We start from the raw sequence: 71,920 nt of genomic DNA, 5'->3' as shown, positions 1-71,920 counted from the left end.
AGCTCCGCCCACACGGCACGCCTCCAGCCGCTCGGTCTTTTCCGGAAAGACTCGGTACACAGCCTATCTTTCTTTTATTAATATAATAAAACTAAAGACTTTTTGGAGATATGAAGGATGCAATACTACTCTATAGGTACTCAAGATTAACACGAGATTGACTGAAACTGAGTGTTTCACCCCCCCTTTAAGGAATATTTTTAAATCATCCACCAAATTATCATCTCTTCCTTAGCTAACAACAATGCTACAAATTATTAAAAATATTTTAAAATAAATAATATAGCCTACATATAATTTACCTTATTAATATAATTTCGTTTAATTTTAAAATTCATCTATATAATAGTCTCTATATTCTAATGTTTTATAGTAGGCTAAGCAAGTAATGATTGATAAAAAAAGAGGTAGAAAATAGAACTAGCTGAAACGCCTGGACGAGAAAAAAAAAACAGAGAACCCAAGAGCAGAGCAGTTCAAACTGTATTTATTGGACAAAAAAAAAATCAACGTAAAAGTAAACAATATTGTAATATCTGTTTTTCTTAATAGGCTGCTGCCACCACCTTTAATTATTTTAGCAGGTATGGTCTGGCACCAGGAGACAACACACCACCACAACTTCAATCAAAATAGGCAGTTTATTAACAGAGGGGTTTTGTGGTTTTATTCCACACCGTTCCGTGAAGGGGTATGTGAGCGGTGTCGTCCCTTCAGCACTCACGTTGACGTCTGACAGTCTCAGTCACAAAAGGGTAGATCCCACTGTAAGTCCATTTCAAAAGGGTGTAAGGGGATACCGTTGTCAGACCCAGGACCAGATATGATGAAAGAAGACCAGGAGTCGTGAAGTTCAATCAAATAAGTAAAAGTTTACTGAAGAATAGTTTGCAGTTCAATTGGTAGAGTCAGCGTCAAAGTCTCACGAGGAGGTCGAAAGCCAACTCTACTTTACACAAAATCTTACAACAATTATACCATTTCCAAGGGCATTCATTACATCTTTGCTACTTCTGATTGGCTAAGAGAACAAAGTCTAAACAATTATACACTTATAGATAAACAGTAGCGTGCGTTGACATTAATCAAGACAATTGTCATCCGAGTCCCTGGAGGTCCAACGATGACCTCGGAGGTCGTCGAAAAGGGTCCCGAGATCTGTTGCTACATATCACGAGACCTGCACAGAACATGCAACGCATACAAAAAGCTCAAAGAGAGTAACAGTTCTACCAAGGTTGTAGAGAGCTTGAGCTCATTATTACCCAAAACATACTGATAACACCTTCCCTCCTCAGAAAGAAGTACAGATACTGTCCACTTTATTCTCTAGAGAAATAACCATAATGCACTTAAAAATATACTGGTAGAAATGCTGACAACAAAATATGATTAAAACTAAATATAAATCACTTGTTGAATATAGTAATGATTATATAACTTGATTAGTACTTGTTATAGGAATAATGTAAAACTCAAAAGGATATATATCGATATAGTGAAGAGACAAGGGATTCTGACCCCACCCCTTCAAGGGCAAAGTCCAGCCGGGCTCTTGCAGTTCAATAGCATCAGCATTCAGCATAGCGACGGCACTCCTAACTTCCCATCCCTATATACTCTCTCCCCGCACCCGCTATCTATCTATCTTCATCGCCGGCGGCCCTAACCGGCTGCGAACGACACCCCCCTCCCAAAAAAAAAGGTGAGTACCGCCGTCTTGTTGTCCACAATGTAACCGGAACTGAGCCCTCCTCCATCGTCTTTTGCGCTCCATTTAAACCTTTTTCCACCCTCAGTCTCTCAACACACAGCTCCCACCCAGGTGTTTTTCATTTCTCAATCAGTCTCATTAATTGGTTGCCAAGACAATATCCCAAAACACAACACACATTACAATATTTAATCAGGCAGCCGAGCCACCGAGCAAGGGGGAAGAGATGATGACGTAGTCCAAGGACAGACAAGGGTCAGCAACGTGTAGACAGTCCAACAAGGCAACAATGCAAGAGGCGAAGACAGGAGAGTGGTCAAGAGGCAGGAGGGGTCAGAACCAGAATCAGGTGAGAGAGGTGAGCAAGAGCACTAATTACACTCCCTTTACCTATCTACAGATAAAGCGTTGTCGGGATAATTCCGGTTCGCGTGGCTACGTGGAAGCGATAAAAATTCTGTATTATTAATTTTAAGGCCAGACAAGTAGTATGTTGAGGGTTGGTTTGTAGGGAAGGACTACACGCCTCTGCACATATATTCAAACGCAAATACCTATAGATAGACTGAACTCGTAATACGCATGCGCACGCCATCAGCGTTTTCACTGGTTCACGTTTTTGAAGTTTGCGTAGAAAGAACTTAAAAGTTTTCTGTTAAAACGGTGTCTGTTATGATCATTGCGACGGAAGTGAATTAATCAAACTAACTTAAGCTGGACAATAGCTTTATTCTAGAGCTGCTATAAAGCCAAAACACTTTAATTTCTTATTATCAATGTAAAGCTGCTTTGGAACAATCTACATTGTTAAAAGCGCTATATAAAGGAAGATGACTTGACTTGACTTACAGTGCGGCTCAGCTGTGGTTGCCGCAGAAACAAAGTGTGGGAAAATTAACAAACGGAGAAACATCTGAGAGATAGGTGTGCAGTAGCGCTGATTACAAATGCTGCACAGCTGTGGCACTTTGGAAATATACAGGAAAACATAACCAAGTAGACGTAGCCCAAGAGACAAAGCAAGAAGAGCAGTGATCAAACCAGTCCTGACACTAGCACGAGATAAATGTTAAAGCAGAAATAAGAAAGCTGTAAAGTGGTTTAAACTTGCTAACTCCCGCACTTTCACGCGCACTCAGTCCTCTCCGTATTGGATTTTGGGAAATAGTGCTAAAGCAAGTGTACTTCGAATGTACACTCGAATTCAGAGAGGATTGTGGGTGTAAAGTAGTGAACGAATGTTGGGAATGATGTTGTTCACTCAGAAATGTACATTTCAGTAATCACACTGGTAACTTCTATAACTAAGTAAAATCTCATAAGCTTAGAGAAGTCATTCAACTCATTTGATATTCAGAAGGAAAAATATTGATTAATACCGTGATTATAATCACTCATTAGATATAGGCTACATTGAATATATACACTTGCACTCACAACACGGTGCAGATGTTCTCCTTGCTCACCTTAAGACCAGGTACAGTCCCAGCTCATGTCTATAGCCAATCTGTGTAAGCTGATGAAGAAATCTGGAAAATGGCCGAGCCTCTCTTTATCAAATTTCAAACTGGAAACAAAATACATTGAAATATTAATGTGAGAACAGTTAAGAATAAAATGTAACACTGGGACAATTTGGGAACTAAACATTAACTGTAAACCAATAACTTACTGACTAGAATAAGTTAGAAATAGTCTCTGACCACTAGAACAATATGGAGCTTGAGATGGGAGTGTTTTGCATTATATAAGTAATCTTTTATACCACATTTAAATGTAAAAACTCTAAAAAAAAAAGCTTTAACAAATTAAGTCAAATTTTAGGTATTTTGCATTGTGCTGTGCTGTGCTTTAAACCTCCCCGAAACATAAATACTCAATACAATTATTTTGCGCCAGATTGATTTAAATTATTTGTCGCTTCAAATAAACTATTGCTTGGTTAAAATAGACCAACTTGAAATGAGGAAAAATGTCATTTTCAAAAGACAGATTTAAAAATAAATTGTTGTTTTTTGTCTTACTCGTGTGTCTTGTTGTTGCGAAAACAACGGAGCAGGCCAATTACGTCCTCTGGAGTATCTTTGTCAATGTTAATGGCTGGCCACTTATCTTTAAGCTGCAAATACAAAGCGAGGGTGTTAAACCAAGAAATGTTCAGGTAGTAAACAATTACAAAATTGCTGTGATCATCAGGAGCATCATCAATCTCAGATGTTAACTTTGTCTTGGCATACTACTTAAAGGCAGGGTAGGTAGAAATGGTCTAAAAATTTTATTTTTCAAATTTGTTTAAACTTTATGTACATATCAATACATAATTAAAATGTAAGTACTCTGAAAAAGAAAGTATCAAAATCGAGTGTCTGTAGACCTCTCACGACTGTTTTAAAGACATCTCATTATTTCCATTCACTCCACCCCCTCATTTCTGTGCTTCTTTCAAAGCCACGCCCCCAAAACACATGAACGCGCGACTCCGACCGCTGAGCTAGAGGACGCATTATTTACCTGAGACAAGCGGAGGGGAAGGGGCATTTTTTTGCCTGGTTTGCCTTCACTAACTGCATATGCCGGTACTGTAAATTTAGATTGCTCTTTCTCTGCCATTGTTTTGGTATTCCTAGGTTCAGTGCCATCTTCTTCTTCTTCGATAGATTTTATTGGCAGCTTGCAAACATAGTGCATTACCGCCATCTACTGGACGGAGGTGTGATCAGGTTCCGTGCCTCTCGCACTCCTCAAATCAAACGGTCGCGCGCAAGTGGGCAGGTGCTGTGTGGCAAAAGGGTGGTTGCCATGGTTGCGAGAGAGTGACAGTCGCCTAAGCCAATCCTTTGATTCGTCCCGAATCGAAATAATGAGCTGTGTTTAATACAGATTAAACGGTCTAGAGTCACTTGATTTTTATACTCTTTTTTTCAGAGTTCTTACATTTTAATTATGTATTGATATATATAGAAATAGAAAGTTTTAACAAATTTGGATCTTTAATTTTTAATAAATCCTACCTACCCTGCCTTTAACTAAAGATATGTTATAAACAACAGTTCAGCAAGGAAAGCTAATATGTTTTTGTGAGTCATGTTGTTGGATATTTCTACCAACCTCTGATTTCCATATATTAAATGTTTTTCCTTTTGTGTAGTTCTCTGCATAATCGTACATCTTGGAAAGATTTGCAAAGGTTTTGTCCTGGACTTCCTCTGTTTCACCAAGCATCTCAATGATTTGAGCTTTCCTAAAGAAAAGAGCAGGCAAAGAGCACATTAAGCCAAACACACAATATATTTGTACAGCATTGGCAACAAATAAACAATGATGCCATTAACAGTGTCTGAACAACGAGAGAGAAATATAACTAAATTCAAATAAAGGTAAAATAATAAAGGCATCATTGGCCAAACAGCAGGAGTCAAGACCACCAATAAAAATGTTTCCCTACACTTTTTTATTACTGCATGTCCTTTCAACGGCTTCTGTTGCTGTTAGACCTTTTTCGGTTTTCTTCATCTTGCAAGCTTGTGAAATACTAATGTAGTACTGGACTTCAGGTTGATCACCCAGCTTCCTAATAACTTCCTCATTTCTGAATGATAAAAAGAGAAGGCAAAGAGCAATTAGGTTTAGCAGCAGAACAAGCATATCTTTAACATAAATGCACATCAAAACCAACAAACATGTTTTTTATTATTATTATTTTTAGATTTATTAGATAGATTAGGACACAAGCACAAAATGTATAAATGCAAGAGTTAGTTAAGGAACATCTGATTGAAGAACCTTGGTTAAAAGACCAGCATGAATGTCCATTCTTTTACAGGTTGGTTTACAGTTGCAATGTGAATACATCTGGATAAATATAATTAAAATAATCTTTCAAGACTAAAGTACAAGCATAGCAATTAACTTTAATTTAACTGCCACAGGAAAACAACATAGGGTTATTAGGCATCGAAACATATAATTTACCTCTTTTTATCCCAAAAATAAGGGTGTCGTAGGACCTCATTAATGGTCAGCCTTTTTTCTGGTTCTTTGTTGGTCATCCGTTCTACAAGATCCATGGCCACTATATCTTGTAGAGGTTCAGGAAAGTACTTTGTATTCTGCCAATGCTTCTTTATGGACAAAAAAGGATGTGTCCCACCCAAGAGGATCCAATACACCAATATCCCAGCATCCTGCAATAAATGGAGCAGACCGTAAAGCACATACTGATCTACATTTGTATTCTTGCATTTTGGATGCATTTATCCATTTTAGTACTGGTGTTCACACCTCAGATTTGAAATGCAAAAATAACCAGTTTCCCCTTAAAAATAAACACAATGAGCATTATCATTGTTTTCAGTATTGGGCAACCTGCATTTGTTAACATGTCAAAAATGTGGTTTAGGTTCAGTGACCCTTTAAATTGAATTTCATTAATTCCATCCAAAACATGTTTTTCACTGGTATGACTGAAGCCTTAATTAATATTATGTGAGGTGACATAATTTTAAACATTTTCAAGTTCAAATTTTTTATTGAAAACATTTCTACAGTTGAATCATGGTAATCTGCTGTAAATTTCACAAACCTCTATGTCAGAGCTCTTTGTATTATTATGTTCTTTGGTAAGGATCTCTGTTGCCTCCAAATCCTCCAGCTTGAGGCTTCTACCAAAGCCGGTTACTCTAACATTGCCTTCAGAATCTGTTGAGAAGGGAGTTTTGATTTTAAATATTAAATATATTTATGATATTCTGAGTGTAATTAAAATAAAGAAAATATATGAAATACCTATCAAGATGTTTCTAGGATTTATATCACCGTGTATCACTCCAGCCTGGTGAAGAACTTGAAGGCCAAGAAAAATCCCCTTCACTGATTCCTTAATATTAAGTTGGTATTTTTCTGGATCATGCTGAAGATTTATAATGTATTCATATAGAAAATAATCCCACATATTTACTGCTAGATAAATATTCCTGCGACCCTCTTCTAAAAATAAATATTTAATTATGTTTTTGCTCTCAAGCTTAGGATTCCTTAAATTATCAAGTTCGTTTGTGAAATAGGCAATATTATCTGGGTTCTTAGGTGCACAATAAATTGCTACCAAAGTGCCATCGTTCAAGAACCCAATATATTCTGTTACTGGACCTGAAGTGCTAATAATAAAATCATCTTTTTTAATTAAGTATAAATTGCCAACTTTATATTTAAAAGGCATAGCTTTTATTTTATTTAAGAGCTTGATTGCCATTTCTTTTATACGTCTATTTTTAATCACTTTTATATTTTCTTCAGCATATTTCAGAAAAATACCAGCTTTAAAACTTTTATTTTTGTACCAAACAAGTTTAAACAATTTATGTATCTCTGAAAATATGTAAATCTTCATAGTTTACAGCACCTGTAAAGAAAAAGAAGAAGAAGAAAACCTTTGGGAACTTGTCAGCAGTCAGGCTGGTTCTAGGAGACCATTTTAATTATTCAACAAAAAACAAAATCAGCAGGAATGCGACCAAATGAAATGCATCCTCATTAGATAATACTCTAACAAAGCTAATGAAGTACATTCAAATAACATAGTAATAATCAAATGAAATAAATCTATTGTGCTATTAGCATTAAAACTGACCAACATCACTGGGCCAATTGTCTCAAACAATACAGTCTAATTTTATACATCATAAACATCCAAAACAATTTACACAACATAGGGCTGCATATATGGTATCAAAAAATTATGAAAAATTATACAGATTATATAAGGCAATACTTAAACTTATAAAGCATAAGTAATACACATAAATGTTTTACACTGTTGGCAAATGTTTCAAGTGTTTATTTAACAAGATATTTTTCACATCAGAAGTTTTAAAAATTCCAGATGTCTAATGGCGAAAAATATTTAAATATGCAAAATCTTTACCCAACCATAGCACTACGCATTTGCATTCAAGTCTTTAATGCGACACGCCCATCAAAACCGTGGAATCGTCTCAATCAGCTCCCTAGTAGTAAGGCCACTGATCAGGCAGTCGGACATTTTAAGTGGTCTCTCAATCGCAAAATCCTACCAGTGCACTGAATTGTTTGCTCCTTAAAAAGTCCCACAAGCATACTTCCCGTATAATAGGGGAAAACAGTAGGCCTACTTGTAAAAAGAAGTATCCGAATTCACAGTATGAGGGCATAAAGTAGGTTTAACTACTGCATGTCTGCCCAAAGACATAAACATAATTTCTTTCTTTATCTTTGTAAAGAAACCTCATTGCTTAACTGGCTACTCTCTGCTGTCTCAGACGACTTCCTGTTGGCCACCCTCACCACTAGATGTCGCTAAAAATTACACAGTGCACTTAATCATCTGACTGGATCTCCCTATGCATCATAATGATTAATGACCAAGGAGGCTATGGAGTTAATTGAGACGCACCTCGAAGGCTATTTGAAAAAACTCCCAAACTGGTCAGACTGGTTGGTTTGTTTTTCGATATGATAGGGCCCGTATCGACGATACCAAGGCCCGTATCGCCGATACCAAGACGATACCTCTAAACTGAAATTTTAAATTATTAATTATTAATAATCTTAAATTATTTAATTACTAAGAGTAACATGGGTAGTGATACCCAATAAACATTATATTTGAAAGGCAAATTGGAATTTATTAATTATATTTTTGTTTACACATGGTTAAAATGTTTACTTGTAGTGGTAACCATGGAAATATACTAAATATTATAGGCCTCGTTGAACTACGGTCACTATATGACAGGCTGTTGCACCCATAAAATGCAACCTTTCTATACTGATAGTGTATGATTTACATTAAAATTAGTTACAGAACTTAGAATGAACTTTTAAAACTCAGTTTAAAACAATTTAATTAGGCCTACACAAACTATGTAGGCTACAATTTCAATTTGTTTAAATGACTAAATGTAAAAAATGACTAAATGTTTATTGACACAATGACACTAATTCACAATCATAGTAACGTAGGCAACAAGCTTCAACCCAATTTTCCCTCAAAAAGAGCTTTATAATATAAATTGGTCTCTAGGCCTATAGGCCGGCGGCTGAGAGACAAGTCCGAATGAATGCAAATATATTTTCGAGGAAATGCAAAAGTTTTGCGAGAGAACACAAAGGATTTGAAAAAAATGTTTTTCTCCCATCCCAATTTTTTTGTGGGCTCCGTATACATTTTATAGGCTATATAAAAAAGTTAAAGATTAAAGTTATATATTAACTAAAGTTAAACTTTTTTGTTTTTGTTTTTTTTTGAAAGATTTGAAATGTATTACAGGCACTTACCTTAACTTCAGCGAAGTGGCCTTTGAGCTTGACGGGTGGCTTGTGTAGGTGGAGTGGGAGGAACCAAATGTCGAAGTCGTTTATCCAATGACATCTGGTGACAGGCAGTAAAAGTCCTAGTAGCCTATATATAAGACAAAGTATTTACAATTGATACAGTTTACACATGCTTGTATCCGTTTGCTCTTTGTTCTCTTGTATTAATTATTTTGAGATGTTACCTAAGCTGGCAAAGCCCTTAGAGAGAGAGAATACAAAGACAGATGCACAGCAGCAGTGAAATGTGTTTTTAATTAACAAAACCATTTTAAAGTTTAACTTGTTCCACTCAGATCAGAAAATGAGATGTGATTTCGCAACCCGTTCTCATTCCCAGGGCGTCAAAAACTGAAGCATGGTCAAGTACCTCCCGCGTCACAGGAAAGACGTCAAAGGTAGGCTACTCCTAGGCATCGCTATATTGACGAACAAAAAAGCACGTAATATCACGTAAAAGCACGTAATATCGCAGATTCTACAGATCATCATTGTGAGCTGATAATTAGGCTAATTTATTAATGTCCCTGGCATCAAAAATAGCCTAAAGATCTCAAATCTATAAATATAAATCTTTTTTTTTTTTTTTTACAATAAGAAACAGGCCAGAACTATACACAGTAGGCATACACAATCATTTAATTATGCATTATAAAAACGCAAATATATATATGTATACACACATGTGGATTTTAAAGGTCCCGTTGCATGCGATTCCATGTTTCAAACTTTAGTTAGTGTGTAATGTTGCTGTTAGAGCATAAATAATATCTGTAAAATTATAAAGCTCAAAGTTCAATGCCAAGCCAGATATTTTATTTAACAGAAGTTGACTACAAAAAACGGCTCGATTGGACTACACCCCTCTACATCCTGCATTAGTGACATCACCAGAACCGTTTCTTGACTAACCTCCGCCCACAGAAATGCTCCCTCAACTCTACTGGCTACTTGCGCACTTCTTATAACTTAGCCTACTGTGTTTACTCAGCTCTTACGGTGATTTTCTGAAGTAAAACTGACGCTTCATCTTTTGTGTGATGTACAATAAACTTTATTAAACTCATCAGTACATGTTTGATCATCATTCAGACAGCAGACTTGTAGGCTATTAATAAATAATGGATACATAGCCTACAAGCAGATGATAAATACGTTATAATAACCGTAATTAAAATACTAAACCATACCTGTTTTATCTCTATACAGCAATCTGACTCTGTAGGCATTATTGTCCGACTCGAAATGAACGCCGTTACTGAGAGTTTCTGATATTATCATCATTCCGTAAGATGAATTTGTCCTGACAGACTGAGCGCGAGCTCATGAAGCTCCGCCCCCTGTGTCGTCCAGCAGCAGCTTATTTGCATTTAAAGGGGACACACTGAAACGGCTCGTTTTTCTGAGCCCCCAAAAATGTCAATTTAAACATGCTGTAAAAAATGATCTGTTGGGTATTTTGAGCTCAAACTTCACATAAACACTCTGGGGACATCAGAGACTTATTTTACATCTTGTGAAAAGGGGCATAGAACGGGACCTTTAAAGCTTTGGAGTTGCTGGAAGTAGCTAACAACAACAACACGAGACCAGTTGCTTTCCTTTCGGAGAATTCTACACCCCTTTGCGGTATTCTCAAATCGTCGTTAATACAAATGGCAGAGACATAGTTGTGTCTAAATGGGGTAATATTGGTTGCGCCTTTTGGAGTTGATAATGGTGTGCGGCAGGGAGGTCTACTTTCACCATCCCTTTATATTCTGAATTGTCCGAACAATTAAGTGATTGTAAGACTGGATGCATGTTGGATAATATTTTAATCAATCATCTTAAGTATGCTGACGATCTGGTCATTTTTTCTCCAAGTAATGCTGGCTTTCAACAGCTGCTAAATGTATGCTCTGATTATGGTATTGCTGTGCAATATAATGCAAAGAAGACGTGTTGCCATATGTATAACAAAAGGGGATAACGACCTTAATTTTCCTGGTTTTTATTTGTCAGGGCAAATACTTAATGTAGGCTATGCACTAAAACGAATTTGGGACATATCATTAATGATGAAAAAATGTATGATGATGACGATATGTATGGCAGCGCCGAATGTTATGTCCAAGCTAATATGTTGGTGAGAAAAATGTATGCTGTGTGTTCGGATCAGGTTAAGACAAACCTTTTTGTATACTACTTCTTTTTATACTGCTCATTTGTGGGTTATTTTATTTTTTTAAAGTAAGCCTACAATGATTTTATGAGGATTATAGGGCTATATAAAAAAAACCGAGATGGAGCAGTGCAAGTAATCTATTTTGTATGTCAAGAGTAAAAACCTTTATGGGTTTACTGAGAAATTTGATGTATACATTTATTTGTTGGCTGGATAATTCACAGAATGCTATTATGCTGTTGTCAAACCCTAAGCTAAGTCTGGTGCCGATACCAGGCATAATTGTCTATTTCAAATGTTTTGTATTGTATGTAATTTTGAGTAGGTTGATGTTTGTTTTCTCTCTAATGGACCTTGAGTCTGGAAATAAAGTTAAATTGAATTGAATAGTTGAGATATGAAGTGTGAAATTATGACAACATTTATTTTCTCAAGCACAAGCAGACTGTTGCTATGGTTACTTCCTGACGCAAACTTTCCTCATCAAAACACTGATGAGGTCATCCCAACAAAGAACAGGAGGAAGTTAACATTTTAAACTAAAAATACAAAGAAACACAACCACACTATAAATGCCATAATAACATGTTATAAGGCTACAAGAAATTTACAAAAACACAATTTAAAAACTTAAATGAGTTACAGGTGTTTGCAATGATCTTCAGAAGGTCATTAGCTGTGTCCCAATTCAGAGGCAGCATCCTTCGAAGGCCTCAAAGGTCGGACAGAGAGTTGTTAAATGGGACTGTCTTCTCTAGCCTACGGATTGTTCTTGTCGCCTATCAACTGTGACAGCTGCCGTTGATGAGTGACAGTAACATTTGTACAAGACCTTTTTTCTTTTTTAGTTATATTAAACAAAACGGGGTTCACAACCTGTCTAAATATTTTCATCATGGTCCATTTCTGTATATAATAAAGAGTAAAACTATATAATCACATCTTAGTAAGACATGTCAACATTTGAACCGCTTTAATTTTTTTTTTTTTTTCGTTTTTTTTTATATATGCGAGTAAGCTGAAACTCAATACTTACCTAAGTGAAATTCGGCAATTTCTCTCAACAAAAACTGCCGCGCAATGAATTCTGGGGTAGGCAAGGCTGCGAAGGATCCATCTGTTGTATCCTTCATTTCATGGGGAAAGAAAAAATCATTTTAAATGAGCCTTTGAATTGGGACAACCTTCATCGGCCCTCGAATGATACAGTCTTTGAATTGGGACGTGACTATAGACTGCTCCTTGTACAAACCATTTCACAATACATGAATGACATTCATATGGAAAAGGGAGCAAAGCATGTATTAAAATCATTACATTACTGATTCGATACATATAAAAAGCAAATGTCAATATTGACTTTAGTCAAAAACATGATAGCAAAGAGACGCAGGCCTCGAACCCACCATCAACAGCCTTGAGCTGAAACCAATATTGTGGACAATATTGTGGGCGATGGGGATCCATAAAAACATCATTATTCAACATTAAGTGCAAAGCAGTGGAAGTGGCTATAGGTGTCTGCATCAAATTTCTCAGTCTCTTCAATATTCCCAGCCCATGTCAGTAGCCAACCGGTGTAAACTGATGAGGAAATCTGGGAACTCATCAATCATCTTCTCTGCATAGAAGAGTTTTTCCCTATTGGAAACAAACTAAAACAGTCATATCTTACAATATAGCATATACAATAAATAATATCCAACAATAAAAACGTAGGTTGTGTTTGTTAAACCTGTAAAATCCCCCCTCCCTATTTTTGTATTTTTGTACTTACTGATGTCCCAGTGCATTACGCAAATACCGTAATAGACCAAGTAAGTCATTGGGAAGACCTTTGCCAATTTTTGTCCATGTCTTAGGAGCCTGCAAATACAAAGCTGGAGTCTTAGATCAAGAAATCTCAGTGCAGGAAACAATGACAGCAAACATCCAGACGATACACTGTTTTTATAATCATTTAATATGTTATAATGAATATTGCAGTATTTATTAAAAATTATTTATCCATTATCCATATTATTTTTTTACATTCATGTGCCCCCCAATATTTAATCAAAATAACTTCCCCTTCCCCCATCTCTTCTCTTCTCTGATGATGCGTTTACTGTGAGGATGGATCAATCTGTCACTCACATAAGACCCACCAATAGCAAACCACAACCATCTAACCAACCATCCAATCCTTTTGCAGTCTTTTTAAATTGTTAATACAAATGTCAGAGACATAGTTGAGATATGTAAATCTATAGAAGTGGGAAATTATAACAATATTCAATATTTATGTTTGTGTTTATGTCCCCATCAAGTCCCGCCCAACATTTTTCCTTGTTTAAGAATCCGTTTTACACTTGTATATAGACCTACGCTATAAACATAAAGAAAAGACTATCGCAACTTCAGTTTCATGCCGATCTATGAATGCGGTCTGGTTTGTATTTTCCTTTGCCTTGCTCAGTTTGTTGCATGATTTATGAGGGCATAATTAATGAATTTGTAAGATATCTTTTGACAAACAACAAAAGAATTGAGAAGTGTTTCCTCTCCCTTTAAAAGTTGATAAGCCTGGTGTTTTTTTTTTTACTATCCTAAATATACTTGATTTAATGGTTAGTTACATTGTACTATTTATTTAGCATTGTTTTTCAGCTTTGTCCAATCAGAACAGAGCTACAACCCAATTTGAAGTCGCTACCTGCTAGTTGAGAAGCTGCTGTTAATGGTCCAAACACACCCTTTGGCAAGGAGAGGAAAACACATCTCTTACGTTTGCTGAAGAAGTCTTTACTCACCTTTGACTTCCAATCAGAAAAGGATTTTCCTTCTGTGTATTTCTGTACAGTGTCATAAAGCTCTGTATTGCTTTCATAGTTCTTGTAATCCTGGACTTCCTCTTTATTACCCAGATTGTGAAGGACCTCCTTTATCCTGAAGGAAAAACATTGTAGTGAAGGCAAACAGTAAGTGTGAGTCCACATCAATTCTACACATTGATCTAATCCTATTTTCAGAGAAAAAAGCTGGTGCATATATCAGGGCTAGTCAGGGAATTTATCAATGGAGGATTTCCCTGACACAGTTTTACTCTTATTAATATGATGATATAACAATTTACTCTTACTAACAGGCAGCAAAGCAGCACACTGTAGAGACGTCTCAAGAACTGATGCAGATAGATAGATGCCAAGATAATGAAGAGCCCGAAGTCTAGAAACAAGATCCTGCCAGTGTCTCAGTATGAGAGGAGAAGAGCAACTTTTGTCAGAGTATCAGGCAAAAACAACAACTGAAATATTGAAAATAAAGGGGAGAAAGAAGTATAAGTATAAAAGAGTAAAAGGATGCAGTGAAAGACTAGGCAGAAGATAAATCATTACCATAAGTATAATAGTTAAAAAACACCTTACAGTGTCATTTAACTGCCACTTTCAGTAGTGAAAAGCAAGAATAAGCAGCAGAAGTTTTTCTTAACATATTTTCTCCTGAGCATCAAACATTAATTACAATTTACCTTTTATCATCCCAGAAATAAGGGTGATCTAACACCTTGTCGACAGTTGGTCTCTTTTCTGGGTCTTTGTTGATCATCCATTCTACGAGATCCGTTGCTTTTTGGTCTCGGACATCGTCAAGAGAATATTCCCCTTTAAAAATGTTCCCCTCACAGTCTATGCCATTTCCAAAAGGATGTTTCCCATCAGAGAGGATGTAATAGGTCAACATTCCCGCCACCTACAATAAATGGGGATCATTTGTCAGTTAACAGGGAAAACGGCACAGTACTACTAACCACTGGACATGATTAGAGTTGGAAAAGTGCAAGAAATCAAGATTTCTATTAACTGAACTGATAATCAAATCCTCTCTTAGCGTTATGTTCTCATGTTAGCATGACTGCAGTTGATTCATTGTATTTCACAAACCTGGATGTCTGAGCTCCTTTTGTAACGGCCCTTTTCGGTCTGATTCAGGGTCTCGGTCGCCTCCCAGCCTCGTGTACCAGTTTTTCCCTCCTCCAGTTTACGACTGATACCAAAGTCAGCCAGCCTTGCCTTTTTGTCTTCGTCTAATAATAGAAATATGTTAGTTTTGAATACGTTGAATTAAAGTTAAATTCTAACATTATTTACTCTCCCTCATGTCGTTCCAAACCTTTATTGCATTATTTACGGTGAAAGAGATTAAATGAAGACAAAATATTTGGGCGAGTTATCGCTTTTTAAAGTAAAAGTCAACCGTATAGAATCATTTGTATTATTCCGAGATTTTTTTTTAAATATTTGTACCTATCAAAACATTTCTAGGCTTTATGTCACGATGGATGACTCCAGCACGGTGAAGAACTTGAAGGCCGAGAAGCATCTCCTTCACTATTTTCCTCAAAGCGTCGTCTTTGTCCTTTTGCTCCTGTAGACGAAGATCGTCCATGTAGTCCACTAGATCGTATTCACACAGCCGGCTTGCAAGATAGTAAAAATCTTTATCCATTGTAAAGGTCACATACCTGACGATATACTGGCTCTCAAGCTTCAGATCTTGCAAATGTTTCAGTTCATTTTCAATGTCTTTGTTGTTCTTTGGGTACTTTGTTATTAGTTTAATGGCCACCTCGATGCCATCTTAACTCAAGCCAATATATACTTGTGCGCCGCTTCCTCCAGGGCTAATCATGTACTTCTCATCTTTATAAAAGTAGAGATTCCCTACTTTTTCAATGTCAGTCTCTTTTAACAGCTCCTCTAGTTTTGTATCATGTCTTTTGGAGGATTTGTTCCTCCTGGGGATTTGTTTTTCCTCAGTTTTTTGTTTGATAGTTTGCACTTGTTCTTGTACTTTGGCATATTTAGAGGGAGGTTCAAGTTCTACTGATGAAAAAAATATAAATGATATAAGAAAGTATATGATAAACTCTCAATTACAAGAAAGTCAGATTTGTGATATAAACTCAGAATTGCGAGAAATAAAGTCAGAATCGTGAAATATAAACTCATAATTGGGAGATATAAAATTACAATTGTGAGATAAAAACTTGTAATTGTAAGAAAAAACTGAGAAAGAGAAAGAAAGTTCTCTGGATGAGAACTTCACTGTGATGTTTCACAAATAGAGCATCTGAAATAAAAAAATGACATTAAAATATGTGCCATGGCCAGTTGGGTTTTGCCTTGTATGTGTTTGGTATTGTTGCCTTGTTAAATGTTTAGTATTTCCTAATCTCTCTCACCTTCTTGTTCAAGATCTTTAACCAGGAAAGGGTCATTTTTTTTAAGCAAACTGTAAAAAGCAGATTTTGCTTTGTCAGAGTTTAGAGCCATAAGGAGCTCTCTCATTTTATCCATATTTGTAGCAGCTGCCCGAATCTTTGAGTATGTTTCAGGGTGAATTATTTTAACAGCGATCAGTCCATCAGCAATGGGCATCACAGCAGTAACCCTCTGGATGAGAACTGCTCTGCGATCGTCCACAAATTGAGCATCTGAAAAACAAATGACAGTTAATCCAGAATATTTCCCAATATGCACTGTGAGTAAAACTGCAGAGAGGAAACATCCATTCAAGGAGTTTTTCCAGACTGAGTTTAAGAGTCGTGTTGACTGTGCATTTAAGCCAGTAGAGTTTTGATTGGAAGCTCAGTTCAGCATAAAAAATAAAAAAGGAGGTAACTTGCGAGTTTATATCTCACAATCAGAATTGTGAAATATAAACTCATAATAGCGAAGATATAAAGTTACAATCGTGAGATAAACACTAATTGTAATTGTAAAAGTCAGAATTGTGAGTTTATATCTGACTTATTCCCCCTCAGAATTCTGAGATAAAAAGTCACCATTTTCTTTTTTTACTTTTGTATTCTGTGGCATAAATAAGCTTCCATAGTTTTGCATTGTACAGTATGTGTTGAAATGACATAAAAAAATGACATTAGTTGAAGATCAGTTTATGCATCACTGTGAGCTAATGCAGAAAGTTGCTTATGAACTACATTTATAATTGCTAGTCTGTGGTGGACATGAGTTGGAGTGTCACTTTAAACTTACTCAGCTGATCCATTGTTTTCATTCAGTGGCTGAATAACTGCAAGTCTTGAAACCTAATCAAAAATTTGAAAGCAACAAAGACAGAAGAAACATGTTGATTAGAAGAATATACAGCAAGTCTATATACAATTAATGTAAATACAATCTCATGTGAAGGTCAATATTCAAACCTCATGCATGAACACATGAACACGTTATGCAACTCGCTAAACACGTGACAATTACTGACAGGCAAAACTAGCCTAAATTATAAATTATTATATTAAGTATTCATAATAATAATAATAATAATAATTAATATTATTAATATTAAACATAATTATAAGTATAATATAATAATACAATTGGTTACAATTGCTCTTTGTTTTTTCTTAACTCTCGAAACAAAATCTATACTGAGATATACATGCGTAACAACTACTAAAATGAAATGTTCTGCCTAAAATCAGTAAAAATTCGGACAAGTGAGTTTCTTTCCTTCTGGTGTTTTTGCGCAAGCGTATTTAATCAAGTGGGTATTTAATCACCTCTGTGGATCTAAGGGGTGTGGCTCAACCTAAATCATATCTAGCTACACCTTGGGGCCTATACCATGAAGCTGGTTTAGGTGGCTAGCCAGGTTTGTTTCAGTTTAGTTTGCGCCAACCCTGGGTTTTAGGCACCATGAAAGTGGTTTGGTTTTTAGCAGTGTTCATCGCTTATAGTAACTTACGCTCCACGGCTAACCTGGTCCAGGGCAGGTTATGTTCGAGGTTAGAGATCCCAAACTGAAATTGGGAATCAGCTGTGAGCAAAGTCTGTCTCTACTCTAAATTAAAGGTCACTACACAGCAAATGATTTTTAAAGACAAAATCGTCTGGCTTTAGTAATGCTTATTTAGAACAATAATTTTGTATGATTTTGATATTATGTAATTACTATACACTTAATTGATCACATGTACAATTTTAGTTTATGAATTATCATTACGCACAGTTTAAATGAATAAATATATAAAGGTAATATAAATACACTTTAGAATCAATAGATAAAGCTATAAAATGACTACATGTGAGCTTAAATGTTCAATTCTCTCTATACTTTTATCAACTGTATAACTTCACAACTTTTACTTGCAATGATAGCCTATAGCAAGACTTTTTCTTTTAATTGTCCTCTTTCGAAGACAGCTATTTTCTTCTTGCTGTGTAAATTTGTTTAAATTCTTAATATTTTAATATTCTGCTGAAGAGAGAAGTGAATCGCGCTGCTTCTCGCGCGAGAAATGAATCTCAGTTTCACTCTTTCTCAGCCTGTGATTGGCTGTTCGCTGCTGATGTCACACCTAAGCTCACGATCAAAGCCTCAGTTGACAGAGAAAGTTGATGATCAGCATCATGGTGCCAACAAAGCCTGGTTGGACTGGTTTAGGTTTTGTCAACTCAAAACTAATTCTGTAACCCTGAGTTTGTTCAACTACCATCATGGTACAGGCCCCAGAGATGTCCAGAGAGAGTAAGCTGGACGTGGAGCTCCACCTATTGGCTCTGAAGTGAGCAACTTCCCTTTTCTCTTGCATCAAAATAAATAAATAAAAATACTGAACATTTTAATACAAGGAATAAGCCTACACAAACACTAGGACGGATTGTGTCCATCAGCAAATACAAAACAACTAAGTTACACGCCGTTAAATACTAAAAAGACATTTTAAGCAATCGTATTAAACTTTTCTCCTCACCTAAAACTGAAACAGTAACTTACGTGTTTGATGCGAACGAGTTGTTCTTTTGAACCGGACCTTTTCCTGATGATTCGTTAAAAGCGAACAGAACAAAATCACAGTGAGCTTTTACTTCCTTGGTTTGAATAGGTGTGTTCGACATCGGCTGCGGCTGGATGTAACCGATCGGAGAGAGTTGCCGCGTGCAGGAAAGAAGGGGAGAAAATCGCTGATGTTTCCCCAGGCCAGGGCGAAGTATATGTGGGATGTAAAAATCCCGCGAATTTTTCAAGTGGAAGTGACGTGTTTTTCATGTTTGGGAGTGAAGCTCCAGTCGCCCACAGTCTGCAGCCAGATCCTTCTCCTCAGGGGGGCAATGTTTCATAAAACATTGAAGCTTCCCCGGGCGTCGCCATTGATCAGCTGCTGTTAGCATCCCATTGACTCCCATTCATTTTGGCGTCACTTTGACAGCGAATAACTTTACATCTGAGGCGTTTAAAGACCCCATTTGTCCATTATTTATTTCTAAAGAAACACGAAAATGTATAAAAGGCTCCATTACCTTGTATCTTACGATATCATGGCGTGATAAGCTTATTAGGTAGAGTCTTTTTGACTAAGATGGAAAGCATTTCAAGAATATTGTGTATTCATCCTGCATACAACAGCTATTTCAAATAGAGCCATTAAAAAAATACATCAGGTTAACTTTGGTTACATATGGAGGAAGAAAACACATTACATTAGAAGGGTAGAGATGACAAAAGATTATAAAGACGGAGGTTTACAAGCCATTGATTTTGATTATATAAATGGGACCCTGAAAATGAACTGGTTGAAATCCTTTTTAAATCACAATAATTTTTGGTTTCATATTCCCAGAGAATTGTTTAAGAAATTAGGTGGAATAGAATTTTTACTAAGTTGTGATTTCACCGTTCAAAGTCTGCCAATTAAATTATCCAAATTTCATCAACAGGTTTTGTTATACTGGAAGATTTTATATAATCATAATTTTACACCACACAATACACCATTATGGAATAATAGATATATTACGGTTAGGAACAAATCACTGTTTGACAAGAACTGGATGGAGAAAGGTATTTGGTCAGTGTCCCATTGAATTGATAGTGAAATTATATCATATGCAATCGGGCCAAATTTGAATCTATTACTAAAGCCATCCCTAATTCTGTTATATGCCTAATTAAAGAAATTCTCTCTTATTCTGTCTCTATGATCCCACATATCCCAGCACTTTTAGTTAAAGGCCGTGATTTTAAAGGAAGCCCACTTTCAAACAAAACAAATTCAACAACATTTCTTTTCCTATATTAGCTTATAGAAACTCAATTTCACATTATTTCTCAAAATATACCATTCACATGCTTTAATAGAACCAAATATTTAAAATTCCCTTTACCCCAAAAAGTTAAAGAAGTTAATTTTAAAATTTTAAATGGGATATATCCATCGAGTGAATATTTACGACTTCGATTTGGATTTGACTCAAATAAATGTTTATTTTGTGATGATACTGAAACCACGGAGCATCTGTTTTTTCATTGTATGTATGTGGAGGCCTTATGGTCTGATATTTATGACTGGCTTTACCCAAAGATACCTCACCTCGAAGAATTCACTGCAAAGGACATTATCTATGGACTTATAATGAACAATAACAAAGATAACTTCCTGGTTAACAATATCCTCATGCTTGGAAAATTTTATGTTCACAAATCAAAATACCTAAAGATGAAACCAATGTTCTGTGCATTTCATGGTGAATTTGTTTCTTAAACAAAAGCCCTCAAAGTGATAAAAAAGAAAAACATTTTTTTTTTTCACCATAGAAGAATATGATGTAAAAGAAAAACCATAGCCCCTTAATTTTATTTTATTTGTTTTATTTTATTTTATTTTATTTTATTTATTTATTTATTTTTCTGTGTATTTGTGGTTATTTAATGCATCTGTGTTTTGTACGTTTTTTTATGTAAAGATTTAATAATATTGCCTTATCGTTTGTACATGAATAATTGTTCAATAAAGAGAGTAGAAAAAAAATCCCTTATAAGCCTTAAAAAAAGAAGAAAAAAAAGAAAAGATTGGACGTAGGATTCAAAGCAGGATTCTACTGGCCATTCAACTCCACTTGTCGGAGAAGCAGAAAGCCCAGTGATTGGTTAAAATAACTGCCAATCAAATCTCTCTCTCATGACTCGTATGAATTCGCTAGTCTGCTCTGCAGTTTGTTGTGGACTGAAACGCATGACCACCAAGAAGGATAGTTCACCACAGTTCGTACATGCATATTAACCTGAAATGGATATGGAAGAGAAGCCAAAATACGGCAAGTTTATTTCGGTTTTATATTTGCTGGTGTTTGTATTGAAAGTTTATGATTTGGTGTTATTAAGAGTCCTCCTCAAATGTTAACGCTACCAAACAGAAACTGAAATTCATTTTAATAACTTCGCCGCCGAACTGTTAACGTTACCTGTTTTGACTCTATATGCCGTGTTAAGGTGAAAAAACAGTTGTGTTATGAGTGTTAAAGCTGTTGTGTTAGTAAGGCAACGCCTTAACCCCCCGTTATTTACTATGTCGGAGTTTGGGATTTGCTTAGCTACTTTACCTCATGTTTTGTGTAGATATGCTCTTACCCCTAACAGTCATATCTGTAGACATTGTGGCTTTTGTCACTCATTTTAGTAACGTTAGCTGACTTATTTTTAGTTACTGTAAATTTGGTGGTTGACCAAAAAAATCACATGTGACAGCATGGCTGAATTGTTCATGTGCTGAGTTGTACTATAATAGTATGCATGTTTGTTTATATGTTCATATTAGCCTAGTTGGAAATATGAAAACAGTAGTTTTTTTTTTTTTTTTTTTTTGTCGTTATAATTATTATAACAAATAAAGCTGTGTGACTGGAAATAGAAGGTGGGCGTGTTTATTGTTAGATAAGATAACTGTGTTTCCAGATCATGTCAAAGCAAATACAACTAAAGTTGTGCCACAGGGTTAAACAACATACAGACATGAAACCACACAGCTGTTGTGAGTATGAACATCTCATTGGACACCACATGGAAACCATTGAAAGGGTCAATTGTGGTTGTTTTAATAGTTTGCATATGGTTTCTGTCCTGGGTTACTGATGGAAACTCCTTAATACAACGTTGCTTTTACAAGAACATTGTTGCTTGTCTATTAGGTTAAAAGTCAGTATTTGGAACAATTGTGTTGAAGAAAAACTTGCTTTAATATGCAGCCCTGGTTTTACTCGTATGTCCTTGTAAAGTATCTGGTAACCAAAGTCATAGAGCGCAAAGTCTGCTCTCATGAGTTGGGAGTGCATGTAGCCTACTGGTAATTAAAGGGTGGAATATAGGATGGCGCTTTTTAAAGATATAAAATAAGGCCTTTACCTCTTCATTTTAAACTTTAAGCTGTACTTATGTGCTATTTCTGCTGCTGAGGGACTGAGTGCGACTGCAGCTGTTTCAAATTAGGGAAGGGATGACTTTTACATTCAGTTGTACTTCTCAAACTTCTCAAATAGTTTGCCAGCGCCGCAATATATTTTTATATTGCCTAATTTGTATTGTGTTTGTTTATTTATAAAACACCTCCAAAACTCCAAAGTGCTGTACAGTAAAAGTAATATGAACAATTGCAATGAGAATTTACAATCCTGAATTTATCAGAGAGCAAAGTGTTTTGTTTCCTTGTTAGCCAGACGACAGGAAAAGACTCATATAAACCAACATGGCATTTCGGATCCTTTCCACTTGATATGATCTTAATTGTGAGGTGACTTTTGAAATGTCTTAGCTTCATTTACAGTAATAGTTAGACGTCTTGTGATCACATCCTGAACTGCTGATATCAGCTTTCCTTCCATTAATCATTTAGACTAATGGAAGTGCTATTGATTTGATTTGATTTCTTACTTTAGTCATTTAAGAACAGTGCGTATTTTCATGAGCAATGACTATTTTGGACATTTCTGTCCACTTTTCTCTGACTTGAATTCTTTAAAATCAAGCTATATTTAATGAATAAAGATTATTTGCAGCTTCAAAAATCTTGCTTAATAACACACAATTAACTTAGTTTTAACCATACATTTTGCGAGTAAATGCAAAGTTTCTCGGGGGAAACTCATGTTCTGTCCCTTTAGGGACTCCATAGAGATGTGATTACAATAATTACAGAAAAATTATTACAGCGTAAGAAAAAGGATGGCAAAGGACTTGTAAAATGTATATATTTTTTCTGATAGTAAAAATCCTTTGAAAGGGTTATTATAGTCAACAACAAAAAAACATTTTTGTAACTTGAAATAAAATAAAATATTAAACATCCCAAACGTATTCAATTTCAAACTAATACAAACTTTAATGGTATCTCAGTGATAACAAAAACTTTGTGCATTTTCCTCAGATTTGGCAACATGCAGTTACGGACAACAGTCAGATTTTGATTGATATCAGTTTTAATTTTCTTTAATTTTAATTTTGTCTGAATCTAAGCAAAATTGAGCCAAAACGTTTGTCGCTTTAAAGAATGAATGAAATGACATTACTAGCTTTAATTAATTACATTATATCGGCATGAGTGGAGATGCACACGAGCAGATCCCAATATATATATAGTGTGAAACCAATGGGTAGCTTTTCTTTTTTCACCTTTGGATGTACCACCTGTTTGCATATGCATTGATTTCACACACTGATAAACCTCCACCGAAAGCAGGCTGTTTGTGACCTAAACCAGAAGATCTCATGTTTGTTCAAAAGATTCCACTCATGTTGGTAATGGTTTGCGAGATATTTCCACGATAAACTTGCTTTGCACCAGCATCTGCAAGACAAAATTAATCTAAACCGAGTCGGGTGTCATTGTCGTGACGCCCAGCTCTGATCCCTCCTGATGTTAGAGACCCAAAACTGCTCCGTTTAGTCCTTCAGAGACAAAAGAAAACTTAAAAACAGTTCAGAAAGGACGCAAGGCCACGTTTAGAAAGATCAAATTAGAGAAATCCAATATTTTCTTGCTTGAAAAGGTGGTGTTTAGTTCAGCTTAAACCTGTTCAACCAGTTTTCAACAGCGGAAGGTTGTTTCCCGCTTGAAATCAGGAAGTTAAAGTCAGATAGACAGCTGAAGGACTTTTCCCTAAACAGTGAGGAAGGAATATCAGATCATCAGAGCCACTGAACATCAAGATGCCCGCAGAGGAAGGTGCTTACAAAAAAAGCGGTAACGTCACTTGATGGTATCTCCTCTATGCAAGTGTTTTCTTGGTTTTGACATGTGGACAAACCCTTTTAAGCTCTCTTTGAGTAACTGACCACAAGTAAAGTTGTGTCTTACATGAGTAATGGTAAAAATGGGAGTGTTTGGTCGAATCCAAATCTTTTCTGTGCAATCTGGTTTTTATGTCCAGACGTTGGTTCAAATGGTTTCCTATAACGTGGGATATTTCAGTGACTCTCACTGTCACTTGGGAGGTACCCTTTCAAAAGGTGCACCTTTTTGCAATATTTACTCCTATAGGATGCACATTAATACCTTAAAGGTACATATTGTTTCCTGATGTAGTACCTAAATTGTACACCTTTTGGAAGGGTACCGTGTGCTACTGTGTCCCAGTTACAGCTTTGTTTTCAGAGAGTGCTTTGGGAGTTTTTAGAGGCTGCTCTAATGGCGCTACTGTTGGCTTGTATGCCATTAGCCATTTGTGTTCATTTAGTGCATTGGAAGAAGTGTGTTAACACTGCATTAGTGTCATACTAGGCCTTTGTCCATCTTCACAATACCCTGGTCTGCCTGGGAACTGAAGCACTCAGTCTTTGCGTGTCTACTAGGGCGTGGGTGTTTACAGTCAGATGCCACAGCAGAAATTCCCATGGCAGTGTCTTCCCTTTAAGTGGTGAGGGTTTGCCTACAGTTTAGCAATCCTCAGCAGTTGTTTTCATTCCAAGATAGAAGAAAATATTGTAATAAAGCTTACTTATTTAGCATAAAGCTGAATGATATTATAGTAGCAACTAAGGCTATAAGCATTTAACTAACCCACAAAACCAAGGCACTTACTACTACTATTTAATGCATTTCACATTTGCTTTTCTAATCTAGTGTATACTAAACTTAACATTGTGTACTGTGAATGATATTGTTGGCTCTTATGACCAACTGCTGGTGGTTCTCATTTTGCATAAAAGCATCTGCTAAATTAATACATGTAAATGTAGTGCATTAAGTCATTATGTTGATCACTTTTTGCAAAAAGTGTTGTGTAATCAAATGTGTTTGGGCGAGTTATTATGCATGTTTTTCGTGGATGTCTGAGGCATAAACAGAGCAGATCTTTTTTTGTTCCAGTACACACAAGACATTTTTTTACAAAGTAAATGGAAAGATTGTACCAGTTTTTTCCACACCAGAGCTCTGTGGTTGGCGAATGAGAGCATTTGCACATCTGTTCTTAGTTTATTGCAGTTCACAAGATGGAAGTTCAGTGGCCTCAAAAAGTACAGTATTTGGACTATCTTAACGTTTATAGTAGATCCAAAATTATCAACGCAAGTGGCAACTGTGCTCAGTTTCTACTGTTCTTCTCTGAAATTAGTTACTTCACCTTTTTTTGAGCCATTTTTGTGAGGAACTGGAACTGGTTTCATTTTTTTGTCTTTGTGCTTGTGCTTGTGCAATCTATTTTTTTTAAACCAATGCAGCTGGATTGACATTCTTTTCTTATACAATGCCATTCAGATATTTTTAAGTGTGGCATGAGGATCCAAATACTTCCAGCTGACTCATAGTTTAAATTAACTTAACAGGGCAGCTTGGTTACTAGCTGTTTAGCACAACATTTCATACTACATGTCTTATTTATTTTAGGCACAACCCCTTGGCTCTAGTTAACTGACAAGCAGCAGCAAATGTACATTAATTATAAGTCATGTTGCATTTAAAAGCATGCTTGGCTTACCCTTTCTGTGGCATTTTGTAATAGGAGGCTCCATTCCAGGGCTGTAAATTGGGAAATATTTCCAAAACAACTGCGCGTGGGACGTTGTTGTTTCTGGCACAACTAGACTTGTAATTTTCTGAAGGAAATGTGAGTGGTGTTTGCCCTTGCAGAAGTCACTACATCAATGCTAGGATGGTTTAAGTGGGTTTTAACATGTTCCTGTGCGTTGGGGTGTTTTGGGTGGTTGATAGGGTGTCCTAGATGGTCATTTACTGTGTAGTAGAAGCTCTTGCTCACTCACTGGGCTGGAATGTCATTTTCCAGGCGTGCGCTGAAGGAAATCCCCTGCTGTAGATCAGCAGTCATTCACAAAGTGATACATTGTGCTTAATTGGGCTATCAAAAGCCTGACTGATCAAATTATGCTCTGTGAGTGGTTGTCTGTAATGAAATCTAACATGGTTTCCTTGTGGCCATATTGATTGTTTTTGTTGAGTCGTATTTAATTTAGTTTCTCCTTGTTGTTCTCACAGGAGAGCCCAAAAAATATGACCCCGACTTCAAAGGGCCCATCCAAAACAGGTAAGAATCGAACTGATTTGATCTGTTTTTAATAACTAGATTTTGCTTAAACATTAAAATGATAGGCTAGTTCACACTCACACAAAATGTCATAATTTACTCACTCTCATGTCATTCCAAATCTAACTTACTTTCTAATGTGAAACACAAAATAGATTATTCAATGAATATTCACACTGCTCTTTTTTTTTGTCTATATAATAAGTGACCAGGGACTCTCAAGCTCCAAAAAGTGCCAAAAATCCCCAAGTGTCATAAAAGTAGTCCATAATGCTTGTGTGCCAATCCAATAGCAATACAACAGACTAAAGCTGAAGTTGTTTATCACCAAAAATCCTTTAAGAAAATCTGTTGCTCTGTAACTCATTCCCACTTTTGGTTCAAATTTCCTGTGCTGCTATTCTTCAAGAGATAGCCTATGCAATAACCAATAGAGTTTATCAGCACTGACATCAAACCTTTGCAAACAGCAATGCTTGATGTTGATTCGTCATACAAGACATTGATACATTGGTCCTGTAGTTGTAAAGCATGTTGTAACAGACCGTTTCTTTCTGCACCACAGAGGATGTACAGACATTATTTGCTGTATCTTCTTCATCGTGGCCATAGTGGGCTACATCGCAGTGGGAATACTGGGTAAGTCAGTCTGCAATAGTGTTATGAACTGGGTACTGTGTAACAATGAACCCTTTATTGTTATATGTAGTGTTTATTATTGGTTTGTGTGTGATGAGCTTTTGTCTGTGTGCATGTTAGGACTGGGTGATTCAGGTGGCTAAAAGCCTTATTATGGAGATATTTAAAATATTTCCTAATCTATTTGCTCTAAAATTTGTTTTAACTCTCTCATACTCGCACATCCGACATGGTTTTGGAAAGGTAATGGCTACTCAAAAAGCCTTTTAAAAGGTGTGTGTGTGTGTGTGTGTGTGTGTGTGTGTGTGTGTGTGTGTGTGTGTGTGTGTGTGTGTATGAGAGACATACTTATCATTTCTGTCTTGCACCCTCAGCCTGGACTCACGGTGACCCGAGGAAGGTGATCTACCCCACAGACAGCATGGGACAGTACTGTGGCCAGGGAAATCTGGAGTAAGTCTCACAAATTCAAGATAATTATGTATTTTGTTGCTCCAGGTTTGACATCATTAGTGACATCACATCATATAACCTTACCTTTGTTTTTTTTAGGATTTGTGACTGTTAAAAAATGCATTTGAAATTATTCAAATTGAAGAAATTTGTTCTAAAACACTGATTCATCCAGCAGTCTTTGAGTGAATCATCGAATCATTCATTCAAAACGATTTAAAAATAAATAAAATATTTTTAAATATACTGCAAAAATCAACATTTTGTCTAGTGAATTACGTTATTTTGTGTAGTTGTCTGTTCAAAATCGTGATCTCTATTTTAAACGCACACAAAAAAATCCACTCTCAATTTATCCTGAATCATGCAGTTCTCACATATAGTAAAAATGCATTTTCCAGTAATTTTTTTTTTACAAGGTACAATTTTGAGCACTGTATCAGTGAAATGAATTAATAAAAGCCTCACTTAATTGAACATTTGTATTTGTGACGTGTGTAACAGGAAGAAGCCCTTGTTGTTCTACTTTAACATGATGAAGTGCGCCAGTCCCATGGTCCTCCTAGAGTTCCAGTGTCCGACCCCTCAGGTTTGTGTCCTCTCCACCCCATCTGTTCCACCCTGTGCCTACCGTATTTTTGGATTGGCATACTACTTTACTACTCATACTATTATTGCAGAATTCAATTCAAAGTATGAGAATTTTTTGTAACGATGATGGGCATTTCCTCCTAATGCTGTCGGCTCATATCCTGATTTACAAGCAGAAGGAGCTGGATACAAAATGTTAGCATAATATCAATCCACAAATCTAATTTGTAAGGCGCCTGGATTAAAACAAATCATACCATGTTTGTTAATTTGGCCTTTACTGTCACCTGAGTTTGGGTCGCCTTTGGCTTGCTCAACTTGGGGTTTAAAAGAGACTTAATATTCAGTAATATTATGAATTGAGTGACTGCACTGATACAATGGAAATGAGAACAAAACTTGAACTGAATTCAACTGGATGATGACACTGTTGTCTTCTGCAGAGCTGCTTTATAGCGGAATCAAATGTGTTTTATAACTGATGACTTTTGCTACATTTACACTTTTATTAAACTGAATTAACACTAAACTGACTCAAGCTAAATATCGACCCTTACTGCTCTCTGTAGAGCTGCTTACAGCTGAACTGAACTCATTTCAAAACTGATGAACTGTACAGTTACTGAACTGAACTGAAACCACACTGAACTGACTTGAGCTGAATAATGACACTAATGTCTTTTTACAGCAGAATTAGAATTTGTGTCATATTTTATGAAGTTTGCATCATGGTTTAGTTTTCTTGTTTATTATTATGAAGCTGCTTTGAAACATTCTGCGTTGTATGGTGACATGGTTGCATGTGCATGTACTACCAGAGAGCACTGTTGGGAATATTGTATCCCATAATGCAATGCGCTAAACTTATCTTTCATTATGTGTTTTTTTATTTATTATTATTTTAATAGGTTCCTTGAGGCTCACTTATACTGTTAATAATGTTTTTTGAACAAACCTACACACACACACAAAACCATATATATTTGCATAAAAAAACGTCAACCCTCATTCTGCCCCTCGGCTACTTTAAAGTCCCAGTGAACTGGATGAACAGTTGTGATGTGATGTATTTCCAAGTGAGTATTAAATAGAGGGCAGGGCACCTCCTCTCCATCTCTCGCTCATAGCAGACTGAAAGTTGGAGGGGAGGTGTTAAAGATATTCATCCCAAGCCGTCAAACTGACGTCATCAGAGAAGGAACACCATTCCAGAGAAGAAGCACATTTTCAGATTTTGATTAAAGATTACCACGACAAACAAAATATTTTCGGTGTATTAACTTGCACAGATTAATCGTTCACCACAAGACTAGTAATGTGCGCCGCTAACAAAGTAAATAGTGTCCATTTTGATTTCATGATGACATTAAAGGATTAGTTCACCCAAAAATGAAATTTCTGTCATTAATTACTCGCCCTCATGTTGTTCCAACCCCGTAAGACTTTCGTTCATCTTCGGAACACAAATTAAGATATTTTTGATGAAATCTGAGAGCTTGCTCACTCCTTCATAGTCTGCTGGGTATTCTCATCTGCCGGCCCAGAAAAGTTAGTAAAGACATCGTTACAATAGTCCAAGTGACAACAGTGGCTAAACCTTAAGTTTACCAAGTGATGAGAATACTTTTTGTGCACAAAAAACAAACAAAAATAACAACTTTATTCAACTATTCATTTTCGTGCATGTGGTCCTCTAAGAGCGCCACGACGCATGCGCGAGAACTGAGAAGATCATAACCAATAGGCACTTCGCTGTGATGTGCAGTATAGCTTTCCATTATGAAGTCTGTCTTTTTTTAGCACTGACGTCTCATCTTTATAAAATAAGGTTATAAGTCAGGATTTTTTGTTTTGTTTTGGGCAGTCAACCCTGTTAAAACTTTATATCTTATATCAAATTGTTTTTCTCTGTGTTTAGGTGTGTGTAGAGAAATGTCCTAATCGCACTATGACTCTGGTAAAGGCCTTCTCAAATTCATTCGATTGGAAAGAATACAAACAATTTTGCAGAGAAGAACCTGGGCTGAAGGTAAGTTAGTTTTGCAACATATATATAAAAAAAATGTTGTTGTTGTGTGCAAGTATCTAGTTTTTGCAAATATCTAATGAATGACCAATACTGTCTCTCTCTAAAGTCTGTGCCGCAAATTTTGCAAGAAAAGCTGTGCCCTGCATATCTGATTTCCAGCAAACCATGTGAGACTCTTGTTCTTATTATTACACTTTTAATATTTATTGGGAATAATTGAAAATTTAGTTACATAATGCGATTTTTTTTTTTTTTTTTTTTTTTTTTTTTTTAATATTTTTTTCAGTTTTGCAAAGGTGTTTTCCATCTCTGGGCAAAAAGGGTGAAGTCATCACCGTAGGCGATCAAGAGACATTTAATGATGGAGAGCAGACTAGAAATGCCAAAGACCTGGTGGCTGGGATGAAGTAAACACATTTATAATACTCAAACATACATTTGCAAGAAAATAACTCATTTGCATGCCACTACTGCAGATGTGATTGCAGTGCAATTCTAGGGGGCTATTTATTATAAATCCATGTTTGCTTTGACAATCGCAGGAACGCCACAATAGTCATGGAGGGTCGACAAGTTGCAATGAAGATCTTTGAGGATTACACAAAGTCTTGGTACTGGATCCTAGTGTAAGTCATTTTTTATTTTAGTGATTATATTTTCTCTAGTCGCAGTAGTAATTTTAGTGCTAACATTTGAATCAATGTTCTTTTAATGTCATCAATATACTGGAGTATAATAGTATTTATTAATATTTTTTTATTAGATTAGATTTTTTCTAGTTTATTGGAGTTTTATTAGTTTGTTGTAGTAATTTTGTCTCATTTTGTTGGTTTTATTATTATGCTTTTAGTAATATGTCTGTTTAATTTTTTTATTGTTTTATTTCAGGTTTAAATTATTAATTTTTAGTCTTAGTTTTAGTAAGTTTAGTACTTAAATTGAAGGAAAATTAAGAAGTTGGCTTTGAAACTAGCTGAAATAAAGTATAACAGATTTGTATTTCTATTAACGCAATTTTTTTTTACAGTAAATAGTTTTAAGGGGATGACAATTGCAGTGGTTTAGCTACTTTCTTCCTGCTGTGAACGAGTGTTAATCTGTTTCTTTCTGCAGTTGTTTGTTGATTGCTGTGGTGTTGAGTCTGATCTTCATCGTTCTCCTGCGGTATCTGGCTGGAATCATGGTCTGGGTCATGATCCTCATGGTCATCGCTGTCATTGCCTATGGTACAGTCCTCATACACTAAGATACATTAATCTGCTGCAGTACATCTGATGATACTGCAAAAATGGATAAAAACGGTCAATCGTTCGTCTGTTCTTTACACAGGTATTGCTCACTGCAGCGTAAAGTATGTCAATATGAAGGACTCGGCTGGCTCTAATATTACTCTACAGCAGCTGGGCTTCCAGCCCGACTTCTCCGTCTACCTGCACATCAGACAGACCTGGCTGGCCTTCAGTGAGTTGCTTCACTGCTTATTTGCTTATATTTTAGGTTAGAGATATGGGGTCAAACAATTTGGCACGTAACTGATATTGCACTAATCTTTGACTAAGATTTAAGGAGTGCCATATTGGTCAGAATATCACAGAGACTTGTGGTTAGGCTCTTTTAAAGGGTTAGTTAACCCAGTGTCTCCCAACCTTTTTTTTTTTTTTTTTTTGCTGCAGCACTATTTTGATTAGTAAAAAATCCCACGGCACACCACTATATAAAAATATAACAAAATTCCACACATGCATTGCTTCAAATGGCATTTAGATCTGTCGGGCGGAAACCTCGTATTTAATTAAACACTGTCGTCGAAGTTTGTATTGTGGCTTTATTTAGCAATGGTCAGACACTCTCATTATGTCATTATAATATAAACATTTTATGAAAATCAAGCTCAAATTGAGTTACGAGGTTTTTGACCAGCGAATGAACTGGAACAGCCACTTCTGAGGCAATACGGGCATCGCATTACGTTTTCATCAGCGTACAATAATGTTTATTTTAGCTATATGGGGTCTCAGTTTTCTTGTTGGAATCTCATGATCAAAATTAGATAATTCTAGATATTTAAAACACTATTTGCTTCTAGACTAGATGGCAAAGACTATTCTCCACTCTTCAAATGCAAAAAAAAAGCATTAGCCTTTATGGACATAGTGTTTATTGAGTAAATAAAATGCTGTACTTGCGCAAGCATCATTTCTTTATTTTCCCTTGCATTGCAAACAAGCAGAGATCTCCAATGGTTTAGTCACAACTTCTTTTAAATGCTTTTTATTGGTTAAATATTTGTGAAACCAACATACAGTCGTAAAGGATGACCAATAAGATTAATTTTTAAAGAATATAATAATATAATAAAAAAAGAGCACAGTGGTTGGGTTGAGTTAACCCAAAAATGTATTCATACACATGTCGTTCCAAATCCGTTAGACTATCGTTCATCTTCAGAACACAAATGAAGATATTTTTAACGATTCTCAGATACTTCATTTGTCTCTTATGGGTTTGGAACGACATGATCGTGAGTGAAAGAAGAAGAAACCACCCAGAACACCCTAAACGCATGAAAATGCCTTTAAAACCACTCACAACAACCTAGAATTGTGGTCGTGAATTAAACATTAGTAAACACCACTCACATTTTCTTTATACGATATTTGTCTGTTTATTACTATTTGGCGATAGCTAGCCATTATTTCTCTCTAATCACATGCAGTTTAGATTGGATCTCACAACTTTGCAAATAATTTTTTTTGCATTTTGGCTGTAGATTCGCATTAAAACGTAACTTAACTTAAATATAAATGCAATTAAAAGCTTCATTAAAATATTATTGTAAAGGCACTGAAGTAACACATGTTTCTTTCTTCAGTAATCATTCTGGCTATTTTGGAGCTCATCATCATCCTCCTCCTCATCTTCCTCAGGAACCGAATCCGGGTCGCTGTTGAGCTCATAAAGGAGGCCAGCAGGTTTGTGTTTTTTGCAGGATTCTGGCTATTATTCAATTTTATAGGAATTATTGGTAATTTTACCTTTTAATCTTTGGTTTGTATTATTGCTTTAGCTTTGGCCTTGTTTACCCTCATTGTGGTTTTCTTTGACCTCTTTCAGGGCCATCGGTTATGTGATGTCATCACTTTTCTACCCGATCTTTACCTTCTTCCTCCTGACCATAGTCATCGCTTACTGGGGTGTCACTGCAGTGTATCCTTCACTCAAGACTCAAGCAGAAATTTTAATGCGTGTTAGCGCTTTTGGACAGGAACTTGCATCCTATAGTCACTCACTTAAATCTGAATTAAAATAGTTCTTAGTTCAGAGGGGCAAAAGCTTAATCCATTATATGCCTTTAAAGGCATAGTTCACCAGAAAATGAAAATTATGTTATCATTTACTCGTCCTCAAGCTGTTTCAAACCCGTAGGCATTTCTTTTTTCTGCTGAACACAAAAGAAGATATTTTGAAGTAACCGAACAGTTGATGGACCCCATTGACTTTTGGATACTATGGAAGTCAACTGTTTGCTTCATTTTTGGGTGAACTATCCATTTAAGAGCCAAAAACATCTAATTCAATTCAATTTGCATTAGATTTCAATTCAATTTAAATAAATAATTTAATCAGAATACACAGATACTCAGACTTTAGTATGACCGTCAGTACAGACAGATGCTTTTTGCCCTCATAATGGTGTAGTTTACAGCATCTGCCAGCAGGGGATAATGGTTTGTAATGGGTCATTTTATAATAAGATAAAAAAGTTGGTGATATTTTTATGGTTAAACATTCCCAGCACCAAGCAATTATTTATATATTGTAAAAAGTATATGTATATGTGTGTCATGATTGCACCAGTGCTAGTCCTTAATCGCCCTGCTCAGTTTTCTCTCTACATCTAGTGAACCTGTTTATAAGGTTTTCAACGAAACAGAGTGTTCATATGCCAGACAAACCTGCATCCCTGAGGTGTGTATATAGAAATGTATATTTATTTTTTTATTTATTGAGTACAGTCATAGCATTAAAATATTAGGTGCACAATTCTATTTTTTAATGCAAATATGTAGTACTTTATAAATATATATTGATAAAATCAGCTAATATGCAGCACTATTGTTTGAAAACAGTTACCCAAACACCTGAAGGCAAAGGTTTTCTTATTTTTACACTACAAAGAATTTATTTATTTATGTATATAAAATGATACTTGTTTATTGGAGTTTATATAAATGTCTGATGTGGAATAAAATTCTGTGGATGTACTGAAGCTTGATGGAAAAATCTAGTCTGTTTTAAAGTAAGTGAATAATCCCTGTTTCTCATTTCCCTGATCCTTGTAGAACTACAGTCTTTCTGCTATGAAGACAGCTTGTCCGCGGTCTGAGTGCCTGTTTGCGTTCTACGGTGGGGAAACGCCGTATCACAAATACCTGATCGTCCTTCAGTTCTACAACGTCTTCCTGTTCTTCTGGTGTGCCAACTTTGTCACTGCTCTGGGTCAGATGACTCTGGCAGGAGCGTTTGCGTCCTACTACTGGGCTTTAAAAAAACCCGACCACATCCCCGCTTTCCCGTTGTGTGCCTCTCTGGGCAGATCCCTCAGGTACGGCTTTAGAACAAAATATATGCATGTTAGCAAAGCGTGTCATTCGGGTCCTAGGGACGATTTAATTGATACATTTGATGCATTTTGTCCACACGCAGGTATCACACAGGCTCTCTGGCGTTTGGTTCTCTCATCCTCGCCATCGTGCAGATTATCAGGGTTCTGCTGGAGTATATCGACCACAAACTCAAAGGTACAGTAAGAGAAAACATTTCAACAGAACGTTTATAGTCAGTCATAACTCTGTTGATTACGATAGGTTAATCATGGCAATATGTGTGCATACACTGAAAGTAAAAACAATATTCACTCAAACTGCTAGTAAATTTTAGTTAATTGCAAAGAAAGGCAAGTAGAAAAACTGATTTATAGAAAATCTTATAAATGGCATTTTCTATTAATATTTGTTTCATTTACAACTTTGAAAAAAAAAGGGTTTTTTTACAGTGGATAATGATTGTTAAATAATAATTAACTATTAATAATAAAATAATAATTGCCCTTTGTCACATTCTAGTTTCACGTCTCTCAAATCACTCTCCAGCCTTGTTCACATAATAACTTCAACTGGTTATTATCGCAAAATAAGCGATTAGAGACCCTGCGGGTTACTCTTTTGAGATGACGGTGAACATTATCACTTGCCATATCTCACACTGCCCACTGTAATCTGTTTGTGAACTCTTCTGCCCGCAGGAGCAGAGAATAAATTCGCCAAGTTCTTGTTGTGCTGTTTGAAATGCTGCTTCTGGTGCCTGGAGAAGTTCATCAAGTTCATAAACAGGAATGCTTACATTATGGTGCGTGGTCATACACTACATCGTATTATTTAAAGCAGAAACTCTTTAACTGATTGAATTAAACCAGGGGTGTCCAATCCTGCTCCTGGAGGGCCACTGTCCTGTAGAGTTCAACTCCAACCCTAATCAAACACACTTAAACCAGATAATCAAGGTCTTCAGACTCACTAAAATCCAAAATGAATAGGGAATTATTTGAGAGGACAGCCATTTTTAGTGCCGTCCGAGTGCACTCACTCACCATAAACCAACCAAGTGCACTCATTCAATCCCACAATGCACTGCAATAACAAGTGTACGGCCGATGTACACTCAACGGCTGTCCAAATTCAGTCATTCGTTTTCATTAACCTCTTCAAGTGAGCTGTATTAGTGGACTAACATAGGGGATAGTGATTATAGGAGTGAGGCTATAGAGGGCGATTTTGTATTCAGTCATGCTCTACCATTGGAGAAAGTGTAATGGCTAACTTGGATCACATGTGCTTTGATAAACAATCACATTACAGCCTTGACGTCATTGAATTGAGTTGTGTGACAGTCAATCACTGTTTGCGAATACCATAGAAATAAATGAGAAATGGTGTAAACCGAATCATACCTGTTTCGCAGGTTTCAGTGACTGCTCTTATAAAAAAGAAATGAAAGTTAATCAAAAATGAAAGTTTAAGAGCAAACATGTTAAAGATTAGCCGATGGATGTCGATTAATTAAATACCGGTAAGCTATTTCCTCACAAAAGTGGTTTATTCAGTTTATGTAGTGAAGTCTCTCCTCCATTGACATCCATTAAAAGAAACGGCCTCTGGTCTCCTTCCCTGCTTACCACAGCGTCAGCAGGAGTTACGCTTTTCTTTTTTCTTTTTTTTGGCTTTTCATCAAGTGTCTTTGCTAGAAACTTCCAGGCAGGACTGTTAAGGCTAAACTTTGCAGGACAGTGGCCCTCCAGGAGCAGGATTGGACACCCCTGAACTAAACTGACTGTGCTGATTCCTTTTTTGAAGTGTTTAATGTTGTTTTATCACTCTCAGCTGGAGAAATTATGAACTAATGTGTCAAAGAGGAGGCAGTCTTAATTTTTTATAATATAATATAATAACTTTATAATATAGACTGTATGAGAATCTTAATAACATCTATATGCAGTCTTTGTTGAATAAGTGTCTCTTCTGTCACAGGTGGCCATATACGGTAAAAACTTCTGCCGGTCAGCAAGTGATGCTTTCATGCTCCTGATGAGAAATGTAATCAGGTGAGTGAAACCCTGACACTGCACTTCAGAAGAGACTGGATCTGAATACAGGGGTTTAACATTTTTAAAGTGACACAGTATCTTAAAAGCACCACTGTTATGGTGTGAAACACTCACAAACAATGATATGGGATGCTGATAACAGCAAGAACGTACTATGCGTATGCAGACCAACAATTAATAAACAAATGCAAGGCAATATCATTAGCAGATCACTAGTTTTGGGAAGTTTATATGGGCTGGATGAATTTCAAGCGTGTTTTACAGCTGTTTTCTCTCTCGTCACAGGGTTGTAGTCCTGGATAAGGTCACTGATTTCATCTTATTTCTTGGAAAACTCCTTATTGTTGGGCTTGTGGGTAAGTTTTCTGCTTTAGACTGGAGAGAATGAAACCATGTTTAAATAAGACTGAACTGAGGCTTTTCTGATCTCACTCCATCTTTTTTCCTCCCAGGGATCTTCGCTTTCTTCTTCTTCTCAGGACAAACGGATGCGTTTAAGGGCGCTGCACCCAGTCTCCATTATTACTGGGTTCCTATTTTGGTAAGTGGTTTGAGAATAAGAACATGAGAAACAATTATTATCTGAATAGGGCTATAGGCAACAATCATTTGATTAAAAAAATACTGTAAAAACAGTAATAATATGAAATATTATTACTACCGTAGTTAAAATAACTGTTTTCTATCTGAATATATTGTAAAATGTAATTTATTCCTGTGATCAAATCTGGATTTTCAGCATCATTACTCCAGAGTTCAGTGTCACATGATCCTTCAGAAATCATTCTGATATGATGATTTGATGATCAAGAAACATTTCTGATTATAATTCATGTTGAAAACCGGTGTGCTGCTTATTATTTAATGGAAACTGTGATTTTTGTTGTTGTTAAGGATTCTGTTAGAAATCTTTTGTAACATTGTAAATGTCTTTACTGTCATTTTTAATCAATTTAATGCATCCCTGCTGGATGAAAGTATAAATTTCATAAATTGTATGTGTATGCTACCTGTCTTTAGCAACTGAAACATGTTTGCGTTCTTTCTCCAGACCGTGTTGGTGGGCTCCTACCTCATCGCCCATGGGTTTTTCAGCGTTTACGCCATGTGTGTGGACACACTCTTCCTCTGCTTCTGTGAGTACTTGCCATTAATAAGTGTTTTCACCTCAGAATCCGGTAGTTCAAGTATAAATATCAAGCCATCGAGGTCCATTCTTGAATAAGTGTCATTTTTGATCCTTTTAAAAATGCTATAGCATTGCATTCAGGGAAATATTATATCTGTTTGGAAGAAGCCTTATGCCACTAATGACTCTTCATTGCGCATGGCAGTGCATGTAGCTCGGTTTGCTCTTAATAAATATGTCTCGCTAGACTAAGAATTTACTGTGTTTCACTTGTGTATTCTGGTATGAGGTGTTTCTAATCTGTCTATGGTGCTTTTCTTCCCTTCATCTCATAATAACCTGATTCTTTCTCTTTCTCTTTTTATGGTTGTTCCCTACACTTTTCTCATCATTCCTCTTTTGGTTTTTCTATACTTCATATTCAATATCTTTTCCACACAATCTAAATTTCACACATTAATCATTAATCACACACTCATTACTAAAACCCACTAACGCCACATAAAGGTGAAGACCTTGAGCGTAATGACGGCTCCACAGCGCGTCCGTATTACATGACCGCATCGCTGCACGACATTCTGATGAAGGACGCGGACGCGGCTCGGACCCCTGCTTCACATGACGAGACCATCCAGCTGACGGAGCCCGACAAAAACAACTGAAAACTGTTGAAAGTTTCCCAGTTGTCTTCATAATATGGAAATATAATCTAATTTATTACATTAAGAGACTGAATGGTCATAAGACTAGATCATAACTGCAGTTAACTAATCATGTGTTCAATCGACTGATAATGAATAATGTATGTTAAGGTAACACAAGGATAGACGGGGAAAATGATCTTGAAAATGAAGTCAACATGAAACTACATTCGCATCCCGTTTTAATTATATAATCTGATGGTTCTCCAAATGAAACAGGATGTTAAAGGGGTCATATGATGCTATTTTAAAAGTTCATTCTTATTTTTTATTGGGTGTAATTGAGTAGGTTAACATGCTTTAATGATAAAAAACATTTTTCACACTGTATATTATTGCAGCTCCTCTATTCCCAGTCTGTCCAAAATGCGCTGATTTCTTTAAGCCGTCCCTCTAAAAAGCGCAGTGTGCTCTGATTGGCCAGCAGACCCACTGCACTGTGATTGGCTAAAAACCAAACGTGTGTCGGAAATGTAACGTCCCTTTACCATTATCGAGAGCTTCAGATTCCTAGGCTTAAAGCAATTGTAAATGCACAGTTAATGTCGTCGTTTTCCCAGATCAGTTCGAGTCTGAGTCGGCAACTTTGCAAGTGCGATTTGAGCAAAAACTTTCACAGTAATAAATGGAAATGTATTACTTCCACAGTAAGTAGTCTTTGCAAATAGCCGGAGTTGTACTCTCCCAGGTTCAGGAAGCTGTCCTCTGTAAAATGTGCTGTGCACAAGCAAACTTTTGGGTTGTATTACTCAAGAACGTAACCACTGAATCCTGATATCATCAGTTTTCGGACGGCCAAACCCAGTGGTTTTGCTGTCGCATCCAAACACACAGCGTCTCTGCGACATGACGACTACAGTTCACTGAAGCTTCGCCTTCTTTCTTTGAGTATGACTTAGGGTGGCATTATGCTAATATTTCACATTGTGTCGTAGATGATCAAGATAGTTATATCTGTTCTTCAATCGAGGCCATTTAGGCTGGTCTGGATCAGTGTTCTCTGTTATAAATCTCTGTGGGAAACCATGAGCTTTATAACTTCACAGATTGTTACATATACATGCACATACAGATCCATTACACACTAAAGGAAAAGGAAAACATAAAAAAGTGTCATAGGACTCCTTTAAATGATAAAAATGGTAACACTTTACAATAAGGTTTCAATTGTTAACATTAGTTAACTGCATTATTTAACATGAGCTAACTATGAGCAATATTTCTACAGCATTTCAGTGTTAATTTCAGGATTTACTAATACATTATTAAAATCAAATGTTGTATTTGTTCATTTTATTGAATGGACCTGAACTATCACAAACTTACAATGAACAGTCGTGTTTTTTATTCATTAACTTTAACAAAGATTAATAGATACTGCAACAAATATATTGCTTCTTGTTAGTTAATGTCAGCTGATGCATCAACTGGCATAACTAATGGGACCTAATTGCAAAGTGTTAACCATAAAAACAATAGTGGCACTTGGATGATGAAAAGTGTCTCTATATGAAAAAGAAAAGGGCTTAATATTACGTAATATTAATAAATGTATGTGGAGTAAACAACCAATGAATCGTGCAAAAATGTTCGATCAATGTTGATTTCATGTTGACTTTAAAGTAGCCTTTTGCTTTGCGTCTGTTTATTCGATCAAAAAATCAATTCATAGTTGTAATATGAATAGTTGCAAATAAAACAAAGATTATTGGAGTATGTTTTATAAGAAAGTCTTTCTACTTCATTTTTCCAGCGTAGTATTTATTTTTAGGTCAGAAATTATCAGTACATTTCACGAATAATTACAGTAACACGTTAGATTTTGAAGTAGAAAGACCTAAATAGTGTTTTCTTCTAATACATATTCCAATAATATTTTTTTTTCATTTATTAACTTTGTTGTAAGTAATATAATTTTTTACACTGTACATCAAAGTTAGTGATTCAGTGTTTTTAGTTGTCCGTACTGTCAGATGAATGATGAATTTAGTTATTTATTTTTTTATGTACTTGTTGCTGTTTTATTCTACGATAGACTGAACATCCAATGTTACTCTTAAACGGCTGATAATATTTCTGTATTTCCTGTAGATTGTAAGCCATATCTATTTAATGCACTTTAAGGTTGGTTATTGTTTTTGGTTGCACTTTGCATCCGGTTTTGGAAAACCAAAACACCTCGTTGCCTTCTTGAGATGCCTTTAACTTTGTCTGCTGCCTTTTCCTCTGTCTTTTGGATGCTTTCATTCTTAATATGTCTTTTTTAATCTTTAATAAATACTATGCAAGAAGGGACATGTGTTATTTAGGTCTGTTTACATTTGTGTGTGAGGAGTTTGTCACTTTCCTTTCCTCCTATGGCTAAAGGTAGACCATGGCTTGTTTATTCCTCAAATGTTTTCTCACATTCTCCATTTATCGCAGTGGAGGACCTGGAGAGGAACGACGGCAGCCCAGAACGACCCTATCTGATGTCTGATAACCTTCTCAATGTTCTGAAGAAGAAGAACCAGGCCAACTAGTCCACAGCGACGGTCAGGGTTATACGTACAGTACGTGCATGTTTTCTGTGAGGCCTTGAAAAACTGGAGGTGCCTGAAATCGCTTTCATTGCCATATTCACCGTGCCTTAGAGAGCCAGAGACAATCATATTAATTATGAAACGCATCAAACGTGATTGTCCTCTGTGTCTCAGCCATACATTGAGATTTGTAATGCAGGAACACTACCAAAAACTTCTTTTTACAATTAGGTAAAATTACACCTCTGCTTTTTTAGAGGCTTTTTTCAGAAGATTTATTTAAATAACTGACAGGTACATTTTAATATCCACTTTAAAGAATACCAGAAATGTTAGGAAGTGTTTCACCCTAGGTTTGCATTTTGGTATTTAGTTAACTTTTTCTTGTTTATATTTATGGTTTTTATACAAAAACACAATTCGGTGTCGTTCAGTCTGCTGTTGGATAGGATTGTTAAATAATTGTTTCTTTGCCAATTTAAATGCATAATCGATCATAAAACAATGTTTATGATTAAAGGTTTCAGATTCATGTTTACTTCAATATTAGATCATCCGTTTATGTTCCTAAGAGCTATATCTGTGGCCTTTATAATAAGTGCCTGTATGTAGTTCAAACACTTAAAGACTTCGACTTGAAAGGTGTTCATTTATTCAGTGTTTTAAGATTTTTGTTACATGTTGGCATGCCTCAATGCATGTTAAATAAAGACTTTTCTACAAAAAACATGTGTAAAACTTGTTTATGAGACCTTATTGATATGTTTTTATCTATCTTGAACCAAAAAAAAAAAAAAATGTGAATGACCTTCCATATCAAATGCTCATTTTAGCTAGTGTTTTTCAATTTTCACCTACGTTTTGAACAGCTCATTTTTCAGTTACCCACTAGATGGCGCTGTTTATTACAGAAGTCGCTATATTTCACAGAAGCTGTGAACTGGAGAAAACTTGAATTATCAAATGTATTTATGTGTTAAAGAAAAAAAAAACAGGTCTAAAATAATGAGAAAATAATTTCATAATTAATTCGTAATTCATTACCAGTCAAACATTTTGGAATCATTACCCTTTTTTATTTTTAATTGTTTTTTTTATTGTTTACATGTATTTGATCAAAAATACAGTAGAACAGTGAACTGAGGGAAATTTACCCAGGTTACATTTTAAAGTCACCATTTAATCACGTTTTTTTATGGAATATTGCAGTAGGCAATTCATAGGGCATTATAAATGATTTATCTGTGCACACATTTTGTTTTTAGTTCATGTGCCATGTAATCTTTAATCAAAATAACTTCCCCTCACTCTTCTTTGCAATGATGACGGGTTTACTGGTGCAAGAGTGGGATCAACCTGTCACTCACATGAGATCAACCAATAGCAAACCACAATCAATTCCCCTTGAACAAAATTAAGCCCCGCCCTACATTTACTCTTGTTCGAGAAGACATTTCACGCAGATGTAGGCCTCTGGGTGCTTTTAACCTCTGGGAAGTTCATATTTACAAGTTGGGAAGTCCAGTTTATGATTTAAGTTGTGTTCAAGTGACTTTCATCGGAGCAAGTTGGTGGTGTACCTTCTCTGAACTGGCCTACACATAAATACAGCAAGATTTTTAAACTCTACTTTTAGAAAATGAAGAACAAAGAATGTGCATCAGGTTTGTAATTAATTTGAAGCCACTGTAAACTTTATCGTTACATATTATATTGTTATATCACAATGCTATTATATTTTGTGCAGGCAATTATAGCTTATTTTGTCGTAGGCCATAAATAGAAAAAGTTTCTCACTGAAACGTCCCCAACTCGTACACTGAGGACCGAGCTCGTATTTACGAATTTGTGGTGGCGTTCATATGTGTTTAACCCAACCTGAACATACAGGCTACATCACAATATGGAAAGACAATTGCAACTTCCGTTTCATGCCGACTTTATAGATCTCTTTATTAAACACTATCGAATTGTTACAATTATGTCTTTATCTAACCAGAAAATTAAAATGGTTTCGAATAGGCTATTCTAAGAACAGTCGAATATTGGTAAAAGTTATAAACCATAAAATCACAGTCCCATAAGGAAGTTCTGTTGCGCTATTAATAACCGTGTTATATATATATATATATATATATATAAAAAAAAACATCCTAGGTTACACTGTTTTCAAAGTGACTGAATTCCCTCAACAATAGAGGCTACAGAAGCTCAGCTCCCATACGTGTGAATGCTTTGCCATGATAGCCACATCTCCAGGGACTGGTTTCAGTTTTATATAGCTCACTTTTAGAGTTCAGTCCACAGCTCAGATTTCAAGTTATTGTTTATTAACACAGAATATAGGTTTTATGTGTGAACAGCGAAAATGACATCATATTAGGATCGGGTTTGTGGCCTTTGCCTCTAGCTATCATTTTTTTTTTTTTTACAATATGTTAACCATGTCCTAATTATATTCTCACCTAATTTAGCTTCTCACTTCTGAGATGCAACATCATTTGAGTTTTTAGAGTGACATTAATGAAGCACATACTATACGTCTCTACATACACACGTCTCTACCAGAGTGTAAAACATTATTTGGAAACTAATACCGCAGTTAGATGATGCTCGGCAGTGACCAGTGACGACAGTAACGCGTCACACAGAGCCCAACGGGACGCACGCACGAGCTCATGGCCTCCGTTGTGCGCCATCCAGAAAAGCCCTTCCCTCGGGCGGTTCATTCTGATCTCGAGCCCTGTACTTTATGAGGAGGATAGAAGTAATAATTCAAATAGAATAGAAGAGCCTTTATAATGTATTTGGCACACAGAATAGCCTAGCCTACAAATCAAAGTGTTCTGAGATGCGCAACAGTCAATACAAGTTTTAACATTATGGTGTGTGTACATATATATATATGCTATAATATTATCTGACATTTTTCTTATATTAAGATGTTCACAATATTAAGGTGTCTTAGCCTATTATTTGGGCTGTTTTAACATTCAGGTCAAATGAAGTAACGTAATATTCACAACTCAAAAATTAATAAATAGCCTATTAATTGATTAATATCGCGTTCTCCTGACGCGGTAACCATAGTAACAGTTCGCTAATCCAGCGCTTGTGTAGCCTATATCAGACTGAACTGAAGGCTGGCAAAGCGTACCAAAGCAAGGGTTAAGTAACTTCAATATACTTTTATAGTGGCACATACTACAAATATAACCTTCGTGTTTTCTTTAAAAACACATTTAAGATAGTTTACTGTGAGCTGACAGCGCCATGATGTGGGTCGCGCGAGAGGAAGATCAACAGATGCGCCTCGAAACTTTCAGTCAAAAATTCATTCGAATCGAATTCGAATCCCTTCGAAAAATCGATTTAAAGATTGTCAGTTGCGTTCAGTGTTGAATATAATGGCAACGTTCTAGTGTTGTGTCGTACAGTGTAGACTTCCTTCTTTAACACCTCCCACTTCGTGATGCCCTTATGAGCGCATGCAGGTGAAACGACACATCAGTGCGGTCTGCCTGCCTCTAAGGAAGGATATTTTAACATGATGGGGATTTTAGACTGGCGCTTCTGAAGTTACAGAGAATTTATCTATAATCGTTTTTTTTTATATATATATATCTTTGATAATCTGTTATTATTCTAAACATCTGTTTAATATGCAGCTGTAGGCTACTATAAATAACGTTTTATGCAACTCTCAAGATGTTTATTTTCTAGCGAATAATTCAGTTCTCTATAGTGCAATTAATTAATTTTTATTTTATTTTTACTTTTATGGTTATTCGTGAGGATGGAAAGGATTATATCGTAAACGCATCCTCGTAGAAATGGGAAAATGGGAGTTGACAATGGTAAGACGATGAATGATTTATTTCTGATGTCTGTGTTAAATTTAAATTAGCTAACGTTACTGTACAGTCGCACACCTAATGTAACTGTGTTATGAATCGAGTTGTGTGTGTGTGTGTGTGTGTGTGTGTGTTGAATGCAGTGTGTTGCTGTGCCCTGAATGCACTTTAAATAGAGTAACAGATCGTGTTTAGAAAATGTGCTGTCCCAGCACCTGACAGATATACATCATTGCTGACAGACGAGGCCATTCAATGTGGGTCAGAGAGAGAGGGGCTGGGTGTTACTGGGTTAAAATAAATGCTCATGAATCACAGAAATACAATAGGAGAGACCGGGGGCAAGTTGTCACAATAGACATTTGCACGTGAGATTTTTCTCGCATTGGGTTTGAAATATCGAGTTCAAAACTGTATAATTTTTGTAACTATTTTTGTAGTGCTGTAAAACCAAGTTAGTATTTTGCAATTGATTTATTACAATGTCTGTCTGACAAATTTTTTTTTTACCCATCTTTCCTCATTTATTTATTTATTTATTTAAATAGACAATAGTACATTTTAAATGCATAAATGTTTAATATTGATACATAATAACAAGGAAGTATATGTCTACTCTACAGAAATATATACAGTATACAAAAATAGGATTTAACCCAACTAAATAAAATACGACTTAGTCATAAAGTCATAAAAACATTTCTCCTGAAAATAATTTAACCAACTTCAATTTAATTTTTTAAGTTATGCGAGATGCGTTTTTTTTTTTTTTTAGGTCAGTTTAATATAATTTAAAGTGAATTGTACAGCAAAACTGATTATACTTTAAAATTTAAGGCAGCTGCTGAAATTAGTTTTTTTTTTCAGTAGAGTATAAAATTGCTCAAAATGGAGTAAGTAATGCATTATAGTAATGCATATTATTTCTATATTTGTCTTATTGTGCTGTATAATGATGTACCGTATGTTCTGAACTGACTGATCTACAACAGCCACCAGTTTGTGCCCAGTTTGTGTGTGTCATGTGCCTCTGTTTTGTCTGCTGTGGGATTTGGGCTGGTGAATGTTGGCAACAGGCATTAAGCCGAAGTAAATGACCTAGTCAGCAGCACTTCCAGTTCAGCTTTTGTTGAATAGCTCGGGAATCTGTGTTTGCTGGGCGTCACATAAAATACATAGTGATTTTTGTTCAAAAATGTTATTCTTTTACTTTTCCTTGAATAATAGCAATTTCTCTCATGCTTCCTGCTATCAGATGGCAAATGCCCATGACCTGGTGTGATCGAGTAAAAAATGTCATGAATGTGACATTACAGTAACTGGGTCATTCCTGAGATTCAGTAATATTTCAGTCCCCCGGTTCACCAAAATAAAACGTTAAAAGCTTTTCACAATACTTCAGTATGTCCGTTATGCATTTATATAATCATAAAATAATGTCTTATTTCTATCGTACACTATAAGCATTCTGTCATGTCTCTGAGGAACTTTACTGAATCTGTACTTAGAAAATATTTAACAAAATGTTCACAGTGTCTATAATTTTGGCAATATTGTAAGAATTTATTTGTTACTTTCTTGTGAAAAATATTTTTCTTAAAAAAAAGGAAGTATTTTGTAAAAAAAAAAAAAAATGTATAAAGTTACATCCCTGTCTCAACCCCGTCACGCCTATTCTCCACCTATAATAATTTAGACTCCACCCATATGTGACATCACTTACCAGAAATGACATCATTCAGGTCTCTTTAACAGTGTTGAAGAAGATTGTAAGTAGTATCCTAGTTTTTAATTCTTGTTTTGAGGTGTATTATAGTCAGGGAGGATACTGTTAAGCTTAACAACTCAACCCCATCACATAAAATGAAGATGGAAAATTATAATTGTTCTCAATTTTATTTCAATCCATAAGTATACACAATGTACTTATTTCATTGCTGCCATACATGGTCTACTCTCCTACACTACATGCGGAGCAATGGCCATTTTGCGCAAAAAAAACAACAACCCTCAACCCTGTCACGTATATGTATATTTCACATTGTTTTGAGGTTGTAAACTTGTGACAGGGTTGAGTTTTTCACTTAATTTATGAATAATTTGAATTACCAACGCCGTCACACTATTCCCAACTATTCTTTTGGGGGAAAAGGGAAGACGATTAAAAATGATGGCAATTCTTGCTGATTACCACCTGATATGTTTAGGACCAAGACCAACACAATAAAATTGTGGTTTTAGTTAAACATCTAAATTTTTATTATTTAACAGATTATTTAACCACAGACACACAATTTGTCTATTTTTAACTTGAGACCCATAAAACTGTGAAAATGATCATAAATGTTACATTTGTAGTTATTAAATTGGTATGAGGGACACATGAGCAGTGGGTGCTGTAGATGTTTGTTTCATAACAAGTTTGGAATAAAATCCCTTTTAAACCAATTACGTTTTGTCCATTACGAGGTGTTTAAATCGGAGAACCCCCCCCCCCTGAAAATAATAAAAGGTCTTTAACGCCTGAGGTGGGAAAATATGATTTGATATGTGCCTAGAAAATGTATTATATGTAGTTTAGAAAAATCCAAGTTGAAATATTACCGAATTCCAGGAATGACCCAACTATTAATGTGCAGTTTAGATGAGATATAGAGCTGAAAGAGCAACCAGAATGGGTTTGAAATAGGACAAGATTTTAAAAATGGCTTATAAAGGTTAAAAAATGCAAGCAGGTATTGATTTTGAGAAACAGGAACGTTGTGCGTGTTATATTATGCAGCTTTAATGATATGTTTTGTATATATAATGCTATGTTTTGTGTCCCAGGTTGAAAATACAGAGTCCCAGGTGCATGTCCTTTGAACTGAAGCGCTCTGCCTCTTGAGCTGTAGACAGGTTCTCATTAGCTGTAGTGTTTGTTCACTGGAATAAATCAAAAGACACCCCATTTTGCTTATTCATAAGGACAGACTCATGTTATATTCAAAGATGAAGATTATAAGTTACGACAGCTGTAGTTATTAGCGATTGCTGAGCTTTTTCAAAAAGCCACTGCTCTAAAACAAGAGTTTAAACTTTACTGGCCATCCAGAACACCCTAGCGACCATCTTAGCAACCACCTAGAACACCATAGCAACACCCTGGCAACTGGCAAATCAATAGCATCATGCTGGTCCATTTTTCATACACTCTTCACATAGAAACTTCCCAGAAACGTCCTAGCAACTGCATAGCAATGCCGCTTCACATAGCAACCACCCTGAAACGCCCTAGCAACTGCATAGCAACACCCTGGCAACCCTCAACACAATAGCACCATGCTTGTGCATTTTCAAACACTCTGATTCTTCAGATAGCAACCACCAAGACACATCCAACTGCATAGCAACACCCTGGCAACCCTCAACACAATAGCATCATGATTATGCATTTTCATACACTCTTCACATAGCAGCCACTTAGAAACGCCTTAGCAACTGCATAGCAACACCTTGGTAGCCCTCAACACAAAAGCATCATGCTTTTGCATTTTCATGCACTCTTCACACAGCAACCACCCAGAAACACCCTAGCAACTGCATATCAGTGCATCTTCACATAGCAAACACCCTAGCAACTGCATATCAGTGCATCTTCACATAGCAACCACCCTGAAACACCCTAGCAACTGCATAGTAATGTATCTTTACCTGGCAACCACCCTGAAATGCCCTAGCAACTGCATATTAATGCATCTTCACATAGCAACCACCCTAAAACGCCCTAGCAACTGCATATTAATGCATCTTCACATAGCAACCATCCAGGAACGCCCCAACAATTGCATAGCAATACCCTGGCAACCCACAACACAATAGCATCATGCTTGTGCATTTTCATACACTCTTCACATAACAACCACCCAGAAACGCCCTAGCAACTCCATAGCAACATGCTTTTCTTGACTATTTTGCTTGACTTTATTTCTCTTCAAGCACATGTTCATCCACTTGAAGCTTTGGATTTGAACAGTAGTCTCTTGTTTTACTTGCTTGTGTTTTCACATCTTCAGCTCTCCTCTTGTTTATCCGTTTAACCCGTCAATAATGGGCTGTAATTGATAGTTTTCAGTGTCATACCCACTTCTAATAGTTGTTTACAGTCAACACACAACCTATACTCAGCAAAAGAGGTAATCCTGACTTCAAAATCCCTCAGGTGTGCTGGTGTGGACTTGCCCTAATGTTATAGTGACATCAACTGCTAGTCAGCCAGATGAAGCTTGTAATAATGACTCTTTGTCCTCGTGTCTGTGGTTTGCAAATCCATGCTGCTTTTAGCTGACAGCTCAGTCACCAGTGTTGTTTTACAAACAGTGCATAGGGTTTTTGTTGAAAAGTGTGCTTAGTATTTGATTTAGAACATGTCTCGTCCGTTTAGTAGCTATGTTATGGTTTCTTTGCTTGACTTGAATGTTTATAATATAAACATTTTAAAATGTATATGAATCAATAAGGGAGCGTGTTTACTATTCTAACATTTGGGGCCAGTAAGATAAAAAAAAGGAAATTAATACTTTTATTAAGTAAAGATGCATTAAACTGATCACAGATACATTTATAATGTTACAAAAGATTTATATTTAAAATAAATGCTGTTCTTTTGAACTCTCTGTTCATCAAAGTATCCTGAAAAAAGTATCATGGTTTCTACAATAATATTGTGCAGCACAACCGTTTTCAACATTGATAATAATCAGAAATGATTCTCAAATCATCATATCAGAATGATTTCTGAAGGATCATGTGACACTGAAGACTGGAGTAATGATGCTGAAAATTCAGCTTTGATCACAGGAATACATTACTTTTAAAAATATATTCAAATAGAAAACTGTTATTTTAGATTGTACAAATATTTCACAATATTACTATATTTTTGGTCAAATAAATGCAGCCTTGGTGAGCAGAAGAGACTTCTTTCAAAGATATTCTTTGAATTATTCTTACCGACCCCAAACATTTGAATGGTAGTGTATATTTTAGCTATTATGAACGGATGTTGGCGATAGTGTCCTTGCTTATTTACTCACCCTTATTCAATTCTTAAAACAAATTTTGTCAATTTGTTTTGTTGTTGTTGGATTTTTGTTGCACATATGACTAAGTATGGACTTGGAACAACGTGTATAAGTCAATATAGAAAATCATTATCAAAAATCTGTTGCCAGGGTGTTGCTATGCAGTTGCTAGGGCATTTCTGGCTGGTTGCCATGTGAAGCGGCATTGCTATGCATTTGCTAGTGTGTTTCTGTGTTGTCGCTATATTAAGAGAATAAAAAATGCACCAGCATGACGCTATCATGTTGTGGGTTGCCAGGGTGTTGCTATGCAGTTGCTATGGCATTCCTGGGTGGTTGCTATGTGAAAAGGCATTTCTATGCATATATATATTATTATCAGTATTTTATTATTTTTATTAAATTTTTTTGGTGAAAAATACAAGGATTATTAGTAATGTCTTTTGTATCGTTATCAAAGGAGCCTGTTCAGGAGTGGGGCGAGGAGCATGAAGACGGGGCGGTGTTTGGGATCACCCTGCGCAGAGAGCCGGTCCTGCACTCAGCCGAGCCCACCGAGGCTTTCGTTAAGTACCGCACATGTAAAGTGCGCAGGTTAAAAGCGGCCACGCTGGACAGGCTGGTCTCTCACCTTCTGGACCCCTGCTGTCAGGAGCAAGACTACGGCAGAATACTGCTGTCCACGTATCACACCTTCACCAGCTCCAACAAACTCATCGAGATGCTCTTCCAGAGGTGTGTGTTCAGAGGTGCATATGGAAATAGGTGTTTGCGATAACAGGCTGTATTTGGCTATCTGTTTGTGTGTATTAGTTTTCTCTATGTCATTAAGTCATATAGTACGTCATCACTGATCACTTCCTTGAACTCATGAGTTACTTCTGGTCTCGTGGGTTTATGGGTTCATTTATTACCTTTTTATGACACTGCATTAATTAGGCCCTTTTTAATGATATTTTTCACACATTTGATTTAACACATGGGTTGTGAAAGTCTGTTCAGACAGGCCTGTTTCGTCTTGGTTGAATCTTGCATCTAAAAGCATTACTTTTAACTCTTTCCCCGCCAGCGTTTTAAAAAAAAGTTGCCAGCCAAGTTACTTTCTCAACATAATGTGTGTCTTGACAAACTGTTTAATCCAGATTAATTATCTCTAATCACCATTGAGCTGAGGAAAAGATTTTTTTTTAATTAAATTCAAGATCTAGATCTCTGAAAACAAGTCTTAATCTTATGCAATTTTGTTTCTCTTGTAAATTCATCTTGTTTTAAGGATATTTAGTTTTTTTTTTTTTTTTTTTTTACTGTAAAACCAGACAAATACTAATAAGGAAAGCTTTTGCATCAGTCTGTCAGTCATTCTTGAATGTGTAAAATGAAAAGGTGTGTCTTTATAGCTCCTATCTGTTATAACACTGTTTTGTCAATAAGGTTTCATGACAAGACGTCTCAAAGTAATTAAGCACTACAGTACTGTTAATGTTTTTATATAAATACTATTTATAAAGAAGTATACCTTTTCATCTTTTCTAATAGGGACAACTTTGCCTCTTCGCTTGACAGCACCAGTTACCCTGACAGGTAAAAACATATGCTGACAATAAGATGTTTGACACTTTTATTATGTTTTGTAGACCTTGATTAAATGAGTCTGGGTAGGGCCTATCTGTTTATCCAACCAATAGCAAATGGAGGAAGCATATTATTTCTGAAATTATGTTTTGTGCCACTATAGTGGTGGAGAAATTACATGCTGGATTTTTAAGTCAAGTCATCTCACCTTTATTTATATAGCGCTTTATACAATAAAGATTGTTTCAAAGCATCTTCACCGTGATAATAAACAGGAAAATAATGATCAATGATGTAAAGCACTGTCATTATTCAGCTGAAGTCAGTTCAGTCTCGATTTAATTCAACTTTAAACAAGCTCATTTCGTAGGGTTTCTGATGTACAATTTTGAAAATACAGCTTCAGTATTTGATTTGTTTTTCCCCTCTTTCCTGATTCCCTCGTACTGTAGCTCTTTGTGGACTTTGCTTCAGATGTGGTTGGACGAGTACAGTGATGATTTCAGGGATCCTCCCATGCACTCTTCCCTGCGTCTCATGTGCTTACAGCTGAGAGGACGCCCCGCTCTCTTCCCGCTGGCTAAACACTATGACGCACTCCTGAAGAAATTCCAGACTGAAGGTCATTGCGCGATTATTTTTTTGTTTGTTGTGCACATCATTTTTGTTATAGGCTGAAAAATGTGTATGGATTGACATTTATCCTCTTGAATAAGTGAAGCCAACTACAATTTAAGCTCTTCTGTCTTTTGCACATCCAGATATTGTGGCAGATTGTCCAGTTGATTATATAGAAGAACCAGCCTTGAACAAGGAGGCGAAAGACGTTGAGTCAGATAACCTTGCAGATTTCATGGATTTCTCCGTCACAGATGTTGCAGAACAGCTCACCCGTATGGATACCGTGAGTGCCTGTGTTTCATTGCTTGCATGCTTATGATCATGTTGACAGTCATCTTGTAATGTTGGTGTTCCTGATGTTGTAGGACTTGTTCATGAAGGTAGTCCCTTTCCAGTGTCTGGGCTGTGTGTGGTCCCAACGAGACAAGAATGAGAACCTCTCACCCACTGTTTGGGCCACCATCACCCAGTTCAATGCAGTCACCAACTGGGTCATCACTTCTCTGCTTCATCCCTCGTCTTCTACCTCTTCCTCCACAATCACAGAAAGAGCCAGAGTCATTGAAAAATGGGTTGGGGTCGCACAGGTAAGCCGTTTTTACAGAAAAGAGGTGATGCTGCAATTTCTATTGAGAAAATGAAAGTGTTTTTGACCTTGGATGCATGTAAACCTACTATGGGAGACCTCCAAGACAAAAGTAGGAACCTTTAAAATATCATTAGGTATTAAGACTTCAGACTTATTTCTTTTCACGCAGGGGTGCAGAGAGCTGAAGAACTTCTCCTCTCTTAAGGCAATTTTATCTGCCCTTCAGTCCAACCCCATCTACAGACTAAGGAAGACCTGGTCTGCTGTGAGCAGGTACAGATACACACCCTTCAAATGTAATTGGCTTTTATGTTCACTATAGTCTCATACAGCTGGCTTTGTTTTCTATATTTCTAACCAGCAAGTACTTTGTAGAAAACCCTGAGCCATTGGTGGGAAGCATTATGGTTAAGCCATATGTGACCCTGTACCACAAAACCAGTCTTATGTGTATTTCTAAAATTGAGATTTATACATCACCTGAAAGCTGAATACACAATCTTTCCATTGATGTATGCTTTATTAGGATAGGACAGTATTTGTCCGAGAAACACCTATTTGAAAATCTGGAATCTGAGGGTGCAAAAAAATCGGAATATTGAGAAAATCGCCTTTAAAGTTGTCCATTTCTATTGGCGATAGTGCTGCATCCATTCACAAAAATAAATGTTTTATATATTTAAGGTGGGAAATTTACAAAATATCTTCATGGAACATGATATTTACTTAATATCCTAATGATTTTTGACATAAAAGAAAAATCTATAATTTAATTGACATAAAATAAAAATCTATAAAAATCTATAATCTCTGATTCTGTATTTCCAGAGAAGCCGTGTCTGTCTTTGAGAACCTGAGCAAAACGTTCCCTGATGAGAACTGTGTTCTGACCAGCCGAGAAATCTTTGTGGATGTAAGCCATGAATATATAGTGTCTGTTATTTTAGTATTATTTATGTACTATCATATTTATGATAGATTTGAATTAATTTGATTATATTTTTTATTAATATTTTAAATTAGCTTTAATTTTTGTTTATATATATATATATATATATATATATATATATATATATATATATATATATATATATATATATATATATTATAGTTTTCATTTTAGTTAATTTTAGTAATTTTTTCATGTGGTTTTGTCATTATACACACACACACACACACACACACACACACACACACACACACACACACACACACACACACACACACATTTTTAGTGTTGATGTTTTATATATATATATATATATATATATACACAATAATCAAAATGGTCCAGATTTGAATTCACTTCTTGCGACATGTGAATTTAATTTAGTGCTCTTTTATAATTTCAAGTGGAACACATTTGATCTCATATTTGGAGTTCTTTTCTCTCTTAATCCACTTATGTTATTATAAACTGAGACACAGGTGGTGTTTGTCTAAAACTGACTTCTCTGTTCGACCAGAGTGTGCTGATGGGATTATTATAGCGATGACCTGATCTCAGTGTTCACATGAAAGCACTATTATAAACATTTCTTATTATTATCAATGTTGAAAACTGCTGCTTAATATATTTGTGGAAATTGTGACGCATTTTTAAAGGATTCTTTGATGAATAGAAAGTTCAAAAGAACAGCATTTATTTGAAATATAAACCTTTTGTAACATTATAAATGTCTTTACAAACACTTTTTATCAAATTAAAGCATCCTGCTGAATAAAAGTTTTAGTTTCTTTCAAAAATATCTTTACTGGCCCCAAAAAATAGAACAGTAGTACAATCTAATTATGAATTAATTATTTTACCCAGTATTTGTATGTGCTATGTACTTTTAAGATTATTAGAGTGTCACATGTTATCTTGACTACATGTTTTTTCTCACATATTATAGGATGGGAGTCAGGATGACATGGATAACAATACCCCAAAAACATCCAAGAGATGCCCTCTAACAAAACAGATGGTAAAGATGACAGATGGCACACTTTTTTATATTTAATAATCAATGTTTTACAGTGATGCTGTTCAGGTGATTAATAGCTGAGTGATTTCTTTCCAGAGCTCAGCTGGAGGAACAGTTCCATACCTGGGCACGTACCTTACAGTATTGAACATGCTGGACACTGCCCTGCCAGACACTGTGGAGGTGAGGTTGGAATCATGTTTGTTTAGGAATGGCGGAGTGCTTGACTTTATTAGTGGTGCTCATACTATTACACTTTGTTCACCGAGCAACACCTCAGCAACCATACCCTAGCAGAGAAAACACTCAAAACACCATAGCAGCCTCATAATTGTATGCTAAAATCACTCAGAACGCCCTAGCTACTACCTTGCAACCACTCAGAAATATCCTAGTGACCATCCACAACACCCTAGCAACACCATAGCAACAACCTAGCAACACCCTAGCAACACTCAGAATACCTTAGCAAAATAATGTGATAAAAACCACTCAGAGCACCCTAGCAGCCGCATAATTGTGTGCTAAAACACACAGAACAACCTAGCAACTAACTTGCAGCAACTTAGAAATGTCCTAGTGACCATTCAGAACACCCTAGCAACACCATAGCAACAATCTAGCAACACCCAGAATACACCAGCAGAGAATGTGATAACACCCAGAATACTCAGCAGAGAGCAGGCACTCAAAACACTAAGAACACCCTAGCAACTACATTGCAGCCACTGTACTAGTGATTATCCAGAACACCCTAGAAATCACCTAGCAACACCCTAGCAACACCCTAGCAACACCCATAATACCCTTGCAGAGAATGTGATAAAAAACACTCAGAGCACCCTTGCAGCCGCATAACCGTGTGCTAAAATCACACAGAACACCCCAGCAACTACCTTGCAGCTACTTAGAAATGTCCTAATGACCATTCAGAATACCCTAGCAACACCATAGCAACAATTTAGCAACGCCCTAGCAACACACAGTATACCCAAGCAGAAAATTTGCTAAGAACATCATAGTAGCTGCATTACAGTGTGCACAGAAATCACACACAACACCCTAACAATGCATTAGTGACCAGCCTGAACACCCTAGCAACCACATAGCAACTACCTGACAACCATTTAAAACATCTTATCAGACACCTGTTTGCATAACTCACATTTTCTTTTGAAAATGTTAAAATGTCCTTTTTCTCTTATGAGTTTTTAATTTGGTTTCACATGCAAAGTAATGTCATAACTGATAATTTTGATTAATATCTGTACATCCTTTATTATCAACAGGGTGGCCTCATTAATTTTGAAAAGAGGAGACGGGTGAGTCCTTCTGCTTGTTTATCTTCTTAACTGTCTAATTAAATGTACCCAAAGCAGTCTTTGTCCAGATCTTGTTGTTATAGATTTGGTAAGAGCCCATTCTGAATAGACATGAAGTCCTCTTTAAAGCTTTGGTTTGACGTCGGCGCCGTAGAGATAGACTCATGTTTAAAAAGCACTCTCTTCCTCTGAAGGCTGACTGATATTAATCTCATGACTGATTATTTGTGCGGAGTGTGTTACATAACAGTCATGCTAACAGTCTTTGGCTTTGTTTCCTCTATTCCACTTTAATCTCTTGCTCTGTATATTGTTGCTATGCCTCTCATTTCTTGGGAATCACTCCCGCTGTTTTACAGGAGTTTGAGATTTTAAGGCAGATCCATCAGCTGCAGGCCTCGTGCTCTCAGTACGTTTTACCCCGTCATGCTCAGATCGCTGCCTGGCTACAGAGTCAGAAACAGCTGTCGGAACAGGAGAGGTGAGACTCCAACACCTGAATCCTCTGAACCGAGTCATGATAGATTAACAAACAGAGTGGGTAAATGTCTGGATCAAAATAAACACTAGGTCCTCTTTTGAGGATATCAACTTAATATTAATCTCAATGTCAATTTATTTGTAAAGCACAACTGAAAACAACAGACTGGGGATAGTTGTGTTGTAAAATAAACACATATAATAAGATGTAAATAATAAATATAAAAACAAAAATAATATAATTGAATATAAATATAAATACTGCAATTTAAATATATTAAATGAAAACTAAGACAGAAAACGATAAACAACAGAATTAAGTATAATCCTAAATGTAAATAGCAAAACAGGACTAATAAAATAAATAAAAATAAAATAATGGTAACACTTCATAATAAGGTCTCATTTGTTAACATTAGTTTATGTATTAACTAACATGAACTAACATTGAGCAACATATTTGTTACAGTATTTATTCATCTTTTTTAATGTTAGTTAATAAAAATCCAGCTGTTCATTGTTTGTTCATTTTAGTTCAGTCCATTAAATAATGTTGACAAATACAACATTTGATTTTAACAATGTATTAGTAAATGTTGTTATTAACATGAACTAAGATTAATAAATGCTGTAGATACAAGTATTGTTCATTATTAGTTAAGTAGTTAACTAATGTCAACTAATAAACTGTTACCAATAAAATAAAATAAAATTATAAAAAAAAAAAAAAAATGAAAAAAAAAAAAAAAAAATGTGTTTTACAGCCTAAAGTTTGACAAAGGAGTATTGTAACCTTAAAAATATTCCCCAGAATTCTGGTACGAGATCACTTCCTTTATCTTAATCATGGTTGTTGTCCTCAGCTACGAACTTTCCAGACAGCTGGAGACTCCTCATGACACTTCTCCATCCAACAGCCGCTGGAGTCACCAAACTCTCACCAAAAAGCTCTCATCGTGAGTATCAGTTTGAACTCCATTTTTAACTTGATTTTGAACTAATGTCAGGGCGCAGATAGGATTTCTTGAGTTTGCTGCAATTATCCTATTAGCTGCAAGCTTTCATTAGCATAATAGAGTGTGCAACAGAGATAATGTGACTTAACATAGCAAGAATTTATGTTCGCAGGCTCTTGTCAGGAAATGAGGGCTCCAGAAAGAACGCAGATCAGATCAGCGTGTCCTCGTCAGGATCCAGCAGCTCTGAAATTGAGGAATCACCGGTACTACACATACAATTTTATATTTATTCATTTAGAAGCTTTTATTTTGCCCTTGTGTATTTAGATCTTAGTAGAAACATTTAATTATATATATATATATATATATATATATATATATATATATATATATATATATATATAATATATATATATATATATATAATATATATATATATATATATATATATATATATATATATATATATACACACACACACACACACACACACACACACACACACACACACACACACACACACCGATATATATTGTGCATCTCTGGCCATTTTTGTGTTTCAAGGTCATCAAAACATTATCATCGTCAGTGTTCGCTTCTAAGGTCTTGACCGTCTTTCACATCATATCCTGCAGACGCTAAAACTTTTGTGATTGTTTTTAATTTCCCACCACTCTGACATGTGTTTTCGTCGCCAACATGACTCAAGCACAGAGTTAGAGAAGTCATCTCTGTGTCAGCAGTCATGCCCTCTGTAACTTTGCACCGTATTCAGGGACATACTGACGTCAACACTCAAATACTTCAAATTCTTGGAAATTTTGGTCCTATTTGCTTTCATGACATAATTTGAAGTTGCTGAGACCAAAAATTCAGTATCGTTAAGTGTCAACAAAGTGTTGTATGCTCTTTCACAACATTACGTTTATGCATTTGTGTTCCTGCATTCAGGCTACACTTTATCAGGAATCAAACCCATGATTGATTATATTCTACAAGGCTGATGTCTCTCATATGCTTTCATCCTTCTCACATAATTAAATCATTTAAACTCAGATCAACATTTCATGTCCGTTAATTTGCTTAGCCATATTGATATGGTATTATCATTCAGTCATTATAATGACTGTTTAACTCACCTGGTATTTTCACTGTAACTAATAGTCCAAATTCATTTGTAGCAGTTCTGAACTGTTTCACACTTAAAAGAGATTGTTATGGTGCTGTTAATGGTGTCCTATGACGTTGTCTTTTTGAAACTGGCTCTAAAATGTGACTCTCCTTTCAACTCTAGTCTCTTTCCATTTGCTTTCAGAACATGCCCGAGGTTTTTCCCTCGTCTTCCTCTCCTGATTCCTCTACCATGTCTAGTTCATCCTCCAGCTCTCAGCATGACCTCAATCTTAATCCATCTTCCGCCTCTTCGTCTTCTTCAGCGTCAGCTGGCCCTCACCTGGTCTCCTGCCATAAGCGCTCATTCTCGATGACCACCCTGCCCTTCTACAACAGACAGGTGGACGACTCCTGCATCATCAGGGTCAGCGTGGAGTTCTGCAACAATGGCAACATGTACAAGAGCATACTGGTAAGTTCTTTCCCATGGGACAGTGTTTTTAAGACAGCCTTTTTGATATCAGCAACTATAGATTTTGTACAGTTAATTCCTGCCATGGGAGGCGTGCCAACAAGGACACTTAAGACCGCAGCTTCTTGAGGCCAGGGGAGTGAGGTTTACTCACACAGCTCTTACTAGCTGGTAGGGGTTGCACAGACTAGTCAAGTAGTCAACTTTAATTCTCTGCCATGACGCTTTAAAGGGTTCTCTTACGAGAGTTCTCTCGTACTGCGTTTGAATAAACGCTGCGGGAAAAGTCTCTTTTCACGAAATACTGAAGCAAAATTATCCTTAATTTTCATATTTGTAAAACGCATTGCAGCAGTGCACAGCCATGGCGAGACGGCTCGCTCACTCATTGGCTGTTCTGCGGCAACTGCATGAGCCTATCGAGCGAGGGCTGATGCAACATCAGACCAATGAGAGCGCTTCGCGCGCTCCTCGTCACATCCCGCCGAAACGGGTGTGGCCATCCCCTATAAAAGGAGCTCGAGTAGGCTGATTCAACTGATTTTCATCTCTTCAGCGAAGCTCACGCATCGCTGGATCACGAAGAAGCAAGCGTCGTCGAGGCAAGCTTTTCAGCGGGACGAGCCCTTGAAGCCGCTGGCCTTCGCCGCCTCTACTGCCGTACCTGCTGCGCTTTCCGGCGCTTCATATCCTTTTACCTGCTCTGTTCTGTGTGTGTGTGTGCAGTGTTCCCTGAACACTCACCCCTAAAAGAGCCGCGTCTTTATCAAGATGCCATCCTGTGGCTCGTGCCGAGCCCCGCTCACCGAGGGAGACCGCCACGTTATTTGCGTCTCCTGTCTGGGCGAAGATCACGCAGCGCTCGCGCTCGCTGACGGCGGCTGCCCTCACTGCGAGCTTTTGCCGATGGTGACTCTGCGGACTCGCCTGGCACATTTCTCCGAGCCTGCGCCCCCCGCCGCGGTGCCGCGCCGCAAGAAGCGCCGCTCGCAGCGGGCCCCGGAACCCTCTTCCCGACAAAGCTCGCCGGCTCGCCCGCCAGCTTCGCCGGCTTCCCCCGAAGCACTTCCCGATGCTCAGCGCCCGCAGTCTGCCGCCGCTTCATCTGAGGAAGTTGTTTCTGAAGTCGAGTCGGTCGAAAAGGATTCCTGCTCTCTGCTAGCTTCAGGCAGTGAGGACTGGGCGAGCTCTGCGGACCTCACGCCTCCTGCCCGAAAGCCGTCGGCTAGAGCTAGCATCGAGAGGGAGCTCATGCGAGTACTCGCGTTGGCCGCGGCGAGCCTCGGCCTCGAGTGGTCTGCACCGGAACTCCCCTCGCGCACCCGGCTTGATGGTAGCTTCCTCCCTGGTGAGCGCACTTCTCCTGTGTCTAAGCCCGCTCCGTTTCTTCCTGAGCTTCATGAAGAAGTGGCGAAGGCCTGGAACGCTCCCTTTTCTGCACGAACACGTTCGTCTGTATCCCCAGCATTTTCCTCCCTGGATAATGCTCAGGACCGAGGCTACCTCACTCTGCCGCCGGTGGAACAGGCGATAGCAGCCCACCTTTGCCCGCCCTCTGCTGGACGGCGGACTAAGCCAATGCTGCCGTCAAAAGCCTGCCGCATGACGTCGTCGCTGCTCGCGCGGATCTTCTCCGCCGCTGGGCAGGCGGCATCGGCCCTGCACACCATGGCCACGCTTCAGGTTTTCCAAGGCGATCTCCTCCGCAAACTGGACGAGATGGGACCTGAAGCTATCTGCATCACGGACCTGAGAAGCGCGTCGGATCTCTCCCTCCGCGCTACCAAGGCTGCAGCACAAGCCATGGGACGCTGTATGGCTTCCGCTACCGTAGCCGAGAGGCATTTGTGGCTGACGCTCACGGAGATGGCTGATGCAGAGCGCAACGCGTTCCTCGACGCCCCGCTATCCTCCGCTGGCCTCTTTGGATCTTCTCTCTCCGAGTTCGTGGAGAGATTTTCCGAAGCCCAGAAAGCGTCACAGGCATTCAAGCACTTCCTGCCGAAGCGCTCCAGTTCCGCAGCGGGCCGTGAGAAGCAGGCCCCTCGGAGCTCACAGCCTCAGCCCCCGGCCGCCCCCTCACAGCGACAGCAGCGCAGCTCACGCCCTCGCTCTCGCTCTACCAGCCGCCGCCCCACTCACCGCGGGCCGCGACCAAGGGTTGTGTTGAAGCCGGAAGCCCCAAAGAAGTCCTAGCACGCCTAGGAAAGCGCAGGTGTGTAAGCCCCGTTGCGACCGGGCCCTCACCAAAGCGCACCGCTGTCTCAGTCCCAGGAATTGCGACTGCTTCAGCATTCTCAGCAGAGCACAAGCCCGCACAGCTGCCCGCTTGCCTGCACACAAAAGCCGTTTTTACGGCTACCCAGATAAATCCCGAAAAGAGTGTATTTTCTGGTGTCCCGGCCAAGGCCGATGGTGCTATAAATGTAGTGTTGATGCCCACTTCCCTGTGCCCATCCCTACACACAAGCACAGCCCTGCACACAGGGCCCGTACTCATAAGATCGACGCAGTTCGATCGCGCCACAAACATAGTCAAAGTGCCCACTTCCCAGTGCCCACAAACGCTATGTCTGGCAAGCCACAGGCTCCCTGTAAAAACGGGACCTGTGAGCGCCCGCTCTGTTCAAGCAGACAGCGCGGCCAAAGCAGTAAACGTGCCCGGTCCCCGCCCACGTTCACTTGTAGGCTGCATGAGTCCCATGAGACCTTCTCAGACCTCCCTCGTTCAGATAAACACTGTAGCGGGGTCGAGGATGAGCGTGTTGCCCGCTGTATTACGCGCGCTCCCCGCCTCAAATGTCACAGGCGTAACGCCTATGCTAGCGCGCCCCGAAGCGCCGCCGTCGCACAGCGAACAGAGCGCGCTTCGCATCCAACCCCTAGCCGGCCATGCAGACGCATGGGCCGCGCTTCCAGGGGTTTCGGACTGGGTGCTAGACATTATAAAGAGAGGCTTCTCGCTACAGTTTTGTCGGCGCCCTCCACGCTTCACAGCGCGCGTCGAAACTACGGTGAATTCAGAAGTAGCACACCTACTTCGCGCCGAAATATCAAAACTGTTGAGCAAAGGGGCGATACAACATGTATCCCAAGCTCAAAGCGAAGGGGGGCTATACAGCAGATACTTCCTAGTCCCCAAAAAGGACGGTGGGCATCGGGCATACCAGTATACAGTCCTGCCATTCGGCTTGTCCCTGGCACCCCGTACATTTACGAAGTGCATGGACGCAGCGCTCGCCCCCCTCAGACTCAGGGGCATGCGAGTGCTGAACTATTTGGACGACTGGCTGATCATAGCTCAATCACGATCTCAGCTCGTGGAGCACAGAACCATGTTACTCGATCACCTCGAGAATCTTGGTATCACGATCAATTGGACGAAGAGCTCCTTGAACCCCAGCCAAACTATTTCGTTTCTGGGCATCGTTCTGGACTCTCGTTCTATGACGGCGCGGCTGTCGCAACAGCGCGCGCTGCGCATACAGCACGCAGCGAGGTCCTTCCGCTGCGGTGCGATTATCCCGCTCAAACGTTTTCAGAGGATGCTGGGCCTCATGGCCTCAGCATCATCAGTTCTCCAGCTGGGCCTGCTTCACATGCGCCCTCTGCAGTTCTGGTTGAAAGCGCGAGTGCCACGCGGAGCGTGGGCACTCAGCCGATTGCGCCTCAAAGTCGATCAAGACTGCGCAGCAGCCCTGAGACCATGGGCGGCGGGCGATTGGTACCGTTCAGGTGTAAGCCTGGGGACTTCCTCGAGAGTGAAAGTGGTGTCTACGGACGCATCCACCTCGGGATGGGGAGCGCTGCTCGAGGGCAGGCCGTTCTTTGGCCTCTGGTCAGAACGAGAAAAGCTCCATCATATCAACTGCCTGGAAATGCTAGCAGTTCACAACGCGCTGACGCGCTTTTGTCCCCACATCAAGGACCAACACGTCGTAGTCCGCTCGGACAACACGGCCGTGGTGTCCTACATAAATCGCCAAGGCGGTCTCGGTTCCAGTTCCCTTTACAGGCTGGCCGAGCGCCTCCTAATATGGGCTCAGCGCAACCTGAGCTCGCTGAGAGCGGTGCATGTGCCCGGGACACTCAACCTGGGTCCAGACAGGCTGTCCAGGAACAATGTTCCCACGGGCGAATGGTCTCTACACCCACAAACAGTCCGGCTGTTGTGGCAGAGATTCGGCAGAGCGGAGGTGGACCTATTCGCGTCCCCAGAAAACGCTCATTGCCCCGTGTTCTTTTCAAAGAACGACAGCGCGCTGTCCCACAAGTGGCCGCACTGCCCGCTATACGCGTTTCCCCCAGTCTCCCTCCTACCTCAGGTGCTGGAGCGAGTCAGGGAAGTGAAATGCCCAGTACTGCTTATAGCACCGTTCTGGGACAACCAAGCCTGGTTTCCAGTCCTGATGCAGTTAGCAGACTCCGCTCCATGGCCAGTGCCATTGAGGAGAGATCTCCTCTCGCAGGCCAGGGGCTCGATTTGGCACCCACACCCAGAGCTGTGGTCCCTTCATGCGTGGACGTTCAACGGTTACCCGTTAGCCTCACGGATGGAGTGCTGAACACCATCACTCAGGCTAGAGCGCCTTCCACCAGGCGGCTTTATGCCTCGAAGTGGTCGGTTTTCTCCAGCTGGTGTACAGCTCGGGGCCTGTCACCCCTCGATTGTGAGGTGACGGAGGTTCTCTCCTTCCTACAAGAGCTGTTGGATAAGGGCAGATCCCCTTCCACGCTCAAAGTCTATGTGGCGGCTATCGCAGCGTGCTCGACAGCAACGCCAGGCCAGTCACTGGGAAGGAACGATTTAGTCATCCGCTTCCTCAGGGGAGCTAGGAGGCTGAATCCCCCCAGACCTCCCTCAGTCCCGGTGTGGGACCTTTCTACGGTCTTGGCAGCCATGAAAGGCCCCCCCTTTGAGCCTATCCAATCTGTTAGCCTCAAACATCTGTCTTTCAAAACGGTGTTTTTGATGGCCCTCGCTTCGGTGAAGCGCATAGGCGATCTGCACGCGCTCTCTGTGAGTCCAACGTGCTTGGAGTTTGGGCCCAATGACTCCAAAGTCATACTCAAACCTAAGCACGGCTACGTGCCGAAATCCCTCAACACTCCGTTTAGGGCTCAGGTTATTTCCCTGTCTGCCCTGCCGGGGTCAAACGAGGAAGGGGACTCGAGCTGTCTTTGCCCCGTTAGGGCTTTAAGAGCTTATGTGTCCCGCTCCTGCCTTCAGACAGACGGAGCAGCTCTTTGTCTCGTTCAGTGGACGTTCCAAGGGAACGGCTGTTTCGAAACAGAGCCTGTCCAGATGGGTGGTTGACGCCATAACAATGGCTTATACTACCAAGGGCCTTCAGTGCCCGTTGGGCATTAGAGCGCATTCCACGAGAGGCGTTGCCTCATCGTGGGCCTGGTCTAGCGGGATTTCCTTACAGGAAATATGTACGGCGGCGGGCTGGGCCTCGCCGTCTACATTCATAAGGTTCTACAACCTAGAAGTTCCCGCCTTGCAGGCCAGGTTGTTTTCGGTTTAGCCGTATCAGCTGTCTACCACGACACTGATTTCGCAGGCGCACAACGCCACCGAAGACTTCACCGCACTTGCAAGCCAAGTATTTTCGGCGTATTCGAGTCAGCTGTCTAAACACGGCACTGATATCGCAGACGCACAGCGCCGCCGAAGTTCTCTGGGCAGAATTGTGTAAGACCCATGTTTTCCCACATTAGCCAGGCTCCCTCCTGCCTATGTGATGTTATATCGCGTCTAGAACGCACCTATTTGGGCGAAAGTGTGTAAGTCCCACATTTCCCACATTAGCCAGGCTCTCCCTGCCTATGTGACGTTGTATCGCGCTTAAGGGCGCATCCATTGGGCGAAATTACGTAAGACCCACATCTCCCACATCAGCCAGGTTTTTCCCCTGCCTATGTGGCGCTGTTTCGCGCCTAAGGGCGCATATATCTGGGCAAATTTGCGTAAGACCCACATTTCCCACATTAGCCAGGCCTTCCCCTGCCTATGTGATGTCATACCGCGTCTTAGGACGCAGCTATCTGAGGGTGGTTGTCCCCCCCCCCCCCCTCCAGACTCTCCGAGTCTACCGGGTGATTATGCACTGTATACCTGGACTAGCTTCCAGTGGTCGGTGTTTTCTCATCCCAGCACGCACGGCGTCTTACAAGTGGTTCCCGCAGCGTTTATTCAAACGCAGTACGAGAGAACTCTCGTAAGAGAACGTACTCGGTTACTAACGTAACCTCGGTTCTCTCTAGAAGAGGGAACGAGTACTGCGTTCCCTGCCGTGCGCGCGGTTCGCTCTGGTTCGCTTCGGCGATGAAAACCAGTTGAATCAGCCTACTCGAGCTCCTTTTATAGGGGATGGCCACACCCGTTTCGGCGGGATGTGACGAGGAGCGCGCGAAGCGCTCTCATTGGTCTGATGTTGCATCAGCCCTCGCTCGATAGGCTCATGCAGTTGCCGCAGAACAGCCAATGAGTGAGCGAGCCGTCTCGCCATGGCTGTGCACTGCTGCAATGCGTTTTACAAATATGAAAATTAAGGATAATTTTGCTTCAGTATTTCGTGAAAAGAGACTTTTCCCGCAGCGTTTATTCAAACGCAGTACTCGTTCCCTCTTCTAGAGAGAACCGAGGTTACGTTAGTAACCGAGTACGATAGTTCACCCAAAAATTAAAAAAAAATTGTAAATCATTAAAAAAAATTATTTACTCACCATCAAGTCATCCTTGGTGTATATGAGATTCTTCTTTCGGACGAATACAATCGGGAGTTACATTAAAAAATGTCCTGGCTCTTCCTAGCTTTATAATGGCAGTCCTTAAAAGTGCATCTATTCATGATAAAAGTGCTCCACACGGCTCTGGGGGGTCAATAAAGGCCTTCTGAAGCAAAGTGATGCGTTCGTGTAAGAAAAATATAAATTTTTCTGAATATTTCTGCCTGACGTTAGTGTCCTTGTTAGTGTGCCTGCTTCTCATGCCGGAAACACTGGTTCGAATCCCGCTCGAAAAACCGGAGGGGTTATATAAATGATGCTACGGCTTATCCTCACTTCTCTATGCCAATTTGGAGGGACATTAATGCAATAATTTGCCAATGATTATATATAATTATATAGCTTTATTTATTTAAGTCTTTCATGAATTATTTTGGCTAAAAAAAAGCACCACTTAAAGGGATAGTTCACTTTGAAATTAAATTTTGGTATGTTTTAGCTTACATCCAAGATGTAGGTGTCTTTTTTTCCGCAGTAGTTTCAATTTTGATATTTTTAGGTCAAACCGTTCTTGTCTGACAGTCGTATAATGCAGGTCTATGGTCCCTGTCTCAAAGAGCATGCACAGAGAAGTCCAAATTAAAACTATTCCCCATCGTCCAAATTAAAACAATTCCCCATCGTCCAAATTAAAACAATTCCCCATCATCCAAATTAAACAATTCCCCATCGTAAGTACACATTGATGGCCTAAGACACGAAACGAGCGGTTTGTGTGAGAAAACGAACAGTATTTATATCGTTTTTACCTCTTATACACAGCCACGTCCAAGTGATCTGAGGGCGTGAGCGCATCCTGGTGTGTGACGTGTGCGCAGACTGGTGCATAGATATATACTCTAGATGTCACCTTGGCTACGGCAGTTCATTGGAACGAATGTCTTTAATGCGACATCTAGTGTGTATATCTATGCACCAGTCTGCGCACACGTCACACAGCAGGAAGCGTCTGCGCCCTCAGATCACTTGGACGTGGTTGTATTACAAGAGGTAAAAACAATATAAATACCGTTCGTTTTCTCACACAAACCGCTCGTTTCGTGTCTTAGGCCATCAATGTGTACTTACGTAGGGAATTGTTTAATTTGGACGATGAGGAATTGTTTTAATTTGGACCCTGTGCATGCTCTTTGAGACCGTAACCACAGACCTGCATTATATGACTGACAGACAAGAACGGTTTGACCTAAAAATATCAAAATTTAAACTACTGCGGAAAAAAATACACCTACATCCTGGATGCCCTTGAGGTAAGCTAAAACATACCAAAATTTAATTTCAAAGTGAACTATCCCTTTAAAGGGGTCATATAATGGTACATGCACTTTTACAAGTTGATTGCACTGAAATGTCTGTTGGCAGTGCCTGTACACAACCATCCTATCATGATAAAAATCCATCCAGTGGTTTTGTTTTAATCTCCTTATATGTTTGACCATCTCTGAAATCAAGCCGTTCGATATTGTGACGTCATAAGATCGTACGCCCCTCCCGCTATTGTGATTGACAGCCGTGTTTCAACACAAGACCCGCCCTGAGCGAGCTGTGACAGCTGTCGTCTGTAGTCCGCCATTGTTGATATGCTGGAGTAAAATGGCGTCTAAGCGATTGTGGTGTTCTGTTCTTAGATGTAATAAGGAACACAGCAGTCATTTGAATGTTCCTAAATCTGAGCCATTGAAGATGCAGTGGCTGAGTTTTGTTTTTGAAGCGATATGCCCAAAGGATTGACGCGGGGATTCCCTCACGGGGATTCCCCACGATCGTCTGTGCTTTCATGTTTGCGCGAATCATTTCACACCAGACAGCTTCACAAACGAGAAAAAACGGATCGGTACCAACGTGTTCCTGCTGAACCTCCAGAAGATGTGAGTGTAATGTTTTATTAACCTTTATATTAGTATTTATATTAATCTTTGCGAAATTTGCAAACCTTGCTGCAGGCTTCAGGATGAATGCATCTAAGGTTTACACTCAGGGTACATTACGGCATGTTTTCTATGTACGACGTTCTCAATATAATTCATAATCCCACGTTTATAACGAATAACACGTGGTTATTGTGTTAGATACGGTCAGAGAATGTCTAATACGGTGTACCCACAGAACAGAGGGGCGGGGTGAGCAAAGCTCATTATCATTTAAAGCTGTATGCACTGAAACGGCGTGCTGAAAACAGAGCTGTTTTTGACCAGGTAAAATTAGTGTTTTCTTACAATACTAATGAGAATTTTTAATTAAAGTATAATACAAACTTTTAATTTAGACCCTAAAGAATCATATTAGCTTGTACAAAAATGGCATTATATGACCCCTTTAAAAGTTCAGACTATCAAAACTGAAGTAAGCTGTCATAGAGATTACTTTTTACTCTGCAACTAATGCACTACCAAAAAAACAAAAACAATGATGAAATGTTTTAGGTACTCATCTTAATTAGTATTAATTACTGAAAGCCTAAGAATGGCTTGAAGAAGAATACATTGAATGTTACTTATAGGTGCAAATTAGCATCTTTTATATTTGCTACTTAATCATAATCATCATCATCATCAGATGTATAATTACCAGGCTGGTATGTTGATTGTATGTTGATTGTTTGTTAAATATAACAAACAATAAAATGTTGTTGTTTGTTAAATATAAATATAATTACTCTTATGAATTCAATAAAGATCTAAGAGTCATTTGTGCAGAAATCCACATCAGTCAAAACCTGTTCTTCGAGTCAACATTTATATCCTCTTTTGCTGGATATCACTACTAAAGATTGTGGAAGATTGCAGTTCTTTTATTTCTTAAAGAGTTCTGTAAATATTTAGCAGAAACTGGAGTGAATTCTGTTCTTTCTCAACTGGCTTGTGTGTTTTTTTTACGATCTCTTGCGCAGTTGACCAGTCAGGATAAGACGGCCCAGGTGATCCAGAGAGCTCTGCAGAAACACAACCTGGAGGATGTTAGTGAGCAGGATTTCACCCTTGTACAACTCCTGGCCCAAGGCAGAGGTACTGAAAACTGGTTTAAATAAATTAAACTTGTCATTATTAAAATAGAGGAACTTTTGAATCCCACTATATGTTTATACTGTATGAAACTATAAATGGAAGGTTTTTTGGTTTTATTCAAAATAATTCACATGTGCAATACTCACCATTCCCATGCATGTTTTTTGTTGTAGAGTTGCATATTCCAGAAAAGGCCAACGTATTTTACGCCATGTCTACATCAGCCAACTATGACTTTGTTCTACGGCGATGCCCAAGAGGCCAACGGAAGCAACTCATACGCTCAGTTTCACTGTCATCAGGACGAGCAACGAAATAACCACGGATTCGGCCTTGATTTCCGGAGGATTCATATTTCCTTTGCAAACAGTTGTTGAAGACACGTCATTCAGACACAAATGGAGATGTGTGAGATCGAAAACAAGTCATTTGAAGACAATAAAAGACTATTTCTGGTCCACATTTCACCTTGGGAGGTGATGAAAACTTAATGAGACGCCGTTCGCAAGCTATTTTACTTCCATAATGTGATGTTTTTCTGGTTGAAACTGGACAAGTTTTATCATTTTATCATGCATGATTCATTACTGCATGTTATTCAAAGAAATTAATTATAGATCAAAATGTTATAACGTCACCAAACCCTCAAATTTAACTTTTCACAATCCAATTAAATGAATTACATTCTTAGATGAAAAGATTCTATATAGAACCATAAAGGGTTCTGTTCCGTCAGGCACTTCATTTATAGATTTTTTTTTTTTTTATTAATTCATTTTGTTTTAAATTTTATGCAGCTTGTAAACATACTTTTTCACTGGAAATGAAGACATTTCTCCTTAGAACCGTTTTGGCATAAAATGTTCTTTACAATTAAGTCAAGAACCTAAGGGTTCTCTATGGAACCAGACTGAACCTTTTATTTTCTAAGAGTGTATGTATATATAATCTCGTGCAAATTATGTTGACTGAAGGGCTTTGCAATGGAAATATCACATGTTCAGTTTCATGAACTGATAACCCTGTAAATTGTTTTAAGTGACGAGACAGATAACAAACACGGCACCTTCTTGAATTCCTCACATTCAGTGCAGTGATAATGGGATAGAGCAATGTTTTTCAATGACCTTCCGCTCTGTCATGAGACCATCTAACCAGATCCACTGTATGATAATGCACTTACTTCGAATTGAAACACAATCGGACACCTAGAAGCCTGGAATGAGACTTTTTCAATGTCTACACAAACTGCCTAGTTTAATACATCATCAGTTCACAGTGTTCCTTCTCATTAATGATGCCGGAAGACGAGCCGCTCCAAAACAGGAGCAGTGGCATTCCTGAGACACGCTTTCATGCTGTTGTCCGCTGTTACATGTGGTTTCAGTCACATGTCTTTTGATGAATCCAATTTTTACAAAATTATTATTTCTGATTTATTATTATATGAGGCTGTGTGGATGCACAACTGTACATTCTACTGATATTTTTACACCACTATGTCTTGTATCCTCCTTTATCTGTACAAAATTCAGTAACGACTCTCCACAATCAGTCTACTTTTATGGACTTATACTGTACAAGCTATATTGCAGTGTCAAATTAACAAGATAAATTATATTGTCACATAAGATGTTTGAAATGTAGATATTTTAGTACTGCAATATTTATGTTAGTTTATGTTGTAAATTTTAGATTTAATGCAATGTATATTATAGTTATTTTAATCATTTCAGTGTTTCATTTATTATTTTATTTCTTTATTTCTTTTTTTAACTCAATGTTTTCTGAACCCTGCAACATTTCACTGATGGACTTGAAGCGAAAACCGTGAAGTGAAACCGGGAGCGCAATCTACATGCTGATCTGAGATGAAAGAATGTTCTGCACAGATCGATGTGGATTCGCTGCTATGGAAGGAGAGGCATTGTGAAAATGAGCTGTTATAAAATGCTTACGATGTCTGAATACACTCAAGGTCTCTGACACAAGCAAGAAGCATCTAAAGTCACACTTGCAAATGTTTGTATAGGACTGGGTGATAGGCACATAAGCAGCCTTATATTAAGCTATGATTAACAAATCTTAAAGCACCTGTTCAGTTTTATATCTTGACGACTTGACTAGGATGGCATTGAGATTTCAGTGACCTCAGCAGATCATGTGGAGAAATAAATAAAGAACTCAACTCAAATAAAAAAAATGACTGTAATTGTAGAAGGAGTCTGTCATCTGAGTCTGTGGCACAACTTTGGCTTAAGCAGAAACCTGAAAGTGTTAAGTTTGTTACGCTGTCCAACACTTTAAGTATTTCCGACCCTGATGTACTGAATTATGGCCTGTGGACTTGCCATAACCCTGTAACTTGTTTTAAAAACCTCTTGTGATTCCTCATTCCTTGATACTTGTATAAGTAAAAGTCATAATTATGAGATATAAAGTTGGAATTATGACATAGTATGTTGAAATTGAGATGTAAAGTCACCGTGGCATGAAAAATCAAATTTGTATATCATAATTTACTTTTTGTCATATTTATATATTTTGATCTCATAATATCGACTTTTATGTCAATTTTGACTTTATCTCATAATTATTACATAATTATTACATTACACATTTTTGAGTTTTTTTACTTTTATAATATTAATCAAAGCATGATTTTTTCGTATATGGGAAAGGGCTTCCATACTTAGGCCTATGTGCCAAGAACTGCGGTATAAATTTTTTTTTTTCAACATAGGTTTTAGAGAAGAGACTAAATTACTTTTAAAAGAATGTACAGTACCAAAATTAATTAATTAAAAGACAGTGGCAGGCAATGAGTAATTA

General features: G+C 38.0%; 4 protein-coding genes across 7 annotated transcripts; 2 read left to right on the top strand and 2 right to left on the bottom strand.

The window, feature by feature from the left end:
* Positions 1–472: 472 nt before the first annotated feature.
* On the bottom strand, positions 473–5,803 carry LOC308692251 (uncharacterized protein). The gene is made up of 6 exons (XM_081368083.1): positions 5,687–5,803; positions 5,160–5,303; positions 4,823–4,955; positions 3,739–3,833; positions 3,181–3,281; positions 473–1,180 (listed from the first exon to the last, which is right to left on the bottom strand). The coding sequence occupies exons 1-5, from the start codon at positions 5,779–5,781 to the stop codon at positions 3,182–3,184; spliced, it is 567 nt and encodes a 188-aa protein (XP_081224209.1). The 5' UTR covers positions 5,782–5,803; the 3' UTR covers positions 473–1,180; position 3,181.
* A 6,431-nt stretch (positions 5,804–12,234) lies between these two features.
* LOC308692679 (uncharacterized protein) lies at positions 12,235–19,337 on the bottom strand. Its single transcript, XM_081368917.1, has 8 exons — positions 19,014–19,337; positions 17,270–17,322; positions 15,518–16,707; positions 15,155–15,297; positions 14,743–14,963; positions 14,024–14,159; positions 13,009–13,097; positions 12,235–12,872 (listed from the first exon to the last, which is right to left on the bottom strand). The coding sequence occupies exons 3-8, from the start codon at positions 15,717–15,719 to the stop codon at positions 12,776–12,778; spliced, it is 888 nt and encodes a 295-aa protein (XP_081225043.1). The 5' UTR covers positions 15,720–16,707; positions 17,270–17,322; positions 19,014–19,337; the 3' UTR covers positions 12,235–12,775.
* A 1,855-nt stretch (positions 19,338–21,192) lies between these two features.
* Positions 21,193–41,997, top strand: LOC308694288 (choline transporter-like protein 2). Of its 4 annotated transcripts, none has more exons than XM_081371747.1 (22): positions 21,193–21,331; positions 26,500–26,548; positions 27,114–27,187; positions 27,562–27,640; positions 28,145–28,229; positions 30,150–30,260; positions 30,367–30,427; positions 30,547–30,667; positions 30,803–30,886; positions 31,374–31,486; positions 31,590–31,721; positions 33,133–33,232; positions 33,375–33,467; positions 34,145–34,229; positions 34,604–34,866; positions 34,968–35,062; positions 35,566–35,669; positions 36,848–36,921; positions 37,210–37,280; positions 37,377–37,465; positions 37,976–38,060; positions 38,561–41,049. In XM_081371747.1, the coding sequence occupies exons 1-22, from the start codon at positions 21,304–21,306 to the stop codon at positions 38,713–38,715; spliced, it is 2,151 nt and encodes a 716-aa protein (XP_081227873.1). In that variant the 5' UTR covers positions 21,193–21,303; the 3' UTR covers positions 38,716–41,049. The 4 variants fall into 4 exon arrangements, with proteins under 4 accessions (XP_081227873.1, XP_081227875.1, XP_081227874.1 ...); XM_081371749.1 differs by lacking the exon at positions 38,561–41,049 and adding an exon at positions 41,179–41,997 and having other exon boundaries at positions 21,194–21,331; XM_081371748.1 differs by lacking the exons at positions 21,193–21,331; positions 38,561–41,049 and adding exons at positions 24,183–24,249; positions 41,179–41,997.
* Positions 41,998–44,814: 2,817 nt separating this feature from the next.
* LOC308696024 (ral guanine nucleotide dissociation stimulator-like 1) lies at positions 44,815–71,279 on the top strand. The gene is made up of 17 exons (XM_081374362.1): positions 44,815–45,133; positions 50,654–50,928; positions 51,730–51,774; positions 52,218–52,387; positions 52,527–52,669; positions 52,752–52,973; positions 53,145–53,248; positions 53,804–53,888; positions 54,871–54,942; positions 55,039–55,125; positions 56,232–56,264; positions 56,624–56,745; positions 57,608–57,700; positions 57,873–57,966; positions 59,019–59,288; positions 68,974–69,088; positions 69,262–71,279. The coding sequence occupies exons 1-17, from the start codon at positions 45,110–45,112 to the stop codon at positions 69,405–69,407; spliced, it is 2,100 nt and encodes a 699-aa protein (XP_081230488.1). The 5' UTR covers positions 44,815–45,109; the 3' UTR covers positions 69,408–71,279.
* The last annotated feature ends 641 nt before the right edge of the window (positions 71,280–71,920 follow it).

Source organism: Scardinius erythrophthalmus (assembly GCF_964197995.2).
Source record: "Scardinius erythrophthalmus genome assembly, chromosome: 1".
In the NCBI taxonomy this organism is placed as follows: Eukaryota; Metazoa; Chordata; class Actinopteri; order Cypriniformes; family Leuciscidae; genus Scardinius; species Scardinius erythrophthalmus.
The sequence above is the reverse complement of the archived record's forward strand: the minus strand, read 5'-3'. Positions and strand labels throughout refer to the sequence as shown.

Bases quoted from the DNA above. Each gene is read 5' to 3' on its own strand.
- LOC308692251 (XM_081368083.1), bottom strand. From the start codon at position 5,781: ATGGATCTTGTAGAACGGATGACCAACAAAGAACCAGAAAAAAGGCTG. The intron at 5,304-5,686 runs GTAAATTATATG...TTTATCATTCAG, and splicing joins TATTTTTGGGATAAAAAGAG to AAATGAGGAAGTTATTAGGA. The intron at 3,282-3,738 runs GTAAGACAAAAA...TTTTGTTTCCAG, and splicing joins CGCAACAACAAGACACACGA to TTTGAAATTTGATAAAGAGA.
- LOC308692679 (XM_081368917.1), bottom strand. From the start codon at position 15,719: ATGGATAAAGATTTTTACTATCTTGCAAGCCGGCTGTGTGAATACGAT. The intron at 14,964-15,154 runs GTTTGTGAAATA...CATTTATTGTAG, and splicing joins AAAGGAGCTCAGACATCCAG to GTGGCGGGAATGTTGACCTA. The intron at 13,098-14,023 runs GTGAGTAAAGAC...TTGTATTTGCAG, and splicing joins TTTCTGATTGGAAGTCAAAG to GCTCCTAAGACATGGACAAA.
- LOC308694288 (XM_081371746.1), top strand. From the start codon at position 24,216: ATGCCCGCAGAGGAAGGTGCTTACAAAAAAAGCG. The intron at 35,063-35,565 runs GTACAGTAAGAG...TTCTGCCCGCAG, and splicing joins TATCGACCACAAACTCAAAG to GAGCAGAGAATAAATTCGCC. The intron at 36,922-37,209 runs GTGAGTGAAACC...CTCTCGTCACAG, and splicing joins CTGATGAGAAATGTAATCAG to GGTTGTAGTCCTGGATAAGG.
- LOC308696024 (XM_081374362.1), top strand. From the start codon at position 45,110: ATGGGAAAATGGGAGTTGACAATG. The intron at 50,929-51,729 runs GTGTGTGTTCAG...CTTTTCTAATAG, and splicing joins ATCGAGATGCTCTTCCAGAG to GGACAACTTTGCCTCTTCGC. The intron at 55,126-56,231 runs GTGAGGTTGGAA...TATTATCAACAG, and splicing joins CCCTGCCAGACACTGTGGAG to GGTGGCCTCATTAATTTTGA.